This window comes from Pelodiscus sinensis, chromosome 13, assembly GCF_052426305.1.
Source record: "Pelodiscus sinensis isolate ZL-2025 chromosome 13, ASM5242630v1, whole genome shotgun sequence".
In the NCBI taxonomy this organism is placed as follows: domain Eukaryota; kingdom Metazoa; phylum Chordata; order Testudines; family Trionychidae; genus Pelodiscus; species Pelodiscus sinensis.
In genome coordinates, this window is record NC_143064.1 from 46,342,843 (window position 1) to 46,405,000 (window position 62,158).

At 45.1% G+C, this 62,158-nt stretch overlaps 2 protein-coding genes across 3 annotated transcripts; one reads left to right on the forward strand and one right to left on the reverse strand.

Moving 5' to 3' along the window:
• Positions 1–1,592: 1,592 nt before the first annotated feature.
• LOC102463258 (uncharacterized) lies at positions 1,593–28,722 on the reverse strand. 2 transcript variants are annotated; one of them, XR_016350574.1, is made up of 11 exons: positions 28,564–28,722; positions 23,290–23,377; positions 20,237–20,587; positions 16,649–16,918; positions 14,508–14,636; positions 13,829–13,930; positions 11,073–11,195; positions 9,887–9,982; positions 9,325–9,417; positions 7,788–8,601; positions 1,593–4,869 (listed from the first exon to the last, which is right to left on the reverse strand). XR_016350574.1 is itself a non-coding variant. In XM_089781669.1 (11 exons), the coding sequence occupies exons 1-11, from the start codon at positions 28,642–28,644 to the stop codon at positions 4,695–4,697; spliced, it is 1,434 nt and encodes a 477-aa protein (XP_089637795.1). In that variant the 5' UTR covers positions 28,645–28,722; the 3' UTR covers positions 1,593–4,694. The 2 variants fall into 2 exon arrangements, 1 of the variants encoding a protein (XP_089637795.1); XM_089781669.1 differs by having other exon boundaries at positions 1,593–4,736; positions 8,543–8,601.
• Positions 28,723–45,524: 16,802 nt separating this feature from the next.
• On the forward strand, positions 45,525–56,833 carry LOC112546891 (uncharacterized). Its single transcript, XM_089781721.1, has 6 exons — positions 45,525–45,567; positions 46,500–46,595; positions 46,716–47,144; positions 51,609–51,719; positions 52,621–52,664; positions 56,460–56,833. The coding sequence occupies exons 1-6, from the start codon at positions 45,525–45,527 to the stop codon at positions 56,598–56,600; spliced, it is 864 nt and encodes a 287-aa protein (XP_089637847.1). The 3' UTR covers positions 56,601–56,833.
• The last annotated feature ends 5,325 nt before the right edge of the window (positions 56,834–62,158 follow it).

Below are 62,158 nucleotides of genomic sequence, written 5' to 3' on the forward strand. Positions count from 1 at the left end.
ACACCCCAGCAATATCTGTGCCCCAGGTGGCCCCGGGCCTCATACACCGGTGCGGGGTCTTAGAACCCAATCCCACCTACCCCGAACAAGTTCTGTCCGGTTCCAAGAAACCAGCCACAGATCTGGTCAATTTACCCTCTGGACCTTACCCACAAATCACGCTGAGCCAATCCTTTAGAATCTATCCTCTAAAGGTTTATTACCACAAGAAAGAAAAGCATGAGAGTGAGGTTGCTAAAGAATCATACATTACATGCATCGAATCTCCCAGTCCTCGATGCAGGCTCTAGCAGAGATGTTACAGCTGCTGGCTTAAGAGTCATTGTTGCACATCCTAGCATCAGGATGGGTTCACAGGTCTTTCCGGCTCTTCATTCCAGAGGCAGCAGTGCAGGGATTGAAGTGCTGAGCTGAAGACCAAGATGGAGTCCACTACATGGCCTCTTTATACCTCCTTCCTGGTCTCTTCTTGGCTACAGCAGGTCACCTGGCCCATGGCTTATTCCTGTGTTCCCTGCTGGTAGCCCTTAGGTATGGGTCACCACTCAGTCTTCAGGTGTGTCCTTGGCCCATTGAGTGCCATTGTCCCACAGGGCCTCACTGATTAGCATGTCCATAGGCCAGGCACTGCCCACTGCTCAACCACATGCAGAGAAATATTCAGTAACTACACACACAGACATTATACAATCACATGACTATCGTACATAGGATTAGCAGACAGTGAGCTTCTATTCAACACCCCACTTGGCCCCCTTTTATACCATTTTTGGGGCCAACACCCCCACTTATGGGTGCATCAGTAATCTGGCTGCTCCCCTCAAAATCCAGTAACGTGACAACACCATTTCTTTCTGTCAGGCTGTTCGTGAATGATTTTACTTTCTTGGAAGAAAGGAGTCTCTCTTTTGGGCTAGTAGCCAGTTGTGCTTCCAGAACCACTTAGCACCTGCTCAACTTCCTACTGTAGCGACTCAAAATGTAGCAGGTAGTTTAGGTGGAATCCTGTCATTTTACATCCTCTTAAACTGTTGGCTAACCACTCCCACTCTATTTTCTGATGCCCAACCACAATGCATCAAAGGGGCAGGGAGGCCAGAGTCTTTCTCCACCTGCCAGCCATGCAGAGGAGGGGAAAAGGAGCTCAGGTGTACCAACCTACCTGCAGGTACAGTAAATAACTTCCCAGGCAGCCCCCGGAGCAACTTAGTTTATGTTCTAATATGAAACCCAAGAAGAAAATGCTGGTCATGGTGCAAGCAGCACTTTCACCCAGATGTTGAGTGAATACCTTGTATAACATGGGTAACATACGTTATGTTTGTAGCCACTATCTGTCATGGAACAGGAAACTCTGGTTTGATGCCGCATGGTCAAGTCTAAAATTTTACCATGTTACAAGGGGTCCTGGGAATAGGTGTGTTCTGCCTGGGAAAGGCTCCTCTGCTCCAGTTTGGCTGAGTGGAGCCAGTTTTTTTTCAAAAGTGTTACATGTACTCAGATGGATGTTCTGTTCAATCCTTTTCTCAGGCACGTTTGTGGTCAGACTGTCAAGGGGGTGAGGTTACAAATGAAAGAAAAGACACTACATATAGGTTGTTATAAAAATGAAATTTTTATTGAGCTCAATTGGCAGTGAATATTTTTAGCCAAGTTAGCAAGATATAGTTTTAGCTCTGAGAAGTTCTCCTGAGAAAGGCGAAAACCCAGAGGGAAAACCCCTCTTTTTAAAGAGGGGAAAAACTCTGGGAAATTCCTTTCTGACCCTCTAAGCAGCGATCGGAAAAAGGCCCAGGAGACCAAAACAGAAAACACGCTAAAGTATTAAATGAAAATACAAATAGAGCTGTTATAAGCAAAATGGGGGAGCAGAATGTTTTGGGTTTTTTTTTTTTTAAATATTGACAATACATAAAAACTGGAGTTCAGATCTCAAAGGAGCCTAAGTCCCGTTGACCTAAATGCCTTGCAGGATCTGGGCCTGGGTTACTGAAGTTCTGCAAGCAACAAAGCAGTGGCTAGCCATTTTTACCAAAATGGAAATTAGCCACCTCTGTTTCTATTTATGGCAAGCAATGATGGTACGGCAAACAGTGCTAATGGTAATAAAAGCAAGCTAAGGGGGAACTTACACAATGCTATCTCTGGAAACAAAATCTAGGCCAAGCTAGTAAACATGCACCTTTTTAAAAGATAAAAAGCTAAGTAATAAGATGTCAAGAAGGTTATATATAAAACTCTATCAGAATCATTGGCTTCAGCTTTCTGACTTTCCAGCCTGTCTTCTATTACGTCATTCAATGGATTCCACTCTTGTGTTTAAAAGAGCGTAGAGCTTACACACACCCATTTGCACACACAATCACACACCAAAATGCGCACACATCCCAACACACCATTGCACCATCCACATCTCATACACTCATTTGCACTATCAACACGCTCTATGCACCATCATGCTCACAACTCACCAGGTTATTTTAAGTGTTGTAAAAGATCTGCTCTTGGAATTATTTTGGGGAAGTTCTAGGGCCTGTGACATTCAGAAGGTCAGACTAGACTGTCATAACGGTCCCGTCTGGCCTTGGACTCTATGGATACACCATCACACTGTCCATCCACAAAAGAGCATTTGTGTAAGATTTTTCCATCTTTCTGCCCAACAACACTGGGAAAAGTCCCAGCAGTGTCTCCTCCCTAAGTCTTGCACTTGCATCCCCTTTGTCAAGGTATCCAATTCTAGCAGTTCATCATTGTCTTCCCTTTCTAAAGAATGTGGAAAAGTTTCTGTTGGTTTACTTCTGAATTGCAATTTTCATTTTGATTTAGTTTTCGTACACTCCCATTTCTAGCACTTAAAAAGCAAACGCTTCTAGTGAGGAGAGAAGAGAAAAGAGGTTCTGCAGAGAATGGAGCCTGGGAGGGCTGCCCCAACCTGTCCTACATACCGGACAGCTCTCTTGGCAGAAATGCTTTCTTGTTGACAAAGGGAGCCTCCCTCAGGGAATGGAAGTATTCTGTTGGCAAAAGTGCCAACAAACAACGATCAGGCACGCTGCCTTTTAGCTACATGGCAGTGTTGAGACAGCCTTGCCATTGAAAGCTGTGCAGCATAGACAGAGGTGAAAGTAACTTAACACTTCTTACAGGTACTGTCCTATTGCAACCTGGGTCCCTGGTAGGTCTTTCCATAGCTCCCTGCTGGCTTGTGCCGCAGCTCACTCTGCTCTTGATGGAGCTGCGCGCCAGGGCACACCTGCTTCCTTTCCCCTCTGAATGTAGACATACCCATGGAGTTAAGAAAACATTTGGGACAAAAATCTAAAGAGAACTATTTGGCCTAGTTGCTAGTGAAGCTGACAGCATATCTGCACCTGATCCAGCTCAGCTGACACAGGCACACTATCTGGCTCTGAAACGCTATGAGGGCTGGGTCTCAGAACCCACTCCCCAAATATCCACACTGCTGTGTGTGGCACTGCAAGCTCAAGTCTCTTGAGCTGGGCTCTGTGATTCAGTGCTGTGGGGTTTTTATTGCAGGGGGGCATAACTTCAGAGGCTCCCTCTCTAATGTGTGCACTTTACAGGCAAAAAAAGCAGACCTGTTAAAGGTTGAACTGCACTGTAACGTTCTTAGGGGAGATTCTGTTCCTATATTGTTCAGGGGGTGTGAAAAAGATCCACACCCCAAGCGACATAAATTACAGTGATCTAAGCACTATCCACGCTGGCATTGTGTTGGCAGGAGGTACTGTCTGATCAACAGAGCTTCCACCTCTCGTGGAGGTGCAAGAATTGCGCTGATGGCATAGGGCATCTTCACCAGGTGTATCACAGCACAACAGCTGCATCTGTGCTGCTGTGACAATATAGCACTCTGGTGTAGACTTGCCCCTAGCAGAGACCTAGGGTGAAATCCCAAATTAGGTGCGAAACTCCTCTTGACTTTAGTGGAGCCTGGCGTTCACCCTTACTTTCCATCCTTTCTTCCACTGTAGGAGTATGGACTAGACTAGAGCCTTTGTCGAAGATACTGTCGACAAAGCTTCTGTTGACAAAGAGCATTTAAACTACATCCAGTTCTGTTGACAAAGCAAGCCTCTTTGTCAACATGAGAGTGTAGACGCAAAGGACAGTGTAGATGCAATAATGCCTTCTGTCGACAGAACTCTGTCAACAAAAGGCATTATTCCTCGTAGAATGAGGTTTACTGCTGTCGACAACTGCTGAGTTCTGTTGACGATATGTCGACAGAACTCGGTGGTAGTGTAGACTCGGGTACAGTTTTGTCGACAAAACCCTGTAGTCTAGACATACCCTAGGTGACTTCCTTCTAGGGGAAAAAGTGCTCTTGAGGGGCAGGGAGAGACGAGATCGCTTGCCCTCCAAGTGTCTTGGTCTCCTCCTCAATCACTATCTCTTCACACAAAAACACAGGATTGTTTTAATGGGTCCTCTTTTGAGGGTAGCGGTATGTCAAGCACCTGGTTATGAGACTCCAAATCTGTGTTACAAACTCTATCCTGAGTCTAGAATGAGCATTCCAAATGTCAAGCAGATCCTTGTAGCTTTGTTGGGAGGGAGGATTAAAAATTCAGTTTTAAACTGAAAATGTGTTCTACTCTAAGCTCTGATGCCTTTTTACACTGCCTCATGCTCCCACCTGAGAACTACTGACCTGGAGGATAATACCTTTATGTGGAGCTTTCAGCTTCTGGACTCTCATTTAACGGTTCCTACATAGGAAAAACAATGAAGATGTTAAAACTTTTGAAATGTGTTCTGCTGTGTTAGCTATTACCTCAGGCTTCCCTTCAGCCGTGCTCGCTTTCTGGTCAGTACTGCAGCTCTTGCCATCCCAGGACTGAGCTAGAATAAGAATAAATAAAAATGGTCATCGTGATACACATTATGGCCTTTACACGAACACAGAGAGAAACCATGCACTAAAGACACCATAAACAGATACAGGAAGAGTCCTCTGCTCCCATTCCACCACTTTGTGGTGCTTAGTCAGCACCACACTCAGAGAGCTGCCCTGAAGTGCCGGGTGGGGCATCCTCTGAGGTAAAAGAATCTGATGGCAGAGACAGCTCCATACTACCCGCTCCCCCAGCTGCACCTAAGGGAGATAACAGTAAAAAGGGAAAGGACTTGAGCACTTTGATCTGTGGCTGGCAGAGGGGCCCCTAGAGTGTCAGGGCCAGATTGCGGCAATTGGTGTCCCTATGGAGTCCCACCATGTCCCTCACCCTACTTGAGGAAATAGTGGCAGGTGTTTCACACAAGCAACCTGTTGGGCTCGTAGGGCAGCCACCACTTCTCCTCTTCTGGAAGGATGTAGTCTCCTTAGCCCCTAGACTCCCCACTCCTTCTGGGGCCTTCTTAGTAGGAGGGAGGATTCAGCCCCAACCATCAGGCATGTACCCTGTGTAAGGCCCTTGCCACCACCATCAGAACTTTGCTAAGAGGCAACAGCTGGGCCCCTTCACAGAGAAACCCTTGGGTTCTGTCAGCAGGGAGCAGTGGATTTCAGTGTTAACGCTCCAGAGCTAAGTGAGGCAGGTAGTGCAGGTCACATGGACACTTGGTGACCAGCTGGCCAGTGTGGGCTAGATTTACGTCTCACCTTGCCCCTAACTGACCGACCCTCTAGCCAAGCTCACAGACCTGTTGTTATAGGCTCTCTGCAGACTCAGGTAGACATCACTCTATCACTAATACTAGGCTCATGTTTTCAAGCTTTTCTTTCCAGCCATGAGAGAGCAAAACCTGTTTTTAAAAGACTGCTAAGATTCTGGTGTTACCAGGTATCCTCAGGGTCTGTGACCCTAGGGATGTACCTATTGTGCCTGTGGTGTACAACTTGCACTTCTAGGGCCACCATTCCGACGGGTATAACAAAACAATCCTTATGCTACTCTAAATTCAGCTAGGGACCCAAAATATCCCCCAACATCCTACAGAATCCGGGATGTCAAAATTGGGAGTTGAAAGCATTTTTCCTACATATTCCCCTCAGTTATTGCAAGCAGAGCTGAGCCACTGCTGCAGACCTGGCCCTAATATTACATAGTATGTTGTAATAGGAGCACATTCCTGAGACATGCAAGGAAGAAGGAGTTTCAAAAGATTGTCCTCATGTTATCTGAACAGCTCTGCTCTCCAGTGAGTCTTGAGAACAATTAAGGTTGTGCAAAAACTCAATGAAACACATTTTACAGAACTGCTCTATGGACCAGCTTCTTTTTGAATGACTAACAGTTCAGCAGTGTTGTTCTCTACTACAGTATGTGCCATTTTCTTTGCACCTTTCTCTATGTATTTCTATAAAAACTAGCCAATTAGCCCATCATAAGACGGGATTTTCAGGTCTCTCCTCCATGTCCGTCTTCTCTCCTGAGCCACCAGTCTCTCTCCTCCTCTTCCTCTTCCTCCTGCCTCTCCCCCTCTCTCTCTCAGCTCTCCTCCCCCTCCTGCCTCTCACTCGGGGGACCGCGGGGCCCAAATGGCCTTTTGGGCTCTGCACTCCTCGTGCTGCATGCGGAGTGTGGAGCCCAAACGGTTGCTTGCGCTGCTTGTTCCCACGCGGTGGCCTGGCTAAACGGCGCAGAAGTCAGCCGAGCCCCATGGCGGGAGGCGAAGGAGGGCAGGGTGGTGACATTCATGGCCAGGGGGGTGGGACGCTCGGCTGAGTTTTGCGCTGCTTAGACGGGCCATCATGGGGGAGCAAGCCACCGTTTGGGCCCACACTCCCCATGCAACACAGGCTGCCCAGAGGGAACAGCCAGCATTTCAGCAACAGCACCGCCCAGAGGGAACAGCCAGCATTTCCTCAACAGCACCGCCCAGAGGGAACAGCCAGCATTTCCTCAACAGCACCGCCCAGAGGGAACAGCCAGCATTTCCTCGTTCCACGAGATGTACAGCTGGCCGGCTTTATGTAAATGAAGCCCGGGAAATTCAAATCCCGGGCTTCATTTGCAACTCCGTATGACTACATTACCCCCCCCCCCCCCAGTTCGAACTAGGGGAGTAGTGTAGACATACCCTCACAGACATTGGGCTACTATATATCTGATGCTGGTGGGATTTGAACAGGAGTCTTTATGATAAGACAGAATTGTTCCAGCAACTTAGAGAGCTCCGGGTCTGAGCCATACTAGTAATCATCCCTCCGTGTGGCAGTTTACTATGTTCTGATTTGAAAGAGCTGGGCAATATATTGCGAAGGCTGGGACTAGGATGTGCCCTGTGACTGTAGAGTACAGGAGCAGAGAATTCAGAGCAGGAGGCTAATAATTTGAGATTACTATCTGTTAACTTGATAATCTTCAAGTCTGAAATTGTATTTAGCTCAAGCCAAGTTTCAGTTAATATCTCTCCAATAGGAAGTAAACTCAAACTACACATTTCTAATCTAGGTGCAGGGAACTTGCAAATTATCAGCTGCCTTGGCTATCCTTTTACATTGAATCAGTTGCAAATGCTGACACTAGATGCATTATTTCTAAATTCAATAACTTGTTTGCTGCTTGCTTTGGATTATATTTCTCTTGCTGTTTTTAGAATTAGTTTTATCTTTTAAGAGTTTGTATTTTTAAAAAATACTGACAACCTGCAATTCATAGCTCTGGAATCCCTTAGCTTAATTTTGTCACGAACAATGTCCCAGAAAGGCCCTGGCAGAGTTTTGTGACAAATGAAATTAATCTCTTTTCAATTATGCAATGAGATTTTTGCTGATTACTCTTCTGTGCTGCACCTTTGATTTCTTCACACCTTACCTCCAGGCCTGGATGACAAAGGAACATCCTCCAAGAGCTAGTGCCTGACCATTCTCAAACAGCAAAGGGTGTCATCGAGCTTGCTGAGATCAACTCCGGGAAGCAAACGCGTACAGCCAGAACTAGCACTGGTGTTTCTTTGAGCTGCAGCTCCTTCCAAGACTAAGAGTGCAAGTGGCTATTGCTCAATTGCAGGGGAAATCCAGTATTGTCATTCAACCTCTTCAATCTAGCGTGTAGTCACTACTGAGCTGATGTCCAGACATGGTGGTAAAACAATGGTTGGTAACCTGCAGTCCGTGGACGGCACCTGCCAGCAGCTCCCACCATTCCTGGCCAATAGGAGCCGCAGGAAGCGACAGACAGCAAGTCTCACTGTATTAGAGACACTGTAGTCCTGGATGCAGTGTTATCCGGATCAGATGCAACATTCGGGAAACTCCTGAGCAGCAGGTCATGAAAAACCCAATGGCATTACTTGCGAAAACAGCAGGCTGTAGCCAGGATGGTGGGATCAGCTCTATTACAGTATTATGTATGCTTCCACATAGTCTCAGCTTTTCAGTTACATGTGAAATAGTTAAGCATGTAACTCTGTATTTGCATAAGACATGATACAATGTTTGGAAGTTCTGGAAGCTCAGAGAAGTTCTGGATGAATTGAGGGAACTCTTGGATCTTGTTACACTAGCGAGACCCAATGCGGATATTTTAAAAGTCCAATTAAAAAGTTTTCTGAGGTACTTCATCCTTACTGTGGTGGCAGGCTCGTCTTCTTGAGGATTGTGTTCTTGGCTTTTTTTCCTGCAGTGATCTGGAAAGTGTACATTGATTAAGCCTGCTTAGTGCTATATATGCGTATCAAAACCAGTGCAAGAAAAAACATGTTACAGAGAGTAAGTCACCAGGGGCACCTATGAGGCATAGCTCAGTGGCATGAGAGTGAAACTAGAGCCCTTCAGAAAGTGGTTCTGGGATCCAAATTCCAGGAGACGATTGTCTTGCCTCAGTATTAGAGAAAACAGGAAGACTTGCAAAATGTTTTTGTAAAGCAGGTGCAGCTGAAATTATTAGGGGTTTTTTTTCATTTGGTATAATCAAGCCATGCCTGCCTCCATTTCCTTTATTATTATTTCCCTTTCCTAATCAAATGAAATCTCTATGTTTTGAAGTTAAGGATTTTTATATGCTCATACACCACGTATCAGAAACTCTGACAATAAAATCATTTTGAATTGGAAGGGATCTGGCCCCTTCCAGCACAACAGTCCCTTTTCCCCTTCATTATTGCCTCTCTTTGCCCATCACCTGGTTCTTCCTTTAATTCCTTTCTTGCCAGCCCAGCTCACACAAATTGATAGTAGATGGGCTATATATTTCATCTACTTGCCCTCTAATTTACTTTATAAAGTTTCCCTTTTTCTTCATAACTCCTGGAGAAATAAGGAATATATAAAATGGGTGGTGCAATATGATGTAACAGTGATTTTTTTTAAAAAAGGTTTAAAAACACATGAAATGAGGGGTTGATACTTACACCACATGAAGAGTGCTAGAAGAATAAGAAGAGAAATTGCAGCCACAATAAGGATGGCATCTGTGCTGCCAAAAACTGGTGAGCAGCCTTTTCCTGGAGGTCAAAAGAAGAAAGGAAGAAAATACCACGTCACTAATTTATTTGCTTGCGGGAGGGGGAGGCTTCTGTACTTGGAATGCTGGGTTCCATGATGGCTGGGGATTGGGGGCTGTAGAAACCTTGCAGCTGGGGAAGAGACAATTCTCTTGTCACAGCACTGCATGTGGCTGGCATAAACAGTCCTATTCAAGCCACTTTGCAAGCCTGGCTATAGAAGGGGACAGAGCAGGAAATGGGAGAGGATGTGCTGTGCCCACGGGTCCCTGTAGCATTGAATGCTATGGAGATTCTCAGGTAATGTGGGCTGCAGGGGACTTGAAATCTCTATTTCACAACAAATATAAAATTCAACTGCACAGAAAACTAGTAGTGAGTCTGTATATTAACTAAGAGTTCCTTTAAAAAAAATTCCTTGCAGGAAAGCATGCATATACTTTTTAATGAGAGTAGGATGAGGGCTTACTTTGGAGATGCTGGATGTTCTCTGTAAGGAAGATGGCAAACAACACAACTAGAATCATTCCTCCTGGAGCTGCAATATCCAGAAGGACCCGGTACACTTGGAAAGAGAAAAGAAGTAAGAAAATGCTGCATTATCTGATTGATGCACATGAAGGTCGAAGAAGATTGTTTTTTCTGTTGGCTTCTTCCTGTACAATTGCAAAAACCTTTGGAACCTGATTCTTGAGGTGACCCATGGCAAGTGTCAGCTCATGAGACTCCCGTGAAGCAAATAGCAGCAGAAGTCAACATGTCTGCAATGGTTTGAGGCTTGTAACATGTCATGTGCGGATACACCAGCTATACATACAGTTTCTTTGTTTTACGTTTTACAGCAAAGCAAGTACGGGCAAACATTGTCAAATCTCAGCCAGCAAGGAAGAAAAGTGCAAAGTGCATTTCGTCTGTTGCCTGCTGCCAAATACCAACAGTTGCTCAGGAGATGTGATGCCATCCTGCCAGTTGTGGAGTTTTGCCCTAGCTGCTGGGTCAGTATTGTGTGTGGCTGCTTGAAAGATGTGCAAGGTGAGGGGTGAAACATTTCCTTGTACCTTCTCCCACTAGCCATGCTTTCACACAGCCAAAACTTTGCCCTCAACATAGTGGTGCTACTTTCTTCATGGGAGTCTCATGAGCTGACACTCGCCATGGGTCACCTCAAGAATCGTGTCTATACTGTGAGCGAAGGTGTGATTCCCAGCTCGAGGTGACAGACCTGCACTAACTCTCATCACGCTGCTGTGCTAAAAGTAGCCGTGCAGCCATAGGAGAAGTCGCCCTGAGCATATACCTAGCATCTCTGATGGGCACATAGAAATCTACTAGCTTCAACAAGAGTTAAGCTCATAGGAGGCCAATTGGAACAGGAAGAACCAGGTTTCAGGCTGCTAATTGGGGATGTCTGGTTAATGCAGTTGGTGTCAAGAGTGATAACAAAGCTCAGCATTTCAAGAAATGTATCACATAGCCAACAATAATTGCTATAATACATTACAGCTACACCACTCACCCTGTGAATCCTAGACACATAGGGCTAGAAGAGGTCCTCTTGTCCATCTCCCCACAGTGAGGCAGGAGTAATTACACAGATGTTTGTCTAACCTTTTCTTAAATGTCACAAATATATGTAAAATCCACATATTACTCACCTGTTTTCTCTTTAAATTTCTCAAGGTGTTGGGGACAAGTCGCCAGAACGGCGCTTATGAGAAGTGTTACCATGATCACCCACGTGAGGAAGACCATACACAACGTAAGGGCTGTGGAGAGACCTGTGCACAAACAAGGAATGGAACTAGAACTGCTGTAGCTACAGTTAATGCTCTGCTCCTGCCAATCACTGAGCATGGGCACAACCCTGCAATCAAAAAGGGCCCCGTGGGGATCTGCCAGGGTGGAGTAAGTAGCAGTATTGGGTCTTGCTTAGAGACACAATTAATTGATTAATCCTGCTTCACTGTAATTCAGTAACTACCGAGCCAAACCTGCTCCGCTGGAGTTCATAGAATCCTAGGGCTGGAGGAGGTCATCGAGTCCAGCCCCCTGCCCAAAGCAGGACCAATCCCAACTAAATCAACTTAGCCAGAACTTTGTCAAGCTGGGACTTAAAAACCTCTAGGGATGGAGATTCCACTACCACCTCCCTAGGGAACCCATCCCAGTGCTTCCCCACCCTCCTAGGGAAATAGCTTTTCATAATGTCCAACCTAGACCTCCCGCACTGTAACTTGAGACCATTGATCCTCGTTCTGCCATCCGTCATTACTGAGACCAGCCTTTCTCCAGCCTCTTTGTAATCTCCCTTCAGGAAGTTGAAGGCTGCTCTCAAATCCCCCCTCACTCTTCTGTTCTGCAGACTAAATAAACCCAAATCCCTCAGTCTTTCCTCATAGATAAAGTGCTTCAGACCCCTAATCATTTTGGTGGCCCTCCACTCAACCGTCTCTAACGCAACCACATCCTTTCTGCTGTGGGGGGGGACCCAAAATTCGACGCAATATTTCAGATGTGGCCTCACCAGAGCTGAATAAAGGGGAATAATCACGTCTCTAGATCTGCTGGCAATGCTCTTTCTAATGCACTCTAATATGCCATTAGTCTTCTTGGCTACAAGGGCACCCTGTTGACTCATATCCAGCTTCTCATCCACTGTAATCCCCAGGTTGTGTTCTGCTGAACTGCTACTTAGACAGATGATCCCCAGCCTGTAACCAGCTTTGGATTCTTCTGTCCCAAGTGCAGGACTCTGCACTTCTCCTTATTGAACCTCATCAGATTTCTTTTGGCCCAATCTTCTAATTTGTCCAGGTTACTCTGGACCCTACCCTTGCCCTGCAACATATCTACCTCTCCCCCTAGCTTAGTGTCATCCACAAACTTGTTGAGGGTGCAATCCATCCCCTCAGCCAGGTCATTAATGAAGATGTTGAATAAAACCAACCCCAGAACCGATCCTTGGGGCACTCTGCTTGAAAGTGACCGCCAGACAGACATTGAGCCATTGATCACTACCCGTTGGGTCTGACAATCTACAAACTTTCTATCCACCTTACAGTTCTTTTATCCAAACATATTTCCATAACTAAGGATGGGAATACATATCAGTAATGAACGTCCTATCCTCAGGCATTCTAGAACCAAGAGATTCCTATTTAAGGTTAGATGTGAAATATCCAAACACAATATTTTGTGGAAATGTAATTACCCAAACAATGTTAAATCCACCCTGCAGTAATGCAACAAGGAGGGAAAGTTATAAAAAACCCCACTAATCTATCTTTAAAAACCAGTTTAAGCTAATAAGGGACTAACAGAATCAAAGTTCCTTGTTCCCAATTGTATGGCATGGCCATAGGGCAGGTTGGGGGAATGGAGCATGCCAAATAGGTTGCGGGCCCCAATTTGCAAATAGATTTAAGCACATATGTAATTTTAAATACAAATTTAAGTCCTACTCATTTTAATGGGCTGAGAACACATGTATGAAGTTGTGTTTAAGTGCTATCCACAATACTGGTACTGTCCTGTGTTGAGGTCAGGACAGCAACATGGGAGGGAGAGGAACCAACTTTCTTTCTTGATAAAATTGGAGACCTGGGCACACATCTATGGGACACAGTTCTCCACCCAGGGTGGATTTATTTACCAGTGGCTGTTTGACTCCATTTTAGGACATAGGAGTGGGTCTATGAGTGCTGTGATTGTACCCTCATGTAATCCCATATCTATTATGGACACACTTGGAAAAGTTAGGCTCTGTGGCTGCAGTCAGATGAAGGAGGAGCCAGGGATGGAAAAGTGGTTCCCAACCTTTGGGAGTAAGTGCTTCTTGGAGCTTTATTTTTTATGGAGCTTTAATTTAAAATCTCCCAAGTGTCCTCCTGCCTTCTTTCTGGCCCCTCATCCCTTATTCTGATTTTTATCAAAATGCAGGACAATGTAGCACTTTAAAGACTAACAAGATGGTTTATTAGATGATGAGCTTTCGTGGGCCAGACCCACTTCCTCAGATCAAATAGTGGAAGAAGTTCTTCCACTATTTGATCTGAGGAAGTGGGTCTGGCCCACGAAAGCTCATCATCTAATAAACCATCTTGTTAGTCTTTAAAGTGCTACATTGTCCTGCATTTTGCTTCAACTACCCCAGACTAACACGGCTACATTTCTATCACTATTCTGATTTTTATGATTCTGTAGCCAACATAACTCATCCGACAGTGTGACATCCTGCCTATCAGTTTTCCAGGTCTGATATTAATAAGGTGCTTTTGATTTTTGTATCTAGAGCTGAAGCTTTGATTATGAGTATTTTCCACCTTTCTTCCACAGTCTGTTCCCTTTGCCTCATTCACTGCTTCACGGTCAAACACGTGCACCCTTTAATTCAAGAACCAAGGGGGCCTACCTTCTTCCCACACCCAGAGGAGAGCAGCAGCAAACATCAGGATGGATGAAACACACACGAGCCCATGGATGACCACGACAAGCCATCTCCATAATTCTCCCTCTACGAAAGCAACAGATACATTAGTGAGTGACACCTCCTCTGTGCTCTAGGTTTGATACTAAGAGGATTTGGGGAAGAGCGGAATGGAAGGAAAGGAAAAGGCTGATCAGTATTTAAGGTTAATAAAAACAACAAGGGCTGGTGGATGGGGCACTGGCATGGGAATTATAATAATAAAGGCCTCATCAGAAGATCTCAAGCAGTGTACAATGGAGATCCATATCATCATTGTAAGAAAGTAGCACAAGTTCTGTTGCCCTCAATAGGAGGAGCCTCCTCATGGATTTCAGATACTAGCATTAGGAACCTTGGCCTTGGAATATTGAAGCTTTGGAATTTCTCAGAGAAATCTAATCAGATGTGAACATGAAAAGTGAAGTACAGGGAAGATAACTGAGTGTTCTGCTACAGGCATGTAGAGTCCTATGAGATACTGCCAGAAGACCACATACCTTTTTGCTATCAACTCTACTCAGTTAACTACGTTTTTTTACAGAGGAGAAATTAAGCACATGTTGGGTTTATCTGCAATACACACACTGTCCAAGATTGAAAAGAAAGGAGCTGACATACTTACTGATTTTTTTATTTTGTGATTGACAGCACAAGATAGTGAAGCCCAAGCCAGATCCAGCAGCCAATGATATTGCAATAGCAAGAGCAATAGTAGAAATTTTCAGTGTATTCTTTAGGGCTGGCACGATACCTATAATATGGACAACACAAATCCAAACAATCACTGGAAAGCCAACAAGAGAAGGACAAAAGTGACGGAGCAGGGACTGAAAGCTGTTCCATTTTTCTTGCTTCTTCCTTTCGGCTTGAAGGACAGCATAAGTACAATTTCCTCTTCTCTGCACTTCAGTGTCCTAAGGACTAAAGTGGGGATAAACCTTCTAGCTGAGATCTGAGATGCAATGAAAAGGAAGCCCTTTGGGGCTGCATTCTAGTTCTGTGACTGAGGTGCTCAGTCACTACATGAATATAAATGAATAATAATTAATGAAGACATTGTTAAACTCTGACACCTGGCAGGGGGAGCAAAACTTTCAAAGCTATGTTGAGATCTTCCTGTAGAATTTCCTTTGAAGAGCCCCTAAGTGTTACCTGTGGTCAGTGAGCATTCAGAATGAGAAATGAACAGGAATTAACTGGATCTATTGTGAGGGAAGATGCTTGATGCGAGTGAGGACTCTGATGTGCTGTGAATGTGATGATGAATTGCCAAACCTGATGCTTAGAGGTAGAGTTCTGCGCAGATACTGAAAGGTGCATCTGCATCCACTAGGCTCAACTGCCTATTGGATCTGCAATCTGTGATCCAGATTGTACTTGTATCGACAGAAGAAATCAGGGGAGGGTGGAGCACAGAAGAGCAAGGAGGGGACCGGGTGATGCAGGGAAGAGCCCGGCAGCAGCGGGGAGTGTTTGTGTGTAAGGGGGTTGTCACATTTTCTGTTTTATTATTAGTCTTTTCTGAGCGCTGCCGTTTCTGTTCCTAGATATGGAATGAGAGTGTGGGGGGAGGACCAGGGCTACCTGTTGGGTTTCCATACTTGTGGAGACTGCTGTCCTTTTTAACAGTGTGCGGGGAGCTTTGCAAATCAGTGTTCACCAGGCGGGGTTGGGGAGACAGGCAGTCAGCACTTGGCCCTCCCTACAAGGAGATTTAGGGCGTAGTTTCACTTTTTCTCTTTTGCCAGGTGGGGAGGGGAAAAGAAGAAAGCTCTGCATGAGCATCTGCTTCACTATCTGCTCCACTAGCCATGGATAAAAAGTGGATATGCAGAGCTCTTCCTAGAGGAGCCATGTGTTACTCATGTCTCCAAGCTTTTCCTAGGTTTCCTATTGTGCTTGAAAGATTTGTTTTTAAATTACTATGTCACTTGTCTGCCTAAATCACCTTGATGTTGTAGTTTTTCAGAGCCAAAATCTGCCCCTACTACTCATTGTCGTGCCTTACTACACAAGTAGCCTATGCTCAACATGGACAACCCTGGGCTGCTAAAATTAGGCACCTAAATCCATATTATGGCAACTAAAGAAATCCAAAGGATATTTTACAGATGCTGAGCATCTGCTGCTCCCTTGACAACCTAGCAGTGGTTGCTCCAATCCACTGGCAAGCAGTTACTTGAATTGTGTGTTTAGGCATGGGTTTAGATTAACAAAGTTTAGTTGCCTAAACCCCAGAAGTCCTAGTTTTAGGCTCTCCAGGCTCTCCTATGATCCAAAGTATTCCCACTGAACCTGTAGACACTTCAACTCACTTGGCACATAATTTTCAGGTTAAAAGTGCCCTGGACACCTACATTACTGCTGCAGGGAACACACACAATTGTCTGCTTCTAGTCATTGAAGTGCCTGTCTCCCACCTCAGTTCCAGTGTAATTCACAAACCAGAGAAGAGGGGTGTTCACCCACCCAATTCACCTATGGGCCTTAATCATGTAGGTGTGCTCTGAGGCTGAGTTTGGGTCCCATCAAAATATGACTCAGGTGCCACTCAGCTCAAACTTTTAGCCCAGGGGTTAGTGCATTCATGTGGGACATGGGAGACCTAGATTCAATTACCTCCTCCCACAGCAAGATGATTGGAAGAGCAGTCATACCTGTTCTAACCACTCAGCTACTGGATACAATGGCACTGCTAAGCGTCAGGTTTGGCACTAACCGTAGTAAGGGGTTTACAATCAAAAGTGCTAATGCAACACTCACCCTCAATGGTCAAATTCACTGAGGTTTCCCGCCAGCTGATCTCATTGCTGGCATTGCAAGAAAAGGATCCACAATCTGACTTCTGAGCTTCTGATATGTACAAAACAGTGAAGTCTTCAGAGAAATAGTAACATTTGTTCCTGGGGAGGGGCTTCCCATCTTTCTTCCAATCAATAGCTCGTACTCTACCAGCTGGCACCTTGCAGGATAATTCAACGGAAGAACCTATCACAGTAGAATTTATCTGTAGATGAGCTTCGTGTACAGGCTCTGGGGAGGAGAATGAGATTATGTACATTTAAAAGTCCTGGTTGAAATGTACAAGCTTGAATACCTAAAGTCAGGCACTTACATCCATATTCAGGCACTGAAATCAATCAATTAGATCTACTTGTCTATATGAAGGGTATATTCTTAAAACTTGTGAAATCCTCTAACATGCAGTGAAGTAGGCTATTAGTCACTTAATATATATCTTGTCACTCATGTCTAAACTTCATATCTTAGGTTATCCTCAGTGTAAGAGTTCAGAAATACTGAGTTTTGAGGGAGGTTTTTTTAAACATCACTGTCATTCAACCTTTCTAAGTTTCATTTGTCTCTTTAAGCCTTTCCTCTAACCCAACTACACATTTCTTAATCTAGAATCATATAGTCCTTATAGAATTATAACTTAGTTAGTCAGCTCTTAGGGTATGTCTACACTACCCTCCTAGTTCGAACTAGGAGGGTAATGTATGCATACCGCACTTGCTAATGAAGCCCGGGATTTGAATTTCCCGGGCTTCATTAGCATAAGCGGGGAACCGCCATTTTTAAATCCCCGCTGCTTCGAACCCCGTGCAGCGCGGCTTCACGGGGCTCGAACTAGGTAGTTCGGACTAGGGTGCCTATTCCGAACTACCGGTACACCTCATTTCACGAAGAGTAACAGTATCATAGAATCATAGAATCATAGAATAATAGGACTGGAAGGGACCTCGAGAGGTCATCGAGTCCAGCCCCCCGCCCTCAAGGCAGGATCAAGCTCCGTCTACACCATCCCTGACAGATGTCTATCTAACCTGTTCTTAAATATCTCCAGAGAGGGAGATTCCACAACCTCCCTTGGCAATTTATTCCAATATTTGACCACCCTGACAGTTAGGAATTTTTTCCTAATGTCCAATCTAAACCTCCCCTGCTGCACTTTAAGCCCATTACTCCTTGTCCTGTCCGCAGAAACCAAGAGGAACAAATTTTCGCCTTCCTCCTTGTGACACCCTTTTAGATATTTGAAAACCGCTATCATGTCCCCCCTTAATCTTCTTTTTTCCAAACTAAACAAGCCCAGTTCATGAAGCCTGGCTTCATAGGTCATGTTCTCTAGACCTTTAATCATTCTTGTCGCTCTTCTCTGTACCCTTTCCAATTTCTCCACATCTTTCTTGAAATGTGGCGCCCAGAACTGGACACAGTACTCCAGCTGAGGCCTAACTAGTGCAGAATAGAGCGGCAGAATGACTTCACGAGTTTTGCTTACAACACACCTGTTGATACAACCTAGAATCATATTTGCTTTTTTTGCAACAGCATCACACTGTTGACTCATATTCAACTTGTGGTCCACTATGACCCCTACATCCCTTTCCGCCATGCTCCTTCCTAGACAGTCGCTTCCCATCTTGTATGTATGGAACTGATTGTTCCTTCCTAAGTGGAGCACTTTGCATTTCTCTTTATTAAACCTCATCCTGTTTACCTCTGACCATTTCTCTAACTTGCTAAGGTCATTTTGAATTATGTCCCTATCCTCCAAAGAAGTCGCAACCCCACCCAGTTTGGTATCATCTGCAAACTTAATAAGAGTACTCTCTATCCCAATATCTACATCATTGATGAAGATATTGAATAGTACGGGTCCCAAAACAGACCCTTGAGGAACTCCACTTGTTATCCCTTTCCAGCAGGATTTAGCACCGTTAACAACAACTCTCTGACTACGGTTATCCAGCCAATTATGCACCCACCTTATCGTGGCCCTATCTAAGTTATATTTGCCTAGTTTATCAATAAGAATATCATGCGAGACCGTATCAAATGCCTTACTAAAGTCCAGGTATATGACATCCACCGCTTCTCCCTTATCCACAAGGCTCGTTATCTTATCAAAGAAAGCTATCAGATTAGTTTGGCATGACTTGTTCTTCACAAACCCATGCTGGCTATTCCCTATCACTTTATTACTTTCCAAGTGTTTGCATACGATTTCCTTAATTACCTGCTCCATTATCTTCCCTGGGACAGACGTTAAACTGACCGGTCTATAATTTCCTGGGTTGTTCTTATTCCCCTTTTTATAGATGGGCACAATATTTGCCCTTTTCCAGTCTTCTGGAATCTCCCCTGTCTGCCATGATTTTTCAAAGATCATAGCTAAAGGCTCAGATACCTCCTCTATCAGCTCCTTGAGTATCCTGGGATGCATTTCATCAGGACCTGGTGACTTGCTGACATCTAACTTTCCTAAGTGATTTTTAACTTGTTCTTTGTGTATCCTATCTTCTAAACTTACCCTCTCTCTGCTTGTATTCACTACGTTAGGCAACCTAGTCCGAACTACCTAGTTCGAGCCCCGTGTAGCCGCGCTGCACGGGGTTCGAAGCAGCGGGGATTTAAAAATGGCGGCTCCCCGCTTATGCTAATGAAGCCCGGGAAATTCAAATCCCGGGCTTCATTAGCAAGTGCGGTATGCATACATTACCCCGCTAGTTCGAACTAGCGGGGTAGTGTAGACATACCCTTAGAGATCAGTGTGGGGCGTTCCCTGCAATATATTTCAGTATTTTCTCCAGTCCAGTTGTATAGTTCACCAGGGATGGAATTGTTAGAGACCTATGGGGATACAAAATTTGTGTCTGCATCTATGTCTGCAAAAATAAGCCATAGATATCTATATCCACATTGGTGGATGCAGATACCCATGTATTCCCATGAATTTGCAGGGCTCTAGGGATTATCACCACTTTCGACTTTCTCTGTGTCATATGCAAGGATAAAGGCCCTTCTGACTACATGCTGCAGAACTTTAATGTGCACATCAGTGAAAGCAAAATGGTATTTCTTGCTCAGGTCTAGGTGCACACATGTAGTGTGGCTAGAGTCAGTGTCACTGTCCTTCAGCTACAGTATGTTGGGTTGTGCTGTCAAAAGTAAAGGGTCAAGTCAGGAGGGCTTTGATTGGAATGCTCCATCAAAACAATGGTAGAGCTACGAGTGTTGACATTTTTCCTGCAATGTCAGAATTGAATGCATAGAGTGAACAGATCTCATCATAAAAGTTTTTCCCTCTGATATCAACCTTATTTTTTATTTATTTAGAAATATCATCCCCTTATCACAAGTAATGGATTCTTGTCCTACAGGGGTGTAAAAGATTTTGGTACAAATGATTTGAAGGGCGTTTTATGTGGTCATTGGGTTGTGCAGCTGCTTCCTTGAAATGTACCCAATCTCCATCACATTGGTGCAATCTATTCAGTATAATTTTTTGGTACTGCCAGATGTTTGAACTCACTGCTTTATAAATATTTCTGCTCATTCACTTACCTAAGACTAGCAATTTCGTTTCTCTGGCTTCAATTTTGTTCAAATTGATGGTCGCTCTGTAGGTCCCGCTGTCAGTCTCTTGCACATTTTTCAACAAAAGGGAGCCGGTGGATTCATTAATAATGACTCTGCCTTGATAGGGTGTATAGATCACAGGTTTCTTTCCACTTTTGTAGTAATCCACAATATTTCTGGTCTCAAAGCTTTTTACGTATTCCCACAGCAAATGATCTATGACTGTGTGTTTGCTGGTGGGCAATGCATTCAGCAGCACTGAAGAGCCCACAGCAACGGTTCTAGATTCTTGGGCTTCTTCTGTTTCTGGAGCCCAGTGGAGAACCAGCAGCAGTGCTAGAGAGAAAGGCGGAAACGAGCTAGTCAGTCTGACACAGGACTTATCCCAGGGCTATGAAACAACGTACATTTGGGGATGTTGGATCACAACTGGGCCTCATCTACGCTGGCAGCATGTTGGGTGCCTCAGTGGAAAGCAGGCTGCTTTCATGCTGTGGTGCATTGCATCATGTGGAAGTGAAAGGTGCTGGCAGCAGCGTTAAATTAACTCTTCTGGGGGTCCAATGCTATTAGACTTTGTGGAGTCCCCTAGGCTCTGGGGTAGGACCAAAATTAAGGATTCAGAGAGCAGGAGGGGGCTGTGAGTTGAGGCAGGAGGATGGGTGCAAGAGGGCTGACAGCTCCAGCTGGAGTGTGGCCTCTGGGATGGGGCTGGGAATGAGGCTTTTAGGTGTGGGGGGGTGGGAGGTCTACACTGGGGAGCAGGGCTCTGGAGTGCAGAAGAGAGCTCAGGACAGGAAGCTGAGGTGGCAGTGCAGAATCTGAGATAGGGTGCGAGAAGGGACTCAAGGTTGGAATGTGGGGTCTAAGAGGGAGAAAGGGTGGTGGAATGGGCTCAGAGTTAGGGTTCTAAGCTGGAGTTCAGGGTCTGGGAGGGATTTAGGGTGTGGTGGGTGACTCCGGGCTGGGGCAGGGGATTGGGGAGAGTATGACTTTTACCTGGGGCAGCTCCTGGTTGTTGGGGAGGAAATAAGGGTATGTCTACACTACCCTCCTAGTTCGAACTAGGAGGGTAATGTAGGCATACCGCACTTGCAAATGAAGCCCGGGATTTGAATTTCCCAGGCTTCATTTGCATAAGCGGGGAGCCGCCATTTTTAAATCCCCGCTGCTTCGAACCCCGTGTAGCGCGGCTACACGGGGCTCGAACTAGGTAGTTCGGAATAGGAACCCTAGTCCGAACTACCTAGTTCGAGCCCCGTGTAGCTGCGCTACACGGGGTTCGAAGTAGCGGGGATTTAAAAATGGCGGCTCCCCGCTTATGCAAATGAAGCCTGGGAAATTCAAATCCCGGGCTTCATTTGCAAGTGCGGTATGCCTACATTACCCTCCTAGTTCGAACTAGCGGGGTAGTGTAGACATACCCTTTGTGACTCCACAGGGCCTGCCCTACAGTCACCTCCAGGCTTCACCTCCTCACATCTCCCATTGGCTGTGATTCCTGGCCAATGAGAATTGCAGGGGCGGAGCCTCAAGGCAAGAGCATCGTGAGGCCAGAACTTCCCGGCACTCACAGCAATGCAGCGCCAATGGGGGTGGTGAGGAATAGCAGTGTGTGGAGCTGCCTCTTCCCCTATCAGGAAGGGCTAGCCTGGTACATAGGCTGCATCCACTGAAGTCCCTTTTTTAATCCTGTCCATGTGGGGCAAAGGGGAGACACCAGAAAAGGTTCCTGCAGCTCCCCACAGTGGGTTAAAGGCTCTGGTGGTGAGCACCTCGGGATACCCCACAGCTAAAAGTGGCCACAATAGATGGAGGAGAAGCAGCGTGGATATGCAAACAGACATGTAGGCTACATACCCACAGTGCCTAATCATCTCCACAGTGCTTTATAGCCATACTAGGAGTGTCCGCAGTGAATGTACTTCACTTCCTGCTGTCAGCGTAGACAGTATCCTTAGAGAGGCTTGAACCAGAATCCCAATTCAGATGTCCCTGGACACTGGGGATGTGGGCCGGGGAGAAAGTTGAAATCTGAACCTGCCCTGAAAGTGCATTGCCTAAGCCCATCTCCTGTTGCATCTGGCACTCTTGTTTCACAGCTTATATGGCCAAAAGGGATCACTGCAGTCATCCGGGCTGAGCTAGTGCATAGCACACAGCCTAGGACTTCCCTGCTGCAATTTCTGGTTGAACCAGTGCATGTATGTTAGAAGAAACACCCCGGCTTGATTTTAAAATTGAGATTTGCCATGACTAGCACCCAGCCCTCGGTAAGTTATGCCCATTGTGAAGCAGAAGATTCAGCCCCATACAGAGCTGAAGCTGAACAATTCAGATTGGGTGTGTGGTATAAATTTTAACCATCTGGTAATTAATGGTGGATTCTCGTGAGTGGTCATTTTAAACTCGTCTTTGGACGATCTTCTAAGTGTGCTCTGGGAACGCCTGGGGAGCAGTTCTCTGACCCGGGCTGTTGAGAAGCTTAGGCTGGATGGTCACAAAGGTCTGTTCTGGCTGTGGAACCTACCGATGCCCATGTCAGCTTTAATCTAGCTACACGGGTAGAGAAGACATGGTGGTACGGGCTAGCAGCCTGAGTTCAGGCTACGATATGCACTCAGCTTTGTAGTATATGCTAAAGCCTGTGCCACACTGCTATTGTTGGAAAGCCCCATGACCAAACTGCCCTGGGGCTATTTTTGCTGGGTAGGCCATGGGAAGCAAAACAAAAGTTGGATCTAGATTAGACAAGGGGTCAGACAGGTCGTGGCCGCTCCAGAATACAGAGGTTGCAGAAATGACTTACAACATTCCATCTTCCCCCACTGAATGACCACCTCTGCTTCCTGCCTTGAGTGCAGGAATGGGGTGGCTGACAGTCTGAACCCCAGTGCCACTTCTCAGTGAAGCACATTGGGGTACTTTCAATATAAGAGCTGTATGAACCTGACAAAAGAGATCAGTGATGCATGTTTTAGTGTCCAACTAATGTGACTCCTTGCCCTGTTTCGGTATGGTAGGGAATTGATACGTACTCAGGCACCAGCTCATCTTCTGTAACTCAGCCTCCTGAGGAGTCTGCACTGGCAACAGGTAACGCTTTGGCGCAATGCCCGCAGGACCCTGCAGAAGCATACAGTAAAAATCAGCAATGTGCAGTAATGACAGGGTGCATACAATTACCACAAGTGACCTGCAGTTCCATACCAATCCCTCCCATAAGAGAAGGAAAAGGCTGCACAGTTCTCATCAGACCTGTCCAGAGTTAAGGTGCTTCTTGTTCTAGGGCTGTCCCAAGGAGAGGCTCTGGTAGAAGCTGTATTCAGTGCTCCCCAGGTCGAGGAGTACCTTAATGCAACACAAGACACTGGAGGCTGTGCAGGATGTAGGAGGAGGAAAAGAATTGTGGAGCTCATGGAGATATAGGGACCTCCTGGAAAAGTTTGTTTGGTAGCAGCAATAGCAAGTAATTGTCCCCCAAGGTTAAGGTGACCAGACAGAAAGTGTGAAAAACTGAGACAGGGTTGAGGATAATAAATGCTTATAAAAGAAAAAGACTCAGATTGAGACTGTCCCGATAAAATCAGGACATCTGGTCACCTGATAAATGATCTGGAGAAAGGGGTAAGCAGTGAGGTAGTAAAGTTTGCAGAGGATACAAAACTGTTTAGGATAGTCAAGACAGAAGCAGACTGTGAGGGCCTCCAAAAAGATCTCTTATTGGGCAACTCAGTGATTGGGCAACAAAATGGCAAATGAAATGTAATGTGGATAAGTGTAAAGTAATGCACATCAGGAAAAATAACCCCAACTATAGGTACAGTATGATGGGGGCTAATTTGGCTATGACAAATCAGGAAAGAGATCTTGGAGTTACCGTGGACAGTTCTCTGAAAACTTCCACACGGTGTGCAGCGGCGGTTAAAAAGGCAAATAGGATGCTAGGAATTATAAAGAAAGGGATAGAAAATAAGACACAGAATATCTTACTGCCCCTGTATAAACTATGGTACGCTCACATCTTGAATACTGTGTACAGATGTGGTCTCCTCACCTCAAAAAAGATATTTTGGCCTTGGAAAGGGTTCAGAAAAGGGCAACTAAAATGATTAGGGGTTTGGAATGGGTCCCATATGAGGAGAGGTTAAAGCAACTGGGACTTTTCAGTTTAGAAAAGAGGAGACTGAGGGGGGATATGATAGAGGTCTATAAAATCATGAGTGGTGTGGAGAGGGCCGATAAAGAAAAGTTATTTATTAGTTCCCATAATAGAAGACCTAGAGGACACCAAATGAAGTTTAATAGGTAGCAGGTTTAAAACTAATAAAAGAAAGTTCTTCTTCACACAGCGTGTAGTCAACCTGTGGAACTCCTTGCCAGAAGAGGCTGTGAAGGCTAGGACTATAACAGAGTTTAAAGAGCAGCTAGATAATTTCATGGAGGTTAGGTCCATAAAAGGCTATGAGCAAGGGGATAGAATTGGTGTCCCTGGCCTCTGTTTGTCAGATGCTGGAGAAGGATGGCAGGAGACAAATTGCTTGATCATTGTCTTCGGTCCACCCTCTCTGGGACACCTGATGCTGGCCACTGTCAGCAGACAGGATACTGGGCTAGATGGACCTTTTGTCTGACCCAGTACGGCCGTTCTTATGTTCTTATGTTCACCTCATCCAGGGTTATCAGTGGTCTGAGAACTGGATTAGAATCCAACTAAAACTGACCCACCCTCCCCCTCGCTGAGTTATGTCAATGAGACAGATGAAATTGAGGGATAATTTCCCAGCCTAACTCAGAAGCGTTGTGTGAATCAATAATGTTGATAAAATCTCCCACATCTATTATGCCATCCCCTTTCCTCTCCAGAGCTTCCTGTGTTTGGAGAAACACAAGAATTGCTCTCTCCTGCCACCCAGAAAGCAGAAGTGACACCAAAAAGGGGTGAAGAGTTGCGTGGCTTTGGTCTTGCTCCCCAGTCCACCTGTCTGGGAGGCAGGGTGGATGCACAGAGGGAAGAGTCCTGCACTGTCCTACGGGATGGGGGCAGAGTGTGCGTGCGTTCCTCCAGCATACAGAGTTTGTGTCCCAAAGCAGCATGACTCCATACCTTTCCTGTACCGGTACGGATGGTCCAGTTTCATAGTCCTAGACTCTGGCCCTACAAAAGCACTAAGAACTAATAGAAATGTATATCCCAATACCTACCCCAACAGGAGACCTTTACATCCCCCGCCCACGTCTGAAATTCGATGTTAAGTGTTTTATTTAGGGGCCCACTACAGTCAAAGGAAACACTCCCATTCATGAACTTTAAATCAGATCCTTAGTCAATAGATGATTGTTTCCCACATTTCCTGAAGGGGAATTTCAACTTGAAACAGGACTTAACGTTCCAACAGCTTCATTTAGAAACTGCATTGATCTGTGCAACAAAATGTTATTACCACAATAATACTAACGCAGAAAGATATACTTGTCTGGCAGGTGCAGGCTAACCTAGACACACCCTTTTGCTTATATTCCTTGCACCTGCTTTTGAATCCTTTGTGACCTTGAACTTCAGGCTTTAATTTTTTCAGTAATCATCTGTGATTATCTGAAGTCTAAATGTGAAGCAATATAAACCAACTGCTGCTAGAATTTCTCCTCAGGGATTTATTTTGTTAATTCATCATCCTTATCATGGCCCCCTTTCAGACAGCATACTACTCTGATTGATCTCCGGTGTGGTCTTTAAGCTGGTCTGGTTAGCTAGTCAGTTTCCATCCATCACTGGCAATCTAATCATGCCATTGAAACTTTCTTTTCTAGGAGGTGGCTGTTTTCTGACACCCCCCACCCCTTTATTTCTATAGCCATCCCCTTCTCCTTTTGTCCCTGCCTTTATTATCAGTAAGTTTTCCTGGGATACACCTGCTGGTGAACTTTTTTCTTCACCTGTGGGGCCTGTATAAGAAAGGGAAAGGACTTGCTAGCATCTACTGGCAATTAAATGATCTCATACATTACAGTAAACACCAAGGCAAAAATGTCTATTTGCTGACAGTAGTAACTTAGCATGTTATGCATAAAACCTCCTAACTTTGAGCCTGTTCCAAAGCCCCCTGAAGTCAATGAAGAGTCCCACTGATGTCAAAGGAATTTGAAACATGCCCCTCCAGAGAGACTGTTTTAGAAAGGTTACAGGGGCTGACTAGTCTGGCCGTGCATGGAGCAGGAAACAGATGGAGAGATAAGCACGACCCTAGAACAGTCTCTGTATGGCAGCCACTAAAGGTACATCTCGCCATGAGCAGCAGTGCATCTCAGGTGATGTCTACACTCCAAAGCTTTTGCGGAAAAATAACAGTTTTTCTGCAAAAACTCGTGGAGCATCCATACCTCAAGCATGTTCTTGCACAAAAAAATTGAAAGAGCAGCGGGGTTTTGCGCAATAGGTATTCCTCTTTCTATGAGGAACAACTTCTTTTTCTGCAGGAGCTCTTGTGAAAAAAGGTGTGTGTGGATGGGGAACATGGAGGGTTTGCGCAAAAGGAGGCAATCCAAAAAAGCATAGGTGTCCTGGTGGCCATTCTGTAAATTGCAATCAGAGCTTTCTTGCACAACAGTGTCCAAGCAGTCTGGATACTCTCTTGCACAAAAGCACATTGCTTTTCCGATGTGCTTTTGCAGTGTGGATGCGCTCTTGTGCAATACGTTTTTGTGGAAGATCTGCAATGTAGACATAGCCTCAGAGCACAGGAAGACAGGAGAGAGCTTGGTGGACACGGTGGCTCAGGCAGGATCCCTGGCTCTCACACCTTTGGAGGAGACTGGGCTCAAGTCCAAGCTGCTGTGAGCTTTGCAGACGTACCCTGACTGAGCTGCATGGCCCGGATAAACCAGTCCCATGAAATTTGCTGTTAGTTTAATTTTAGAAAACAAATTCAGCCTGAATGGCTGAGTATCTTTGCTCCTGGCAGAAAGGTTCTTCTTGGAGGCTATCCGTTCCAGCTCCCCATATCTAGTGTCTGTCACACTATTAGCTGCCTCCCTTGGACTGCCTCCCTTCTGCCTTCCTGTATTTCCTCCATATGCGTGTGTTTGCAGCTCACAAGCTCTGGCTCAGCGGATGTTTACCTTTCTCATGCCGTTACCGTTGAGAGGATGTGCTTATCATTGATGATTTAATAGCTTGGAAGCTTTTTCCTGGACATTTTCCATTTAACTCTTTGAGTACCGATAATTGTACTAATTGAACCAATGCTGGCATTGGCTCTGGGCTGCAACAAGTCTGAAGCCCAAGCTCGCCCCCCGCACAGGGCAGAAGACCTGTAGACCTGCTTCCCATGGGAACCTACCATCTCCCCAAATTTGCTTAACTCTGCCCTCTTGAAATTCATGATCTTAATTCTGCTGTTTTCTCTCGGGGCATTCTTTAGAATCAAGAGCCTGCATTTTCTCAAGCTGCCTTTCATTTTCAAATTCTCAACTAGCTCCAACTTGTCATAATTGCCTCTCCCCTCGTTGCTTTCTCCACTTTCTAAAATTGAAAAAAACCCAATGCATTTCAAAAACTCGCTGGATAATCTAGTCCCCACAGATGGCTGGGTCGCTAAAGTTCACTACCACAGCCAAGTCCTCTGCTTTAAATTAATTTTGTTAGTTTAAAAAAGCCGCCTCTGCCTCTGGAGGAGAAAAGGCAAGATATGAGAGGGGAGGATGAGTGGGAACATATTCCAAACATTCTGTTTGATTCATATTTTTAAAGACTTTTTGAAACATTTTGTGATTATTTTTTTAATAAAATAAAACCACTTTTGTTTCTTTGGAAAGTCTGTCACTGAAAACACAGCCTCCCCCGCCTCCCCCCCCCTCCCCCCCCCCCAGCTCTGCTCCAGCCTAGTGTATTTCTTTCTCATCTTCCCCAGCTCAGAGTCTGCTCAGAGGTCAGACTTAAAACACAGCCCAAAATTAGTGAAATGCTCCTGGTCTTACATCTGAGTGGTGCAGACTCCGCTTCTGCTTCTGCTTAGAACAAAGTGATCTCGGACTACAGTTTAAATAATCTTTCCCCGATAGTGAGGCTCAATAGATTTGTGTGCATTGCACATACTTTGATAATATCTTCAGAAGGTCAGTCAAGGTTTATCGCTAAGGTATTTATTTTGTACTATTTACGAAGCCAAATAATCTAGAAAGGCAGAAAATGAAATAGATTTTACAGACAATATAAAACACAGCTTTGCAACCGCATAAACAAGCCAGGAGAATTGTAATTCTAGTAAGAATTGTATGTTGCCAAAGAAAAGCAAAGAGAGAGTTCTACTTACCGACTCGTTGCCTGTGGGAGACTGAATGTGGGTCTGCTCTGGAATGCTTGAGTCGGCCTGATTGGTTAATTTGAAATTCATTGCCGCCACTGAAAGCAGCTTCCCCAATCAGAATTTAAGGAGATGATATGCTTGCAGTCAGTGTGTAGCAGGAAGTGAAACCAGTTTCCTGCTTGAGTAAGAATGTAGATATATTTCACTTGTGACAGGCTCAAGCAGGCAAGTAGGAAGTGTAACCCGCCTATTGTTAAGCAAGCGAATAAATGTAACAAACAACTGTAACTGCAGAGTCAGCAGGTTTGCATAGTGCAGTTTACCTTATTTAGAGATAAACCTGACTTCCAAGGATATTAGAAGCAAAATAAGGTAACCAATCATGTTAAGGCATATTAACCAGGAAGGATGTTAACCCTATAAGACCCCTTGCTTACCCGATGCTGGGGGTTCGGCTTTGCTTTGAGCACTGAGCTCCTTAGCCGAACCTTGCTTGCAAGCAATAAAATTGAGTTGGACCCAGCCTAAAAGTGTGACTCTCTTCTGTGGGCAAATTAGACTAGCCTCCAGGGGACGAATCTTGCAATTTATGCAACAAGTGCACACTACAACTCATCTGCACTCTTTGGGAGAGTTAATACACTGACACTGTGGGACCTTTTAAGCAAAGTACCGTATTTTCCGGCGTATAGGGCGACTGGGCGTATAAGACGACCCCCTATCTTTTTAATTAAAAGATAGGGTTTCATCTTATACCCCAGCGCCCTTCCGCCTCCTTTGCTCCCGGTGTCCCTGGTCTGCTGGAGATGGTCCCCAGCAGACCAGAGGCACCGGGAGCAAAGCCGCCAGGAGCGCCTGGGCTCCCCCCCGCCGGAGCCCCTCCGCGGCTTTGAAAGCCTCGGGGGAAGCCGGCGGCGGGGCATCCCAGGCGCGCATATTTGCTAATATACAAATTAATTTATCGGATACCGTATATTCCGGCGTACAAGACGACCTCTGAAGTTAAAAAACATCCCCCAAAAATCGGGGGTCGTCTTGTATGCCGGATGCCCCGCCGCCGGAGCCCCTCCGCGGCTTTGAAAGCCTCGGGGGAAGCCGGCGGGGGGGCATCCCATGCGCGCCTGGGATGCCCCCCCGCCGGCTTCCCCCGAGGCTTTCAAAGCCGCGGAGGGGCTCCGGCGGGGGGGGGAGCCCATGCGCGCCTGGGATGCCCCCCCGCCGGCTTCCCCCGAGGCTTTCAAAGCCGCGGAGGGGCTCCGGTGGGCGGGCAGCCCATGCGCGCCTGGGATGCCCCCCCGCCGGCTTCCCCCGAGGCTTTCAAAGCCGCGGAGGGGCTCCGGCGGGGGGGGAGCCCATGCGCGCCTGGGATGCCCCCCCGCCGGCTTCCCCCGAGGCTTTCAAAGCCGCGGAGGGGCTCCAGCGGCGGGGCATCCGGCGTACAAGACGACCCCCGATTTTTGGGGGATGTTTTTTAACTTCAGAGGTCATCTTGTACGCCGGAATATACGGTATCCGATAAATTAATTTGTATATTAGCAAATATGCAAATTACCACGAACTTGATTTTTAAAGGGGTTGAGGACAGAAATTGCAGTCAGAGGAATGGGGCAAAGGGAACAAAAGTGTAGGTCTCAGCAGAGGTAGTGATGGGGCCTGAGTTCCCTGACTAACTAGCTGCCTAGTTAGTGCTGTGCAGGCGTTAAGTGCACCCACCCAGCCTAGCCTGGCTTCCAGCCTGCCTTGGTCAGGGTAGGGATGGCCTGAACCTGGACCCTCTCTCCTGGCCCGAGCAGCCAGGCTTCAGCGCCCTCTGCCACGTCCGGAGCGGCCCAGTCCTACACCCTGCCCCCACTGCCCCAGTTCAGCCCTACACTCCTCCTGCCATGGCCAGAGAGGCCCAGGCCCAAAGCCTCCCTGCCACAGTCTGGGCAGCCCTCTCCTTACATTGTAGCCACACCCCAAAACTTCCATGGATGGGAGAGGGGCCTTTCCCTCCCAGCCCTGGTGCTGCTGCAAGGAGAGAAATCTGGGGGAATCCTCTCTGCTCACAGAAGGCTCGGAGCACCCTCCTTCACCGCAAACCCTTCAGTCCAGACCCACCCCAGAGACTACACCCCAGCCAAAGCCCTTGCACTTGAATCCTCTGTCCCAGCCCTGAGCCCCTCATTCCTGCCCCCTCCAGAGCCCACACTCCCAGCTAAAGCTCTTTCACCCCTGCACCTCAATCATGTGATCCAGCCCCAAACCCTCAGCCCAGCCCCACCCTATAGTCCACACCTCCAGCTAGAGCCCCCACACTCCTACACCCCAACCCTCTGCCCCAGGCCTTAGCACCCTCCCACACTCAGAACCCCCGTGGCCCCATCCCCACCACGTGAATTTTGCTATGTGCATCAATAGGAAGGTAACGTGTTGCCTGTCGCCTCCATATTGGTGCACATAACAGCAATCATTCCTCTCACGGGTAACATTTGAACACTGACGAGGGGACTACGACTCCAGCAAACCGCTGCTTCAGGGGTTTTCAAGCTGTGGGGTGCGCCCACTTCGGAAGGTACGAGGGAATGTGTGGGGGTACGCAGCTGCTTCCACACAGCAGAGCTCAGAGAAGGAGCACCAACCCCTCTCCCGCGGCACCTCAGCGGCCCCCCCCCCCCCCGCCTGTATGGGCTGCGGGAATTTTCTGAGCTGAACACGCCTCCATTTGAGTTACAATTTTTGTCTGAATCGGGGGTGGAGGTGACTCTCCCTCCCTCATCGCTGTGGCATCACTGCTCACCCCCCCCCCATGTTCCTGTGTCCCCCAGGGGGCTCACCCCACAGTTTGAAATGTTTTAGTCAAGATTCAGAGGCAACGCATGAGGTGGCCACATGCTCCACCCACAACCTGGATATTGTGCCCCATCCACTATCACGTTACGTATCGCCGCTGGGGGGAGGGTGATGCAAATAACAGAGGTGGCCTGTGCAAGGACACTAAGCAGACACCCCAGAGGATCGTGATCATGTTTTTGGGAATCCAAAATGGAGTCCAGGGTCTGTGACCATAAACCCCATATTGCTGCTGCCTCAGCCGCGCAGGCCTTTGCGTCCGGGCTGAGCCAGCCAGAACCAGACCAAGCCGGTTTTTCCCGCCAGAGAACATCCCGAGGGTTCCATCTCCTCAGAGCTGTTCCCGCCAAAAACTCTCTCATAGGCTCTATGCAGCGACCGTGGCTGCTGCCCATCCCAATGGCAGCATGTGTTGGGTCTGGGCTTGCCTGCTGCCATTAGGGACGGGATGTGCACTGCTTGGCCCTCTGGCATTTCAGACAATTCCTCTGGAAAGCATCGTCTCTTCCATAGGGAAGGAGAGGGAGAGAGAGAGAGAGAGAGAGAGAGGAGTCCCTTTACCATCTCTAAACTCACCATCGATCCTGCATCCTAGTGTAGAACATCAGCCTCGAGCACTTCTCCCCACAAAGGCTCACATCACTGGATGGCTCTCTCTGGCCTTCCTCCCTGAGGGCTTTGCATTTGCCCACAGGTTATAAATCCCAAGAATTGCTCCGTGTGCTCCCAACTTGCATATAACATAAAGGAATCTTTATGCATGATTAGGGCTTTGTGGTGTATTTATACGACATTCCTGGCTGCAGAGAGAACCTTCCAAATGTGATGCCTGAGTTTGCAGACAGTCTGCAACACTGACTTAGAGTTTACCCCTTGATTTTAGTGCAAGCCTTACTCTTATGCCCACAGGTAATCCTCTGGGGACAAAAGGGAGTATAAAATCCTGGATTTGTATCCCTGTCTATGAACCAAAATTAAATGTGGAATCTAGCCACTCCCTAGTGAGTTTCACATTGCTGCATTAAGCCCTGAGTAGGTAACTAGCAATATTCTCAGAATACAGGAGAATGGTTGGTCTGCATTCATTTAAAGTTACTCTTAAAAAATGCTGAGAAAAAATAAATGTGGATTTTAGCCATGCATGAACTTGAGATGGGTTGGCAGATAGGAAGGGGAGGAAGGTGGAAAGAGTGAGTGAGAGAGAGAGAGACTCAAACGTCTGAGCTTAGTGGGTTTAAAAATCCAGATCCCTATTTTCTGATTTGACCCTATTTGTGCTGAATACCAAAAGCATTTTTTCTTTGCAATAATACGTGTTTGGGGTCTTGTTGACTTTTATGCTACTTTCCTAAGTAAAACAACATAGCTACAAGTAGGGCCCTACCAAATTCGTGGTAACTTTCAGAGATTTTAAAAAGAATACGTTTCATAATTTCTCGTATTTTCACAATGTTGTAATTTTAGGGGCAATGACCAATAAAAGAGTTGAGGGGGGGCAAGATTATAGGGGAGAGAGAAAGTTGCAATACAGCTACCCTTACTTCTGTGCTTCTGCCTGCAAAACTGGGCCCTCAGTCAGCAACCACCTTTCGCTGGCAGCCCAGCTCTGAGGGCAGCAGCCCAGAAGTGGAATTGACATCTTTATTTCTTTACTGCTGCTGGCAGGGCACTTCCTTCAGAACTGGGTGCCCGACCGACAGCTTCCATTCTCTAGAAACCCAGATCTGAAAGCAGTGCAAAGCAAGGATGGGATAGTGTGACCCCCTGCAACCTCGGGCTGCCTTACAACCTTCTTTTAAGTCGAACCCCCCCCACCCTCAGTTTGAGAGAGACTGGTCTCCCCAGGGAAAGATGCATAGTAATAGGGTAAGAGCACACAGAAGGTCAATTTCATGGGGGAGAGCAGATTTCACAGTCATGACACATTGTTCATGGCCATGAGTTTGGTAGGGCCCTACTTACAGGAGAAGAAACTGATGAAAAACCTTCTCTCATGCCTTGCAGCAGCATTCCTTGTCCCCCAGAGGGAGCTCTTAAACAAGCTACAAAGTAAACTTGCCCACTATTGTATTACACTGCTATAGATAACTTTGGGGTGGTGACTGTATTGCTGGTTATACACAGGTTGGACTGCTATAGTTCAGCCACATCTGTGGTCCAACATCCCCATGGGCACTCCCGGGCTGGAGCATTCACAGGGAAAATCCAAGCCCCATGCTCAGCAACTCCTCCCCGAACCTCCCAGAGCTTCTGGAGCACCGCAAATAGCTTCTTTGCGGAAATTGCGGCGCTCCGGTTCAGGGATGGAGAGGGAGGAGCAAGGACAGATGGACACTTGGGGGAAAAGTCAAGGTGGCTGCAGAGCCTCATGGCCGAGGATCAGAAGCACAGCCCTGGGGGAGCAGCTGCCAGGCTGTAGCGCCACCCTGTCTCTATCCTGAGCACCTCCCCAGTCCTCACTGGGTCAGAGCTCTGCAGCCACCAGCAGCATCAGAGGAGCCGTCATTTACCTCTCCTAGGCTGGCAGATTCCCTGGTGACCAGTCCCAAAAGTGCCAGACCAAGGAGGTACTGTCTGTAATATCTATTGGGCACAGCATTGCATAGGGGATGGTGCAGGGCCACGCTGCCCTTGCAGAAGCAATGTGTCTGTGAAATGGAGATATGACAGTCACTGTCTTTGTAAAGTCCTTATAGATCTACTGATGTGAAGAACTAGCTATTATGTATTGTTTATTACCAGACATAATAAGGAACTTATCTGATCCCAGCACTGCAAATCTGATAATCAGACATTTAAAATAAAAAATAATTTTTTTTCCTCTTCTCTCTTCCCGGAACGTCAGGGAAGTCACTTGTTTGCTTTATGGTTTAGCTGGGGGGAAGAGAGGGGTGTGCGGGTGGGCAAGTGAATGGTTGTGTTGTGTGTTTGACTGTGGGTGTTAATCGGGGAAAAATAAGTTGAAGAGCTGAGTTTCTGTTCTGAGCTGGCTGAAGCCCCGGCTCATTCCTGTCCCTTGTGGTAGAAAGTTCCTCTTTCTGGGTCCAGTCCAAGTGAAGAATCTGTCACACTTCCCCTATTGTTTGAGAATGTCCTGGGTTCCAGTGGTATGTGTCTGTCATGGGAGTGCCTAGGGCCTGTTCTGGGCTTGGTATAGCCTCCTTTTGAAAAGAGCTCTTTGTCAGTGAGGAGCCAGTGCAGAAACCAGAGTGCTAAGTAGCCCTGCTTGTGCTCCCCATGTCCCATGCAGAGAAGGTCCCATAGCCTGAAGGTCTGAAGAGATGGGCACTTACTTCTGATATCTATTGCTGCACAGGGGAAAGAGCAGCCCTGCACTGCTTGAGAACTCCGTAGGCAGAGGATCCATCTGGGAAAAAGCACTTTGCTGCCATCTTTCCATGGGCCGCAGGAAATGACTGGGGAATCAGGCTTCATTTGCATTTCTGCTATGTGAAAGTTTAAGTTTTGAGGATAATACAAAATTGTGGTTCCTCTCGAGTAAAGAGAGGGCAAGAGAATGACCCCAAAAGCGCAGTGTGGGGGCAGATCACGTGCCACAGCTGTGGAACAGAGCCTGGGAAAGAGCCGTGTACCTGAACTCTGGCCTTTACTGACCACAGACAACAAACAGTGAGCGGGGGCACAATGAAAGAGAGGGGGTGGCCTGGCTGTTGAAGGAACATTGCCATTTTGGGTGTTTGCACCACAAATGGAAAACTGAAAAACACTGTTGGGCTAGAAGCTGGGGGGCGGCGTTTCACTTAATAGTCATGTATAGAGATATTTGTGTGTTATTTTTTTTTATCTGGTCTCCCCCAAGGTGACTCTGTCTCTTTTTCTCCTTCTAATACAAAGCGCCTTGCTTCATGAACTGGTAGTGCCTGTTAATTGTTAAAGGAACTACCAGCTGAATCTGACCCTTGCTGTCAAAAGTTTTCAGTCAGCCGGAATGGTGCAAAATCTTCTAGCCAGTTCCAGATAGAAGCGGTGCCTTCGCTGTGGGTATCTGAGTGTCCACAGCACTGTGTTGAAAAGGACCCCAAAACTACAAGCTGCCTTAACTTTCTTAACTTTCTGAGGAAACATGTCAATAGATAGATCTTCACAGCACTATCTTCTTTCTACTACCTCAGCTCATGCCTGCGTTCAGCTCGTGCTTGCTGGTTTTCAGCCCGGTGCTTATTTGGCTAACTCACCATTGAGATTACTGGCAGAGGGAGCTGTGACATGAAAGAGGTGTAGACCTGGGTGTTTGCAAATTGCTGGTCCTGCAGGCTGTGCAGCCTTATTTGGTCCCTGTGGCTTCACTTAGATGTTGAATCATAAGCGGGGGTGGGCCATGCCTTGTGTAAGCGACAGACAAGCAGGTGTCATAACAATCCCTGCAGAGATCTGTTGTGAATCTGAGTTCTCAGGTTGCAGGGGGACCATAGTCACTACTATACCTTTTAAGAGGGTGCAAGTAGCCCCCACAATGGCAAGGAAATGATTAAGTGAGGTAAATTTCAATAATCCGGGCAAGTGACCCGCACCCGCTTGCTGCAGAGGAAAACCAAATACCCTCAAGAAAAATCCAGAGAAAAATCCCTTCCCATCCCCGCATGTATGGCAATCAGATGCAGCACATGACCATGAACCAGTCAGCCGTGCTGCTGAGAGAGCATGCTTGGTGTCACTTCAGTGTCCCAGAACTCCCTCCAATGTCCCATCTCCAGCCAGGACCATTTCTGAGTCTTCAGAGGGAGGCTGAAAAAAATCCTCCCAGAATACATGAGGGAGGTACCTTCCTGACCCTTGCCAAGGCTGACTCAGGCCCTGAAGCATTAGCTTTAGAAACAATATATAAATCAAAAAGAGCCTCAGGACTGCTGAGCCCTGTCTCTCCCATCCCATACAACCTTGTTATACATCTGCACTCAAAAATGTGTCCAACTCTCTCAGGACTGATTAAATTGTTTGGCCCCAAAACTTTTACTGGGAGGCTGTTTCACCCTTCTGATGACCAGAAACCTTCCAATTTCCATCCTGAATTTGTTTGTGGCCATTTTATATCCATTTGTTCTTGTGCTGGTATTGTCCTTTAGCTTAAATAGCTCTTCACTTTCCCTGGTACTTACCCTCCTAAGGTATTTATACGGAGAAATTGTAGCCCTTTCTGTTATCTTTTTGCTAGACTAAACCATCCATGCTCTTCTAGTCTCCTCTCCTATGACAGATCGTACATTCTTATGATCATCCTAGTAGCTCATTCCCTATCCACCTAGCAATGCTTGTACTGATCCCCATCTTCCATAATGTAATTAATACATTCCAATGTGACGCCTTGCCAAAGACTTTACTGAAGTCCTAGTATATTAGATATACAGCATTTCCATTACCTAAAACAGTTTTTACCTCAAGGTTAGTCTGATAGGAGCGATCTTTGTTAAACTTATGCTACATTGTGTCCTTTTTCCTGTTTACCACCATGACTGTAATTATCCTTTCTTTCACCATGTGTACTGTAGTAGAGCATGTTGCTGAGGTTAGAGTAACAGGACTGTAATTGCCTAGGTCACTTTTTCACGCCTTTCTTAAATATAGGCATGACACTAGCTATTCCTTAGTCAGGTGGTACAGCCCCCAAATAGATAACTGTATTAAAAATGTTTGCTACTGAACTAGCAATCTTGTTTGCCAGTTATTTCAGTATCCAGACCCTTCTTCCCCCACTCCCCACCACTTTTAAGCACTTTAACCTCTTGAAGTTTTTCTTCTGGCTCAGATGTAGTAATTTCCATTTCTAAACATGTATTACCATCAGCCATATTGCTCTCATGCTCCTGTTTCTATATTATCATCATAATTGAATGGTAAGGTAAAATATCCATTTAGTTTTTTTATTATACAGGCAGTCCCCGGGTTACGTACAAGATAGGGACTGTAGGTTTGTTCTTAAGTTGAATTTGTATGTAATTCGGAACTGGTACATATTGTAGGGGAAACTCTAGCCAAACATTTCTCCAGAGCTCAGTTTTATTCTCCCACACCTCACTTCCCTCAGTCCTTTATTCTCAAGCTGAGGTGTCTGCTGAGAAAAGCCGCTCCGCGTCTCCCTGGTCTGCTGGGGGAAAGCAGCTAGTGCGAGGTTGCCTCACCCCGTTTGTAAGTAGGGATCCGATGTAAGTCGGATCCATGTAACCCGGGGGCTGCCTGTATATAAATTATCTTTTATCTCCTCCTTCATCCTTCCTTTTTACATTTTATTTCTATAACTAAAAAACCTCATATATTTTCATTGCCAACAGCAATTCTAATGTATTCCTTCATTTTCTAGCTCTCACACTGTAGCTGTCTTTGCTGATCATCTCCTTTTATTTCATTCCCAACAGGTGTTTTGATTTGGAATGCAACTTTCGGATAGTTTCTGCATAGCTAATCTGAAGACGTTTCAAGCCTCCTATATAAGTCTTTGCACTTTTCAATTCCAAAGTCTGCCCTTTTGAAACTGATAAAGCATGTTCCAAAGGGAAACCAAACAATTTAATTCAGAATTCCACCTCCAGGTTTCAGGCAGTTGTTAACATTTGTTTTTCAGAGCAGTGAATGTTTCTTTGTCCACAGTTTAGCACAATAAAGTTCTTTGGCCATGGTTGCAGATATGCCTGTCACTGTAATCCAAAGCAGCTATAGCAAAGTGCTACCTGTTTTGGTTTATTTAAGCACCAGTCTAAACGAGATCCTTAGTACTTTAGAAGAAGTATAATTTTATTTCATTTCTAAATTGTAGATATAATATTGAAAGGAAAAGGACAAATAGCGTTGGAGGCTGCTGCTTTCTAGACATTAAACAACCCATCAGACATTCCATTCTTTGCAAACACAAGTAGAAAGTGTCAATTGGTCAAATTACATTTCAGTTGGACACTAATCTAATACAATGCAGCTACATAGAACAGAGCTTTAAACACATAGGCTTTGTCTACACTGGCGCGATCTTGCACCAGAAGCATGCAAATGAGGCTAAGTGTGGAATATTGCCGAGCCTCATTTGCATATCTAATGAGCCACCATTTTTTGGAAGAGGCTCTTGCGCAAGAAGGAGCATCTACACTGCCCCTTCTTGTGCAAGAAAAGCCCTCTTGCGCGATGCTGTTATTCCTGAAAATAATCAGCGTAACAGCATTGCGCAAGAGGGTTTTTCTTGCACAAGAAGGGGCAGTGTAGACGCGCCTTCTTGCGCAAGAGCCTCTTCCGCAAAATGGCGGCTCATTAGATATGCAAATGAGGCTCGGCAATATTCCACACTTAGCCTCATTTGCATATTTCTGGCGCAAGATCGCACCAGTGTAGACATAGCCATACAGTTCCTTCTCATGTGCTGCAACAACATGAATTACTCCCATTGCACTCCACAACTTTTCAATGATCTGACTTAACACACTCCTGTTAAAATCACTGAACAGCTACATTAAATTCTCAAACAATACCTAAGTTTCTAATAGTATGATAACTGAGAGAACTTTGCCTTCTTCCTAAAATAGTTCCCCCCACCTATATTTGCTATATTTCTTTCTATTTAGCTCAGTCACCATGGCTATCCACCACCAGCTGTATAACAAGTTATAGCTGCATATGCTGCAAGGGTACGAATCATTTCCAGCAACTTACACTCTTAAACCCCAGTGTACTAAGCAGAGTTGGTTACTCTGTTTGCTACAGGGAACATCCGTTAAGAACACGATCTCCATTTTGGTTAGCAACTCATTTGTGAACTGTTCCTGATTTCTTCATCCATGTTCATTATTAGTAAGTATTCACAGAATAGTTCTATGAAAAATTTTCAGCCTATCAATTACTTGCAGATTGTTTAGTTAGCATATCTGGCATTCAGTTTTGGTGTAGTATGAGTGGTTATCTGTGTCTCATGCTATTGCTTGTGTTCCCTGGCATATTGACTGAAAGATTTTAAAACTAAAAAACCAGATTTTAGAAAACTCTTGCAAACATTGTCAGAAATTCGAAGCAGCCAGCTAAGTATTTGCAAGTGGTGTCTAACAGGACTTCACACACCGTATTGACCTAAACTAGGCAAGGCTATTTGCTAATCAGTGTGTTGGGTTTTGTCTTTTTCCTGAAGAATTTACCCAGCTTTACAGCTAGTGCAATTGACAAACTCTTCGGACTGGAGAGCACAACATCTGCTTCTGAAAATATTAAGGTTAGTCAACAAATATGTTTCTTCACTTAAAGAGAATAAAAAAATTAAGAGCAAAGAAGTCCGTGTAAATGCTCTGCTTGAGCTCATTACATGCACATACACCTCTTTGCTATTCTGGAGAGCCCAGTCATTACCACATGTGCACTGTCTACGAGCGGCTGCTTGTGTGTGGGCTGAATCTGTGGCATCTGTTACTATCACAACATATTTGTTATTGCATTGAACTGCATGTTGGTCACCTTCAGGCTGCTGCCCCAGAAACTGTATCTGTAGCTGAAATTACTGCTGTGTACAACTGAAATTATTTACAGCAATGTGTGTGTGGGGGGGGAGGGTGAAAGCACAAGATGCACATTTTAGGGAGGAAGGGGGGTGTTAACTGTTCAGAATACTCACTGGAAGCAGCCCTGTGTCACTGGCCTAGTGCCTTGCTGGAAAAGAAGGTTCAATCAAGTGTCAGTTTGCAGTGTGAGGCAATATGGCCCAGAACGAACCTGCGATTTTTAAAATGAAGTTTCTCAGGGTATTAGGGTGTTCTCAGCATAGCTCTAGCTATCATCCAAGTAATGGCCTCAGCATGGGAAGAGACAGGAAAATGTGACAGAACATTAGGGTGACAATTTATCCCACGTATAGAAAGGCAATCCCATATTTCAGCTCTCCTGCAGGTGTTCCCACGTTTTCTTAAAAGTAGGCAAATTGTCCCATATTTTCTGTCTCCCCCACATCAATACTGGCAAATCCTAGCTTGCCGGTTGGCCACGCACCAGAAAGAATCCAACTACACAGTATTTCTTTTCAACAGGGACTTAGTCACTTGATGTTAATTTGAATGTTTGTACTGTTTAGTTCTGATTGGCTGCTATAGACCTTGGTTGAATACAAATAATTTTATTTGGCATCCCATATTCAGTAAAGAGACACATGGTCACCCTGCAAATCATGAGCTCTAAAACCTTTAACTATGATAGCTCAGAGTTAATCCCTTTGTTAACCTCAATGCTATTTACTGCATTTACCACAGTATCCCAAAATAGCTATCCCATGTTAACAGGAAGCTTGTTATTTAGGTTTGCTATTCTGATGTCCCTGTAAACCTCAGTCCACAAGGAGTAAGAGACGTTTTGGAGTAGCACTTTATTTCAAAATTTGGCGCTATATAGACAATACCAAATAATGAAATGAGCTATTTCGAGATAGCATCTTATTTCATGTTATGATGCAGTGTAGACACCCCGACAAATGTAGCATGTTCAGAAGGAGAGAAGAACCTTTTAACCTTCTTTTATGGGCTTCTTCACCATGGCCTTGTCTACAGTTGAATTTATTTTACTTGTAATGCCCAGTGCATGCATCCTCACCCATGGTAACAACAATGGAGGCCACAGCATCAACAATTTGCAGGCATTTTTACCATCTTATCTGATGAGCTCTAGATGACAAAAGTGGAAAAAAATGTGTACCATTTCCAAAGTCTATCTCTGCCAGTGTTACTGCCTGTTGATCTGAATCTGTGGGAATAATTATGGGTGAGACAAAAACTCAAATGCAGACATAACTTAGATGTGAACAAGTGGGGGATAAAACCCATTCTTCTACTACTAACAAATGATGGCTCAACTTTGTATTCACTGTGCCTGTTTGGCTATTTGGAGGTTTGAGGCATTATTCCATTCTCAGTACTCCAGAGGAATGCCATGGGAGTCAACAGAATGACTCAGAGTATGTAAATATGTAAAAACTGTACCTGGATCTATTAATGCCATGATAATATAAGTCTGTGTGTTGGAAAATAGAATACAGCTCTGGGTGTGTCTACACTGCACCATAGGTCAAAATAAGATATGCAATTTCAGCTATGCAAATTGTGCGTCTTATTTCAATCTAATTTCAAAATAGCTTATTTCCTAATTTGGCACTGTCTACATGGTATCAAATTTAGAAATGGCCCTCTATTCTGAAGCATCCCTTACTCCTCGTGTAATGAGGTTTACAGGGACATCAGAATAGTGAGCCTGGTGTATTTTGAAATAACGGGCTTGTGTTAAGATGCAGGATAGATATTTTGGAATACCCCCAACATCCCCAAAAAAAAGTGCTGCAGTTGGAAGTGCTGCAGTGCTGGTGCTGGCCACTGTCAGTAGACAGGATACTGGGCTAGAAGGACCTTTGGTCTGACCCAGTACGGCCATTCTTATGTTCTTATGTTCTTAGTGTAGACATAGCCTCTGTGGGCACCAGCATGAGGTAGTATAAATGCTTTGAAAGAAAGAGCAGGTTTGACATATAGCTATGTCCACTGGCCATGGCAGTGACAGAGATTAGGTTAGGTGATAAGAGGCTTTCCTCTCTGTTTCAAACACCTGGGGGTCACAGTTCAGTGCAGATACTGGAAGAGAGGGACCATCCTTTCTCAGTCTAACAGCCAGTAAAGCAGGAAGCTAGAGTCATTTTAGCTAAAGCAGAGTTGTCATTGTGGTTAGTGTGAGCTCTTGAAGGGCTGTGTCTGAGTGTGTGGGTGACCGTGTTGTCTGCAGGAGGTTATCTCGTATGTAGAGAGCTTCACTGAAAATATTCCCTGTCTGTGATATTCAGTCCAGTGACTTTATATTTAAATTGTCATGGTCCTTATGTCCCTTGCTGGTGATATGAAGGTTCCTCCTGGGACAATGAGAAGACTCTGCATGGGCTGATGTTGCACCACTTCATTCACCCCATGCAACTAAAAGTTTTTTCTTCCATCTCAAACTAACTGGACCAAATTCCACTGTCGGAACTTGCAAAGGCTGTTGAAGCCCACTTGGTAGCACTCATTAATTGATATCAGAGTTTGCTCCATTCATTGAACCTGGACAGATCTACTCAGAAATTTAGTCATCTGACATTAACAATTATAGACACTGGTTCCCAAGCAATATTGCAAATAGGGTTTCAGGCCCAGTCACTCCTGTACTGTGGGGATAAGGATATGCCTTGACTGTTGGATGGCTGGATGGACAGAATATTCATTATCTTCTCTGAAAAGTGCTCTCGTATTTATACATGATTGCTGTGTATATTCAAAGCAGGACGGGTAAAAATTCTTAAAAACCTGGGATTTGACCATTTCTTATAGTGCCTCCATAATATTTATTTGGACCCAGAGAAACACCAAAGTTGACATCTCACCAAATATGGGAAGCTGAGTGGACTTTATTATGATTAGTTGAAATGTTTATATTAAAACATTTTAGACTGTTTTTAAAAAACATATTTTCTCACCAAAAAGTATCTGCTTTTCTTAAAAAAAAATTGTTAGGACAAATGAAAATGGAAAATATTTTGATTTCCTGTAGAGCTAGTTAGAAATTTCCCATCAGAATAAAAAACTGAATAATAATCAGAATCTTTTTGGATGTAATTAATAACAAATGTGAAGGTTTTTTCCCCATAAATAAGGAGAACACCGCTTAGATAATTGATCCTGAAAATATCATGCCTGGTATGAAGCATGTTTCTGCTCTTTCATTAAGTGTGACATATCTCAGGTATCTCAAAGGGGAGACACTTAAGAACGATTTTGGAGAAAGTAATTTTTCTTGAACTAATGTTACAAAAACAAAATAAAATTGTAACCTGAATAGTTTTTTTCAAAATGGTTGGATGAATTATTTGCATTAGGCAAAATACATTCATTCAACTTTTGTGATTATGTGTCTCTTTGCTAGTAAGTTATCAACTATGATACATGACTGAAATTAACTACTGGTATTTCACTTAAAAACAGAATTCTTGAAGTAGCTATTTTGTCTAATACACCAGAACATTGAAGGATTCACATAGGTACTATAAAGAATTTGTTCTAAAATGCGGGCCTAAATACTGTTGTGCTCTATCTTACCACACACATGGAGACCATAGTATTTACTTTAATTTTTGGCGGATGCTAATTCTGTTTGGGTGCATCTACACAGCAGGCCTTGATTCTAAATAAGCTACACAAATTGAGCTACGTCAATTGCATAGTTTATTTGAAAATATCTTATTTCGAAATTGGGAGCATCTACACAGCACTTATTTTGGAATAGGGCACTCTTCCTCTGATTTCCCTTACTCCTCATAAAATGAGGGTTACAGGAGTTGGAGTAAGCAGTCCTCCACCTTGACAGTATTTAGACATTATTTTGAAATAATGTTGCAGTGCAGATGTACTGTTAGTGTAAATCTGAGTAACTGCTAGAGACATGGAATCCAACAAAAGTTAGATTTAGTGTAACATGAATTAATTTTAGGTTCGATAATCCTTGTGCTCAAAGTAGGAAAGAGCTGTCTCTGCTAAGCCACAGGAGATTTGTAAATATGCACTAGGTCCAAAAAAATTAAAAGCTAAATGAAAGTATTTCACATCTGTATACACATACTTCTATTAAAGACTAGTTAGATATACAGTAGTCCCCCTGCTTCATCCTGCTTTTCCCCAAGATTTTTGATGAATTATTGATTTTATGTGGTCTTTCCACTGAATTAAATTTGAGCACCTAGCTATGCTTTATTTTAAAGTACTTTTGCTCATTATTTTGAAATCTATGATGTGATACATTCTAAAATGAAACCCAGCTAAAACCTATTTTGGGCCATGATTCTAGAAAGAACTTAGGTCCTGGTCCTGCAAAAGCTTGCTCACATGTTACTTAACTGTGAGCACTGTAAGTAAATGTATTGAAGTGTTGGCATTATTTACAATGTAAATAGGAGCAAACTTTTGCAGAATGGTGGCTTTCACCATTTCCTTAGGTCCCATTGTCTTCTGTTGGAGGGAAGCACATGCTTACAGCGGCGGATTTAGGGCAGGGCGAGCGGGGCGGTTGCCCTGGGCTCCGCACTTCCCGAGGCCCCGCGCATGCGCCTTGGCACCACGGCACATGTGCTGTGTCAAAGGGGAGGCCCCAAGAAAATTTGCTGCCCAGGGCCCCGCGGCACTCTCATCCACCCCTGCATGCTTACACCTAATCATGTTCTTACATGCTTTCCTGAATAAGGGTGCTTTCTTAAATCAGAGCCTTCAAATGTGACTTACTGGTATTTTTAATAATTTTGCATCATGAAGGAGGATAGCAATTTTTATATAGTTGTATTAGGATTTTTTAAATATCTAAGCTAAGAAATGTTTATGGGGGTTTGTGCTTTTTTTCATAGGTCTGGGGTTTGTTGGGTTTTTGTTGGGTTTTTTTTTTCTAGCTTGTTTTTCTATATTAGAAAGCCTGGTCTTGTCTGCCTTGTTTTTCCTCAAAGAATCTATGAAAATTAGAAATAGAATTCTGACATCATGGGTATCAAAGAAATGTAACCAGGTTAAGGGGCAAAGTGATTTTTATTAGAGCATTTTAAAATACTTTTTAATGTAACAGCTGTTAAATACAAATGCCTTGCCACAGCTTACAAAGGAGTCTCTTTATTAGAGAACACTTACCTGTTTAGGGTTTGAAAAGCATTACAGCCGATCACTTCTCAGAGACAGCTTTGCAATATAGAGCTTGAGCCCAGTGGAAGTGGAATGATGAGCCAAGGGCCAGATTCTGCTCTGTTACCCCTAAGTAAATACATTGACTTCAGTGGAGGTACTATGGGTTTATACTAGTGTACCTGAGAACAGGAATCTGGTCCAAAACGAGGTTCAACCCTTACTATAGTAAATTCTATCTTTAGGAAGGGATCAGCTAGACGCTATTTTAAAACTTCTACAATTTTGCATACCTATTTCAAGTGAGGGGGTAGAAACCTGAATCTTTTATAATTATAAATAAAGCTCTTTGCCTGTTGTAGAGACCCTGAATGCGTTAGTAACTTCCTTCCTGGCTGAGATGACATTTCAGAGACGTTCACTTGGCCTATGAGATCAGTAGCAAGCAAACTCCGTCTGCACTGTCTCTGCCACACACACGGACTCTGAGGAGACATGAAGTCAGGCGGGCACTGCTGGTCTATCCTGCTGTTCCTCGGTAAGTGTGGGACGGGGAAGGAGCTGGAAACATTCTATTGGAAATGTCCTAACTTAAACTTGACAGCTAGGTTCTGTGTCGTTTCTAACATGCAGTCAGCACTGACACAGTTTCACATCATGTGAGGAAAACGGTTGTTCTGAAAGGTTTTCTGTTTTGATTTGATTTAATTTAATAGTTTGTAATGGTTTGATTGTATTAAGTTAACCCTTGGAGATGCAGCTAGTACGCAAAGGAGCAATATGTGATAAGGTTTTATTGGACAGGCATGGGTTCATTTTCTGTTCACCATTCCAACATGCCTTACTTTTATTTCCCTGTAGAACAGTATGAGGTCTGTTTGAACCCCACTGATTTCCGTTGGTTCAGAGCTCACTCGCTGTGGGCTGGGTTCACAGCAGTAGGCAGAAAACAGTTGCACACTCCTTCACTGAGTAGATGATGTTTGAGTAACTTGAATTTCCAAAGGAGAGGCCTCCGCCCTCGTTCCTCTGACATCTCCTAGCCCACTCCGTCCTTGCGTTCTTTTGATTCCTTTGGAAAGGAGCAACTGGTCCCCCACTTAATCTAGTCCTGCGTGACCTCCTCCATCTCCCCTGTGGGGTCAGCTGGATGTATGACCTTCCTGTTACTGGTCCATGCATTGATACCTGGCTCTTTTACATTTATAAATAAATCCCTCTGCCTAGTGTAGAGACCCTGAGAGTGTCAGTAACTTGCCTCCGTTTCATCTTTCTCATGTGAGTAGTGTAGCCCTTTGGCTTTATTCTAAGAGAATTCATGGGGCCAACCATCTCCTCAGATACATACCGGTATACACAATTTTCATCAACTTCATCTGGAGCAGCCCAGCATGTCTCCAGACATGAATGCATCCCTAGATGTTTGTTCTTCAGCATGAACCAAAGTAACTGCCTTCTCCTTGCATGCAGACTTCAGTGTGTTCAAATTGGCAGCCACGTGTACCCCTGTAAGGCACTATCCTTGGAGCCACAACTTCGATCACATAACCGTGTTTGTAATGCGAGGTAATAAAACATAGCATTAGGTTGTTCTTTTCCTTCATACAGTATGAATTTCAGGGAGAAAGTTTTCTCTGGTGTCTGGTGCATGTGATTTCATTATCTCTTTCTCTGGGTTTACTGCAGGTTTTTCCCACGCTCTTCTCGTTGAGGTCCCTCAGGATTCAGTCAATGGAACTATCAGTCATTCTGTGCTTCTGCCCATCTCCTACAGGCTCCAGCCAGGGCCATTTCCCTCTCCGCTGACCATTCAGTGGAATTTCAGTAACACCCCTAATCCACTCATCATCTACACTGTGACTAACTGCTCTGTTGGCGCTGAGGGGATCCCCACCCACTGCTCTGGGGATCATTTTACACATGCCGCCTACCAAGGCCGGGCTGAGCTGTTCCCTGAAAATGCTTCTCTGCTCCTTCGGAACCTGCAGCTCAATGACAGCGGTGTCTACGGGGTCATCTTCAGTGGATCACGACAAACTAAACACATCACATTAACTGTGTCTGAACTGCACGTGAACCACGGAAACGCAGATTCTAATGGAAACACAGGTGATGGTATGTATGTAACAAAGTGACAAACAGTTCCCTCCAGCATGCATTACAGTAGAGTCCGGATTATCTGACCTTCGGTAATCCGACATTCCGCTTTATCCGACCCTGCAGCTCCTGGGGACGAAGCGGTGCCAGCAGGAGCAGCATCAGCGGCTCCAGGAGAGCGATGGGGCAGCGAGTGGGGCCATTCTCCCGGCCCACACCCGGGAGCTGCAGGGAGGGAAGGGCCCAGGGCCAGACAGGGATGGAGACCAAGTGGCGCCGGCTACAGTAGAGTCCCTATCATCCGATGTTTTCAGTAATCCGACCACCTGTCTATCCCGTTTAGGTCAGATAATCGGGACTCTACTGTATGTTGTGCTTATGTGCATCAAACTGCATTTATTCTATCATTACCCCTCATCTAATTTAGCTAAATCTGTCGGCAGTTCTTCAGTCTTCTCTAATCATGTCTAAACTAAATATCTTCTATAAACTTAACAAACAACAAATAATCTGGTAGCATTTTATAGACTAAGAAAATATGTAGGCTACGTCTAGACTGGCCCCTAATTCCGGAAAAGTCATGCAAAGCAGGTAAGTCAGAATAGGGAAATCCGCGGGGGATTTAAATATCCCCTGCGGGATTTAAATAAACATGGCCACTGCTTTTTTTCCAGCTTGGGGAAAAGCCGGAAAAAAGCATCTAGACTGGCGCAGTCCTCCGGAATAAAGCTCTTTTCCGGAGGATCTCTTATTCCTACTTGATACCTGATATTCAAGTAGGAATAAGAGATCCTCCAGAAAAGGGCTTTATTCCGGAGGATCGCGCCAGTCTAGACGCTTTTTTCCGGCTTTTCCCCAAGCCGGAAAAAAAGCAGTGGACATGTTTATTTAAATCCCACGGGGGATATTTAAATCCCCCGCGGATTTCCCTATTCTGACTTACCTGCTTTGCATGACTTTTCCGGAATTAGGGGCCAGTCTAGACGTAGCCGTAGATGGTAACATGAGCTTTTGTGGGCACAGCCCACTTCTTCAGATGACCAGCTGTGGCCACGAAAGCTCATGATCCCATCTACATGTTTTGTTAGTCTATAGGCTGTGTCTAGACTGGCCAGTTTTTCCAGAAAATCAGCCGCTTTTCCGGAAAAACTTGCCAGCTGTCTACACTGGCCGCTTGAATTTCCGCAAAAGCACTGACTTCCTACTTTAAGAAATCAGTGCTTCTTGCGGAAATACTATGTTGCTCCCGTTCAGGCAAAAGTCCTTTTGTGCAAAACTTTTGCGCAAAAGGACCAGTGTAGACAGCTCAGATTTTTTTGCGCAAAAAAGCTCCGATCGCGAAAATGGCGATCGGGGCTTTTTTGTGGAAAAGCGCATCTGGATTGGCAAGGATGCTTTTCCACAAAAAGTGCTTTTGCGGAAAAGCGTTCGTGCCAATCTAGACGCTCTGTTCTGAAAATGCTTTTCCGTTAAAAGCATTTCCGGAAAATCATGCCAGTCCAGACACAGCCATAAAGTGCTACCAGACCATTTGTTGTTTTTTAAGTTTATCCTGTACAGAATAACTCAGCTACCCCCTGAAGCTCCTAAATATCTTGTATCATCTACTAATCTGAGCACCCACTTTCCAGTTTACTCCTTTCTCCTGATCACTAACGCATTAACATCAGTGCTAGTCTGACTCCTTCAGGCATATTACCAAAGCAGATGCCACCCACCTTGAATGTTGGAAGCATGCCTATTGCATATTGGACACTTGCATTAATAATATTAGCCATCCATACTGAATATTAAAGAGTTGTGCTTGCACTTTATTTTTAACAAGTACAAGTAAATGATACCAAATGTTATTTTACTGATGCTCTGGGAGAATTCTAGCAGAGTTGAGGCAAATGTTTCTTCCCAATGTCACTATCATGTTAATTGTATCAAAGGTAATTTTATCATAGGGCAGCTGCTGCCTCAGGTTCCCATTTCTCATTTGACTAGTGTAGCCCTTTGGCCAAACCCCAAAGCTTTATGCTCCTGGGATAAGCAAGAATCTAAGTGAGCAAACCTGAGTTACTTCAGAGACTCATAAGCAGCTGTTGCTCTCTCCAGATTTTCCCCCATCTCTAGTTTTCTAGCCCCAAAACACAACTCTTTCTCAGGCTGCTTTATCAAGTCCATCTAGGCCTTCCCCGAGTTTTCCTAAATCCCTATTGGGAATTGTGACAGAGTGTTTGCCCTACACTGGCCCTTTAAGGGCAAAACAGAGTGAAGCCCCAGCTGAGGCAGCTCTGCTAATGAGGGCCCAGCTGGGGGCTATATAAGGAAGGACTCCTGGTGGGAGAGAGAGAGAATTGACTGCTGCTCTGGTTGGAGAGTAGCAGGGACCTGACTGCCAGGGAGGCTCCTGAAGGTAGAGCAGGGCTGGGGATGGAAGACATGGCTGGGGAGCCAAATAAGCCCCTATGCTACAAGGACTGAGGCTACTGGGGCTGCAGGAGGCAGCTGTGGTAGGCAGAGGCAGAAGGTCCACACACCTTTGCTAGTGATGAGTGGCCATGACAGATGGCAGTTTGCCCCAAAGTCAGGGGTTAGAGGAAGACCGGCAGTGGGTCACTGAGGCAAGGTGGGTACAGGGCAAATGGGTGTTCCTGTACTGGAGGTCCCTGGGAGAAGGGAGGACCCTGGAGTGTGCAGTGGAATAACACCCCCCCCCGTTGTGGGAAACTTCTGCTATGAGGAGCTCTCCTCATATTTTGCAAAAAATATAATAATAATAATAATTTGCACTTGCCCAAGACAGTGTGGGTATGTCTACACTCCCCCCCCCCTAGTTCGAACTAGGGGGGTTAATATAGTCATACGGAGTTGCAAATGAAGCCCGGGATTTGAATTTCCCAGGCTTCATTTGCATGATCCCGGCCGGCGCCGGGTGGAACGAGGCATACAGCTAGTTCGGATTAGGAAGCCTAATCCGAACTAGCTAGTTCGTGCCACGTGTAGCTGCGCGGCACGCAGTCCGAACTAGCCGGCATTTAAAAATGGCGCCAGCCGGGATCATGCAAATGAAGCCCGGGAAATTCAAATCCCGGGCTTCATTTGCAACTCCGTATGACTACATTAACCACCCTAGTTCGAACTAGGGGGGTAGTGTAGACATACCCTGTTTTACCCTGAATTTTGTGTTCAAATGGAACTTCACTTTGAAATCATCACATTTCATTTGAATTTATATTAGAGCCACATGTCGGCCTAGCTTGTCTGGAAAGGTAACTGCACCTCCAGAGGACTCAGGTCTGAGTTTTCAGGTTGTAACAAAACTTCAACATAGCTGAGCTTTGTGTGGTTTCAAATTTCATTGCAAACATTTTATGCAATGCTAATGCTGAATCAGACTAAATAGTACTGAAATGTAAATCTTTGTTTCTGCTCAGTATGAATCCAAGAGCCCCATAAACTTTCAAAGATAAATTCATCTTTTTTGATAAAGCTGGATGTGGGTTCAGCCTGAAAAAAAAAACTGGATCACAACTTTCCCAATATTTGAAGTTATTTGGACTTGTTTTTCTATTTGATCTACTATTTGGAGAGCACCCAATGGGTGAAGGGTCCTATTGTCTCTGGTTTACTATCAGGCTCATCTCTGAATAAATGTGAATTAAACCTCTGGCCAACTGGATGGGTCTCTCTCTCATGCCAGGTCTACATTACAAAATTAAGTCAACCTAACTTGCATTGGCATACAGCTGCTACAGTAATTACATCACTTGTGAGTGTCTAAACTTTGCTCCTTGTGTTGGCAGTATGTGTCTTCATCAGGGCCCTTGTATCAGTAATACTGGAGAGGGCCCTGATCACAACACTACAGAGTTTTCCGTTGTTAAGTACTTGCATGGTCTCTGGGCTGGAAAGCAAGATACAGAATGACTCTCACTCACCTGGAAAGGGGTTGACACAAGTTCAAGTCTAAGTCCAAGAGCTTCAGTAGGGGAGTTTGAGAGACTCACCCCAGGCTAGCCAATAGCTTGTTGATTCGGATACTCAGATGTGGGAACTCAGGCTGGGTTCAAGCCCTGCTATAAAGGGGGAATATGAGCCTAGGTCTCTGCCATCCCAGGTGAGTGCCTTCATCACTGCTTAGAAGTCCTGAGGTGGGCAGCATCTCTTACCCTCAGTTATTTGCCCACGTGCATTCCCATGGCCTGGGTCTCCTAAGCATGCAGTGAATGCAGCAGGGTTATGCAGAAGCTCTTCTGTTTCCGAGTGCACATCTTACCAGGTGTGGTGGGAGCAAGGCCTCCCCAGCTGCATAGCCATCAAGGTACAAGTGCTGAGAGACATTACCCAAGGTCTTCATGGTTGCTAGCCTAGCACTGCTGCCTCAGTTCGGCCCAGCCCTGCAACCTACAAAGGCCTTTTCTGAAAAATCCACATTGCCAGGATAGTTATTTGTCTATACAATACTCAGAAAACATGTCTCCTTCTATATGTCAGGAGGAAACCCAGAGAAGAATCCATATCTCCTCCCTGGACTCCTGGTGACTGCAGGCCTCAGTTTGCTCCTAGTCCTCCTCTTGCTGGTCTTCTGCTTCAGATGGCATATGGGTAAGTGGTCTTCCTTCTACACCTCACTCACTGCTGGCGATGCTTTCGATTCTGCAAAAATACTTTCTAATAAACAAATCCAAGGGACCCTGACTGGCTTCTGGGAAGTCCATGTGTTGCTCTCCCAGCCAGAGTGAAGCCCTCCCATTACATTACAGCCTGAAATGTGCAAGATGCTACTGATCATTTGGGAAATCAGGGGGAAGTTGTCACAAAACAACCCAAGGAACATGGATTTATTTAGGGTTATGTATCACCCTGTCAGGATCGAGGTTCACAGCACGACTTCATGACGTCTCTACATAATGGCATTGCTGGTGCCATGTAACATTGTCTCTAAGTAGTGACTCAAGATGCAAACTTTGGAGTGTTGCAGCTCAGTTGTGGCACTGCAACAATATATTGTCCCATATCAGAGAAAATAATCGGTGAAGCGCCTACGGCACTATGGAGCCTTTGAGAGTGGAGGGATGGAAAATTGTGAGCAATGCTTTAGGATCTTCTCCAAAAGGAACTGTCACAGGGAGACAGTGATTAAATCTAAAAGCCCATTGTAAATTGGAGTAAGTCCACTGACATCACTGGAGACACATAAAACTGGTTTGGTGAGGAAAATATCAATCCCATAATCCTTCGATGCCTTCCCATGACTCTTTCAGGAATGTGAGGTTAATTATTTGTAAATCATTTCCCCCCTTTTGCTCCCAGAACATAGATACAGAGAAGTCTCTAACTCAGAAATAATAATCCATTTCTCTTTGTGCCAGTGATGCATGTCTTCAGTTTCAAAAGTATAGTGAGACTATTGAGTTCAAGCACTAGCAAATCTGCATACATTTATGTAAATCACAGAATGTCTGCTGTCCCTCTAAAATATTAACTGTGCAAATGACTTTCACAGGTGAAGTTCAGCAGAGGAAGAGAAAAATCATAAAGAAACAAGAGGTATTGTAAATCAGAATAAAACATGGGGATCTGGTTTCCACACACAAGTTGCGCTTTAGCTATCACAGGCGACTCCCACACTTAGGACCTAATTGGTTCCTGGAGAACCATCGTAAGTCAAGCCGTCGTAAGTCGAACCCTTATTTCCAATAGGCGCAATGTTATAAATGGTGGTTCTGTTCCTGGAAACCCATTTCATACCCTAAATACCAAAATTGACTACGGAAATGGAGGAAAATTAAACTAAATAGTTCAAATAATGCACAAAGATAACTAAAAAGTGAAGACCTATGTGGTGGAGACACGGGCAGTTCAAGCAGCAGCTGCAGATTGGCGAGTCTCATTGACTTTGTATATTTCCTGTTTTGGGATGATGCGTGGAGTCTGAATTGTATGCTGTCATAAATACGAGTTGTGGACGTAAATTGGGGGGGTTTAGGAGCTATCTCGCATGGAAAAAATGGTTGTAAATGGAGGGGGTTATAAATCGGGCCGTTGTAAGTTGGAGGTCGCCTGTATCCATTTTTTACCTCAGTTAGATAAACAGACATCAGTTCCTGTGTGCACACTCTTAGATCTGTTTACAACTGGGTTATGTTACTTTAGATTAATTCATTAACTCATCAAATTACACTAAATCGGTTAAAAAGCTGGTTGATACCAATGGAACCGTGTTATTTTTGACCAGATAGGGATTTGGTTTTTCAGGAAGTTTGGGAGAATAGTTAAAGAAAGCAAATTTTGAACAAACAAAAATAAACATTTGCTTCCGCAACTTGCTTCTATAAGTGACATGATCCATGTTTCCATTCAAGCATTTTAAATGTTTACAAACAGCTTGTTGCAAATAATCTGCACACCCAAAATTACTTCCCAACAATATACACCGTTCACAGACATACCAGAAAAAGACCATTTCTAAAGTTCCCTCTAAGCTGGCTGAACAGCCACGCAGCTGCCTAACAAGCCCTGCATAGGGGCTGAGGGTGATCGCATAATGTGCTGCCTCTGCCTGCTGGTGCCAGCATGAAGTTGCTGTAGCAGAAATGCCCCTCCCTGCTGGCCACAGGATGGAGCTGCCATAGCTTCATATTGGGACTGGTGGACAGGAATCCTCTCCCCTGTCGGCAGCAGCTCCATCCGGGGGCTAATGACCCTCCCCACTGGACCATAGCAACTCTGCCCCGGGCCAGAGGGGAAGGGCCCTGACCCGTAAGACATTGTAGCTCTGTGTCGGGGGTAGGTGAGGGGCATCTCTTCCCTGGCCACGACAGCTCAGTGCTGGGGCCAGAGGAGAATGCTTCTTCTATGGCCATGGTGCCCAACCTGCAGCTGCCCCAGAGCTGTCACTGCTGGGGGACAGGTGCCATTTCCCTGACTCCTACCCAGCCTAGCCTGTACCTGCTCCTCCTGGGGTCACAGGTGCCCCTCCACTGGCTGTGCCTGCTGGAGCTGCAGAACCTCTCTCCTGGCCCCAAGCTGCTGCAGTGAGAGAGGATTGGAGCTAGCCCCCTCTCTCTCTTACGGGGGGCAACCCGCACCCCAAGTCCCTCATCCCTCAGCCCACCCCAGAGTCTATACCGCCAGCCAAAGCCCTCACTCCCTCACCCCACACTACAACCCTCTGTCTGCACTAATCCTGAGCCCCTTCCCACACCTCAACCCCTCACCCCACCCCTGCCACACACTGTCCATGTGTGGAATGACTTTTGTTAGGTGACACATCACCTCCATATTTGCGCGCGTAATGAAAGACATTCTGCACTTGGGCATAACCAATAGAGGGAACACTGCTCACATCTAACGCCAACTAAAGTAATTAATAATAAGTATAGGTTGCATTAGTGAGATTTTTCTCCTTTTTGTGTGCATAATTGATCACTAGGCATTTTAGTTAGACTGGGGGAAATAAACACAGCAAATGTGCAAACACATAATCATTGAGTTGCAAATGTGAAATTCAAATACCAAACACTATAATGGTGACCAAATGAGGTACAATAACGCCACACAGCTCCAGCTTCCCCGGCTGCTCTTCCAATGCAGCCTCCGCCAGCCCTTATGCCGTCTGCTAGCCTGGCTCTTCCATGCTGCCAGCTGCTTTCACATGACAATAGCTCTTCCTTGCAATGCATGTGCCCAGCTACCAGCTCTCCATGATACTGCTGACAACGTTTTGGGACTCTGACCTAACATTATCATAACGTAGCTCATTACAGAGATTCAAACACCAAGAACTGAGCAAATGCAGCAACCATTGTAAATGCACTAGGCTCTGGCCCTGGTAGACTGCAAAGGGGACGGTTGTCTTTGATTTACACCTTTCTGTGCATCATTCTTGGCCTGTTTCCACAACTAAAGAAGAAGTTAGAAGTTCCCATTTATGATCAATCCCATCCTCTTTTCTTCTTGTTGTGCCCTGCTGGGTACTGCACTCAGAAACTTCTGACCACTTTGCATATAAGTGCAGCTATTTTCATTTTGCTTATCTGCAGATTATCTCATTAGCATAAATGAGACAGTTCTACTCTGCTTCTTTCACTTACCTTTTGCCTCTCTCTCCTATCCATTGAGTAATTTATATCATTGCATATATTGCTCCTGAGCTGTGCTCATGGCTACTGGAAATTATAGAGCTATTCTTTAATCTCTAGACAGACAGTGACTAATGATAGGCAGCTATCATGCTGTTCCTACCTAGCAATGTCCAGTATCCGTTGCTGTACAGTGGTGATTGGGATCTGATTCTGCAACCCTTTTGCACAATGGTTCTATGTAGACTGGGAAAATAAGGAGCTGAAAGCATTTTAAACAGCATGTGCCAGTTCGTGTAGACTGGGTGTAACACATTTAAAATATCAATGGGAAGCTAATGGTTGACCATGAAGACAGATCACATTTTTAAATATGCTATCCCTGTCTACACTAACATGTTGGCTAACACATTCTGCACCGTGACCTGTTTTCCTGCCCATTAGATGGTACTTAGACAACAACATGAGGCTTGCAGATATATGACATGTGTGCTGAGATGTGGGAGAATATGTCATTGGTCATTAACACTCTTCCCTCCCCCAGACATGGTGGCTGATAGTGATGGATGGGCCTTCGGGGAAGAGGAGCACCTAGCTTTGGTTCACTCTATTAAAACCTGGCTGCTGAAACCGGGGGTTTGTGGCTCCAGACTCCTCATCAGCAAACTCTGCTGCTAGCTGGCCACAGGGTCTGAGCTATGACACTGCTCCAAAACCAGCTTCTGGTTTATTGCAGCATTTCTCAGAGTGAAGGCAGGTGCATTCACTAAAGTAAGATGCAGATATTAATAGGAATTAGAATTTGTGAAAGAGAAGGAGAGTGGTTAGTCTGAGAGGCAGGTCAAGTCTGTTCTGTTGTGCGTGGGAAATGGTGGTGCACATTGCCTGCATGAAACCCTGCACATGTGCTTAACACAAATGTGTCTAAAGCACAGATCAGTGTGAACAGTGAGTCCCCCATACGTTGCATACATTGCTGGGCACGGCCCCAGATCATTGCACTTTTGCAATATGTCACAAAGTCAGGCTTGGGTTAATTAGTACCTTACGTTGTTGTTCCCAATTGCAGTTAGCGGTTCCCAGCCAGTCTTTAAGCTGAAGAGAAGAGTCGGGAGAAGGAACAGCTGCTGAGCCAGTGTTTTTCCTTGCTCTTATAGGATAAAAGATAGCTAAATATAAAATCAAATCTCTTTTAAATCAAGGCTGATCCCCAGGAATAAGTTTCTTATCTCACTGGATTGTTTTGTTTGTTTATATCTAGGTCCCAAATAATGAAGACTCTCCCATGGAAAGTTCAATACCAAACACAGTATCAACAATTTATGCAAGGATAGGAGATGTTGGGCAGAGACAGCTCGCTTTCGACTCACAGACTGAATACGCCTATGTATGCTTCTCTTAACAGCAGCCGGAACCCCAACGTGGACAGTTGGTTTTAGGCATGTTCAGCACATGCTGTTACTCTGGAAGTCAAACAGTTCAAGAACGGTGGTGTAAATACCCCAAAATATCCGACTTCTTGGGAAAGCTCCAGCAGTGGCAATGTAGTTCAGATGGATTTTTACAGACTGCCCAGCTCTCCAGACAAGTGCATTTTACAAATGTAAATGGATGATGGATTAAATCTCAAGCGTCTTTGTGAACTCAGGACCCATCCGCTCTGAAAGCAGCTTGATAATCCTGTAGATTATCCTGATTGTCTCTTTGTATTGGGAGAGAGCCTGGAGGCCCAAGTCAGGGATCCAGGATCCTATCATTCCAGGCAATGAACAGACACAACATATAAATGATTCCTACCTCCAGAGCATGTGGGACATACTAAGCACTACTATGAGTTCCATTAACATGTACCCTGTGAGCCCAGTAACTTTCTGGGTGTCTGTGATGCACAGTATGTGTAGCATTTGGTGCCATCATGTGGGAGCCAGAATAGGAAATGTACTATACCTTGTTCAAGTCTCTTCCATGGATCGTGGGCTCTATGAAAATTGTGGAATGAGATGCTCTTTATTCAGTCTAAAGTAATATTGCGAACACAAAGTGAAGATAAAAGCAATTGGGTAAGTGAGACAGGAAATTGCTGCTGATGTGGGGGAAGGAAGGATCTTTCTTTATGCAACTATTTAAATATTTCATATGGCAGGCAACTCATGTCCTTGGGCTCCCCTTAATTTGGAGGCCTGGAAATGTAAAGAGAAACTTAGATTTTTTTTAAAGTAAGTTTCTTTCTCCTTTCGCTGTGAAGCTAACCTTGCTGCTTTAAAACTATCTGTCCCGATTGCTAGTGCTGAAAATTCATTGTTTGTTTCCTGGCACCACAGCCTCTCTATGGTCCATTCTCGAGCCAAAGAGGCCTGGCTTAGGGGGCCCATGAAAACCGTGGTAACAGGCCCTTCCATGTAACATTTGGGTTGAAATTACCCAAAAGGTTTCAATGAGAATCAGTTTAAAATAAAACCTTTTCCCACTTGTGGCTCAGTGTCTTGTCAGAGTCATAATTCAGGAATCCACTGTCCCCTGTGGGCTGTGCTCCCTGCCACACTCCCTCTCCCAGGAGTCTTGCCTCCCTCCGAGCACTGTGATGCACCATGGGAATCACATGGCTGCAGGTCTATCATGGAGATGTACTCCAATCACGGACTCTAGTTAATTGGGGAGGATGGTGACATTGGGCATCCTGTTTGACAACTGCTGCCGAATAACATGCCACAGCAGAGGAATGGAGCTGACTGAAAAAGTGTTTTCAGTCAGTTAAGCAAAGCAAAATGAAATGTTTTGATTTGGGAATATTAAGATGTTTCCTTACAATGACTTTTCAGACAGCACTCCACCCAAAACAAAACATTGCAATGTTTCCAAATTGAAATTTTTCTGAACTTTTCATTCTGCACAAACTTTCAATATTTCATGATAGTATTTGTCATAATGTGGCCACAATCTTAAAAGAATGGATTTTTCTGAACTACAGAACTTATGTTGTTGTTACAGAAAGTACAGCAAAAGACTGCCTTGGCTTAACCAGGAGATCTTGCATGATCTAAAAATACAAAGGAGTCATATAAAAATGACTTAGGAAGGAACAGTCCACTTAGGAAGGAACAATCCGTTTCACACACACAGAATGGGAAGCGACTCTCTAGCAAGGAGTACTAGGGAGTCATAGTGGACCACAAGCTAAATATGAGTCAACAGTGTGACACTGCTGCAAAAAAAGCAAACGTGGTTATGGGATGCATGAACAGAAGTCTTTATGAGCAAGACACGAGAAGTCATTTTTCCTCACTACTCTATACTGATTAGGCCTCAGTTGGAGTACTGTGTCCAGTTCAAGAAAGATGTGGAGAAATTGGAGAAGGTCCAGAGAAGAACAAGAAGAACGATTAAAGATCTAGAGAACATGACCTGTGAAAGAAGACTGAAAGACTTGGGCTTGTTTAGTTTGGAAAGGAGAAGACTAGGAGGGGATATGATGGTGGTTTTCAGGTATCTAAAAGGGTGTCACAAGGAGGAGAGAGAGAAATTGTTCTCCTTGGCGTTGCAGGATAGAACAAGAAGCAATGGGCTTAAATTGCAGTGAAGAAGATTTAGGTTGGACATTAGGAAGTACCTCAGCTAGACAGGTACCAGAGCTCCAAGAATTAACCTTGGAGTTCTCCTACACCATCTTCTATAAGGACAAGGAGAAGCTGTGCCCACATCTGGCACTTTTAACCTAAGGGGGTCTCACATTTTCATGTAAGCCAAAATATCTTCCTCCCGGTTTTCTCTCCCAACCCACATACCAATAACAAAGAATGAGAACAGTGAGAGAGGTGGTCCTTATGAAAGCAGAAGTCACATTTAGAGCAGGCTTAGTGAGCACCATAAAAACATGCTTCTTGTGGAAATAACAAAGAGCACAAATCAATGTTTCATTTTCTATGCATATCATTTCAATTATATATTTGTATTGTTTTTGGTTGCTTTGCCCATTTCTAAGAAGTACACTGCAACACAATATAATCCACACCTTTGCTTCTCTTTGTTTGGCTGCAAATTGTTTACAACAAGATAGGCCCAGCTGAGCTTTTGTTAAAACTGTATCAATATTTTGTTCTGAGCTGAGCAGTACTAGCGAAGGGGAGTAAGGAAGTCTAAGTTACTCCTCCGAAACCATGCCTGGACCTCTCCTATCTCAACGTCATCAGGGGAGAGCAAAAAAAGAGAAGGAAATTGGTTAATCACCAAAACCAAGAAAGTAAAATTAGTATCCAACATAATATACTACCATGACATTGACAAAGGGAACAAATAAGAGGCAAAGAACTGCCTCCCAAAGTATCCGTGCTCAGCATGGTAAACATGAGGCTGCCATCCCAAGAATGGCTCGGAGAAGGCTAGTAACACCCCACCTTGGCATACAGGAGACTGAGCCCTGTCTCTGTCCCCCAATACTCATGCCCAAAATCTCAGACAGGATGGAACCATCTGAAGCATCCTTTGTACAAAGCAAGAAAAAAAGTGAACTGGTGTACTTCTAACCACATTGCCCACAGACACTGAACACCTGCTTCTGGAAGCAGTGCTGGCTGTTGTGGTCGAGGTGCAATAACCCACAGCCCCTGCAGTGTGCGCTGTGTGCGGGTGCAGTGCTCTGTGAGCCCCTGAGAGGAGACTGCTTGCATTGACTCAGTGCCACTGGTGCAAGTTGCTTCGGTGCAATTCTCTAGAGTGGCCAGAGCCTTTAGTAAGAAATTCCCCCCAATACAGTTCAAAAAAATAATCTATCAGCTGCAGATGATAGACAAAAACTTGAATTCTTTGCCATTGACAAAGAAAGCCTTTCTGCACGGTGCAAAGATCCTCAGAGCATCTGTAACTTCCTTCCTGGCCTGCCATGACATACCGCAGGCGTCCGCTTGGCCCGTGAGGTCGGTAAGGAGGGCACTCGTCCTACAATGTCTGCTGTGGCCATGTGTGGTGAGTCTGACCAGCCATGAACTCCCACTCGAGCAGTCGGATTTGCTGTTCCATCCTTCTGTTCTTTGGTAAGTCTGGGAAGGGGAGAGGGCTGAAAATGCCTCGTTAGAAATGCACTAATTGGGACTAGAGGGAACCCAGTATATAACATACAGCACTTGAATTGCTCCACATCATGTGGGGAAAGAGCAAAGGCGGTCGTGGTATCCACAATGTACCTGCTTGGATTCATTTAATAGTCTGCAACACTATAATGCTATGCAGTGTTGTTTTTTGAGCCGTTGGCTTCAAGGGTGTACAGCTTGTATGAAAGCTGATCTGCACAATCAGGCTGCTGTATTCTACTGGCATCTTTTCTACATGGCTGTTTGCTGTTATGTTTTTTAAATGTCCTTTGTCTTTGGAGTTATATCTGAATAACAGTGCTGGTTTGGGAATCACAAATTAAAACCAATGTCTTAGGTTCGTAGCAGTTGGCTCAGGTCCATGGCATGGAGGGTCCCTTAGAGATTCAAATTCACAGTCGGTGTGTCTATGTCCTGTCTATTTCCCTTCTCCAAACCCGGCTCATGAGGGGCTTTGGGAGCTTCCCTCTCAGGCAGGCTCTTTGGGGTGAGGGCACTTGATAAAGCCCGATAGATTCACAAATCGTTAAAGGGTTTTCTGAGAGGCCGGATTTGCTTTGATCTCTCCCTCCCATAGTGATAAAACCTGGGCACTCCTTCTCTGATGGCAGAGAGCAGCTCTTTACTGAACTGGGGCAAGGAACTGCTCAGTAGTTCCATCTGCATAGTTATTGAAGTTGTCAAGGTATTTCTAAACACCATTTCCACACAGACTCCTCTTTCTAAGCATTCATCAAGGCTGCTGCCCTCCAAGACATGCAGACATACCTTTTATCAGAATTCCAAGTCCAACAGACATCCCCCCCCCCCCTTGGGAGCATTGCTATAGAACCTACTCGAGTCACGTGATAGCCATCTAATTATTGGAAAATAATAAAATATATGGAAGATGGTGCGAAGCTTTCCCACAAAATTTGTAGCGTTTTGTGTAGCAAAACCTGGGTGCAATGAAGTAAACGCTTTAAAATCTCAGTACACAATGTTCCCTGTAGAAACGTGATATTCAGTGAAAATGTTTACTCTGGTATCAAGACTGGTGATTTGCTGATCTCTGTCTATTTATTGCAGGTTTCTCCCAACCTCTTTTCATTGAAGTCCCTCAGAGTTCACTCAATGGAACTGTGGGTCAGTCTGTCCTTCTGTCTGTCTCCTTTAAATTCAATTGCTCTGTTCACCTTTCTCTGCCAATTCAATGGAATTTCAATAACACCCCTGATACGCTCATCAGCTACACAGTGACTAACTGCTCTGCCTGTGCTGTGGGGAATCCCGCCCGCTGCGCTGGATATTACACACACCAAGCATACCGAAGCAGGACTGTCTTTTTCCCTGAAAATGCTTCTCTGCTCCTTCAGAACCTGCAGCTGAATGACAGCGGAGTCTACAGCATCTCCTTCGGCACAGTGCAGCAAACGAGAGACATCACATTAACAGTCTCCAGTAAGTATGTGATTTGTGTGCTCCCCACCAAAGTAGGCTGACCCACCTCTGATGCCACACACGAGCAGGAACAGGAGTGTGCAGAAATCTAACACTTATCCTGTAAGCGAGCAAACAGACTTCAGTGGGCGAGACAATTCAGGTCATGTCATAGGTTCTGACATAACTGGATCTTCAATAGCAACAGCCACTGTCCAACCAGGTCTCACTCCTTAAATCACAGGTGTAAGAATGCCTCTTAAAGTACCACACAAACATTTTGGCTGCTCCTCCCCATCCTCACGTTTATTTCTTATTAATTGATCTATTTTTCAGAGATAGGCCAAGAAAGTGATGGACCTGTATCAGAGATGAAGCAAAAGTCATCAATGATAGAGTTATGGCTAATAGAGTTAAGGAAGCAAATAGAAATTCATTGCCAGGAAAGGCTGCAGGT

Excerpts from the sequence above, each read along its gene's own strand:
- LOC102463258 (XM_089781669.1), bottom strand. The coding sequence starts at position 28,644 with ATGAATTTCAAATTAACCAATCAGGCCGACTCAAGCATTCCAGAGCAG. Across the intron at positions 13,931-14,507 it reads ATCACAAAATAAAAAAATCA|AGGGAGAATTATGGAGATGG; the intron begins GTAAGTATGTCA and ends TTGCTTTCGTAG. Across the intron at positions 8,602-9,324 it reads TCTAGCACTCTTCATGTGGT|ATCACTGCAGGAAAAAAAGC; the intron begins GTAAGTATCAAC and ends TACACTTTCCAG.
- LOC112546891 (XM_089781721.1), top strand. The coding sequence starts at position 45,525 with ATGAAGTCAGGCGGGCACTGCTGGTCTATCCTGCTGTTCCTCG. Across the intron at positions 45,568-46,499 it reads GTCTATCCTGCTGTTCCTCG|ACTTCAGTGTGTTCAAATTG; the intron begins GTAAGTGTGGGA and ends CCTTGCATGCAG. Across the intron at positions 52,665-56,459 it reads AAATCATAAAGAAACAAGAG|GTCCCAAATAATGAAGACTC; the intron begins GTATTGTAAATC and ends GTTTATATCTAG.